The sequence below is a fragment of the Herpailurus yagouaroundi genome, unplaced genomic scaffold, assembly GCF_014898765.1.
Source record: "Herpailurus yagouaroundi ecotype Mexico unplaced genomic scaffold, PumYag 195, whole genome shotgun sequence".
In the NCBI taxonomy this organism is placed as follows: Eukaryota; Metazoa; Chordata; class Mammalia; order Carnivora; family Felidae; genus Herpailurus; species Herpailurus yagouaroundi.
Window position 1 is genome coordinate 8,913,648 of NW_024412426.1, and position 72,089 is coordinate 8,985,736.

The 72,089-nt window shown below is 41.5% G+C and overlaps 1 protein-coding gene and 2 long non-coding RNA genes across 5 annotated transcripts; 1 reads left to right on the forward strand and 2 right to left on the reverse strand.

Annotated features, from left to right (window-relative positions):
- Positions 1-1,738: 1,738 nt before the first annotated feature.
- LOC121011808 (uncharacterized) lies at positions 1,739-13,575 on the reverse strand. Its single transcript, XR_005781775.1, has 3 exons — positions 13,435-13,575; positions 13,035-13,169; positions 1,739-1,988 (listed from the first exon to the last, which is right to left on the reverse strand). It is a non-coding gene; the product is annotated as an uncharacterized LOC121011808 (long non-coding RNA).
- Positions 13,051-36,231, forward strand: LOC121011806 (uncharacterized). The gene is made up of 3 exons (XR_005781774.1): positions 13,051-13,165; positions 32,516-32,800; positions 35,973-36,231. It is a non-coding gene; the product is annotated as an uncharacterized LOC121011806 (long non-coding RNA).
- Positions 36,232-49,368: 13,137 nt separating this feature from the next.
- ZNF648 (zinc finger protein 648) lies at positions 49,369-56,089 on the reverse strand. 3 transcript variants are annotated; one of them, XM_040446513.1, is made up of 3 exons: positions 55,887-56,089; positions 55,242-55,319; positions 49,369-52,156 (listed from the first exon to the last, which is right to left on the reverse strand). In XM_040446513.1, the coding sequence occupies exon 3, from the start codon at positions 52,093-52,095 to the stop codon at positions 50,389-50,391; it is 1,707 nt and encodes a 568-aa protein (XP_040302447.1). In that variant the 5' UTR covers positions 52,096-52,156; positions 55,242-55,319; positions 55,887-56,089; the 3' UTR covers positions 49,369-50,388. The 3 variants fall into 3 exon arrangements, with proteins under 3 accessions (XP_040302447.1, XP_040302448.1, XP_040302449.1); XM_040446514.1 differs by lacking the exon at positions 55,242-55,319; XM_040446515.1 differs by lacking the exons at positions 55,242-55,319; positions 55,887-56,089 and adding an exon at positions 52,563-53,104.
- Between the last annotated feature and the right edge of the window lie 16,000 nt (positions 56,090-72,089).

The following is a 72,089-nucleotide window of genomic DNA, read 5'->3' on the forward strand; positions in this document are numbered from 1 at the left end:
CAACAGCCACAGCTTCAGAAAGTAAGTATGTCCTCTGGTAGGGACAAAGGCTCTTGGCATAAACTCTGTATGTAGCTTTGCTATGTGTATATATATATATATATATATATATATATAATATATGTGTAGGTATATAATATACATATGTATATATGTATATAATATATGTAAGTGTATAATACGTATAATATATTTTATAAATATATGTATTTTCTGCATGTCAAGTAGCTTTTCCATATATATACATATATATATACATATATATATATATTTTTAGAAATATACTTTTTTTTCTTATTTGTCTGTGTGGCAAGTCTTCCATTGCCCAGACCAACTTCCTAAGAAGTGGCACACTTATTTGGTACACCCAGAGAGGGGAAGCCGGGAGCCAAAGGGATGAACTAGAAATTCAGAGTCAAGCTAGGACCAAATTATAAGATAGGATATATATACAGACAGGCCTACAGAGATAAAATAAAGGTCAAGGTGATTAAGTTGGGATTGGACCTGGTGAAGAGTGCCAGAGGTCAGGAAATGCAAGGGCTGAGAATTCTCAGGCAATTCTCTTGAATTCAGGCTGGAATCTGCGGCTGACCCATATAAACTGACACGTGCATACTTAGGGTATGTGCTGCAGCCTTCTAAGTGTTGACAATTACTACCCCACACTGCACCTGAGCATACTTCACACATTCCTCAAGCCTTGAAAGAGCCACGGAGATCCACCCTAATTCTTTACTTTCTGTCAGTGAAGAAGAACCAGTTAGGGGAAGGAGTCTATTCCTGGGAAGTCTCTTCTGTTCCCTGTGCTTCCTTAAGTAATGTAATGGGCGATCACATAAGACATTCCAGCTCTGGTCCCCCTTCCATCAAGCAGAATAATAATAATAATAAGAGCTTGAATAGATAAAATTGTTATATGCCAGGCTCATTCTGGGTGAACAAAAACATCTTCCTAGAAGCCTTCTGGACTCAGATCTTCAAACGTATCTATAACTTCTGTGCTTGGGCATTGATTGAATCGATCATTCTACATCTTAGCTTCTAAGCCCTAACTTCCTGTTCATTTATTTCAGCAGTGACTGACCCTTGGGCTTTGTATTTACCTTGCTCTGTTGGGATCTCTCTCCTAGTGGTATTTGGTATTTATGACAGCTCTCCACCCCATTGCTTGCTTCATGAAATACAGTTTCAGCCATTTCTTTAAGATCTCCTTTGTCCCCCACTCTCTCTTCTCTTTTTCCTCAGAATTCTTCCTGATATTTTACCTTTGTATTTCTATCTTGGTGCCAACAGAAGTAATCAGTGCAGAAAGAGCACAATTACAGTACCTGTAAGTATTTGGCACTGTGGTGAACTCAGAAGCAAATATGGATGCCTCAAAGAACTGGCACCTAATGGAAGATGTAAGAAATGTGAAGTATATTATATCCCTGTGGTTGAAAAAATACAATCTAAGATGAGTGGTCATTGCTGGTAATGTTCTCCACAAGATGAGGGGCACTGGGAGGCTTAGTCAGTTGAGTGTCTGATTCTTGGTTTCAGCTCAGGTCATGATCCCAGGGTCATGGGATCAAGCCTGGTGTTGGGCTCCACACTGAGCATGGAGCCTGCTTAAGATTCTCTCTACTCCCTCTGCCCCTCTCCCCTGCTCATGCTCTCCTCTCTCTCTCTCTAAAATAAAAAAATAATAAATATTAACATCCACAAGATGAAAGTAGCTTCTCAGAAAGTAGTGTCTCATTCCAAATTAAATTAAATTTAGCAAGCACATTTATTGATTATTTACTACATGAAAAGTATTCTTTCATATAATACCTTTACATCAAAGTAATGTACAGGAAGCAAATGATCAGCAATCTGTGGTTTCCATCCTCCAAGAGCTAGCCAACCATGGAAGGAACAGTCATCCATCCACACGCTTCACATTCTAGACCAGTGCTTCCAGTAGGAGTTTAATGCAATCCACATATGAAACTTTAAATTTTCTAGTAGTCAGATCAAAAAAAGTAAAAAGAGGTATAAAATAATTTCAATAATGCTTTATTTATCTAATATATTTCTAATGTTATCATTTCAATATGCAATCAATATGAAATTATTGAGTATTTTCCATTCCTTTTGTCATACTAAGTTTTTGAAGTCTGATGTGTATTCTGCAGGTATACCACATCTCAATGCAGATGCAAAATTTTCCTCAGAAATAACTTGATCTGTGGTTGAGTTTCATAATGGAAAAAGCAGATTTATATACCCAAGTTGTTCTATCCAGACATGTTGAAGAGTTTTGCAATAACTGAGTCAACTGTCAAAATATCAATCCCTTTAATATCTCCATTCACATTTCTAAAACCGGTTCATCTTTTATAGAAGAATTTCTTTGACTTTAAAACAAATATATTTCAGGTTCAAAATCATGTTTGTCCAAGTTAAATAAACTCACTAACTCTTGTACGATTAGTATCAAATTCCAAAGGATTTTATATAAATTGAAAGTAACTCTAAGTTTATAAATATTAAACTGTTATTCAAAATTTTCTTGCAGTTTATCCAGCTAATTTGTGTAATGCTGCCAATCATGAATAAAACCTTATACATTTTGGTCCATATTAGACAAAGTATACAAGTTATTAGGATTGATTTATATCACGAAAATGTTCAATTTCAACATAAATGCTTGCAGATTTATAGGTCTCATATAACTTTTCTCCCCCCTTAGAGCTTCAAATTTAGGTGTTCCTTGAGAAACATGATAGTGAGAAATCATAAGTCAGTAACACACTGACATTTTCATCTTTGATCACTAAATATTTAGCAAGCATTACTTCTGTTTCCAAAAAATTTAGTTAATCGCACAACAAATCTTTATAAAACTCTTCTACTATTCAACCAAAATGAAAAGAACACAAAGTTATTAAATTTATTGTCTCCTACTTCTTTCACCATTTCATAAACCAACAATGATTCATGCTCATTTGCACATATATACTGAAAAACTTTAACTGTATCCATGATACTTCATACTGTGCTTCTGAAAACTAGGCACAAGTATTTTCAATATATATTAAAAAGGAACAAAAAAATGAGTTTCTCATTAGCAATTTTTAAAATTTGAATCAGTTGATCTTTGATGTTGTTAGAAAGTTCTCGTATGCTATGAAAAATTATTTGGTGGCTTTAACTAGAGATATTTCGCTTTTTGGAAAACACATGTTTTAGTCTTTTCTTCATAATTTTCTAACAAGATTTCTAAAACACATAACTTTTTATACCATCTCTCCATCTAAAAGTGTTCATGTGTGCAGGTGCACACAAGAATTCAAGTTGTTTTATAGCTGAACAATGTTACAAACTCAGATCTTGCTAAAAATCATTTAAGAATGTTTTGTTGGTCATTTAATCATGGTTTTCAGGCAATTAACTTCATTGATCTTCTTTTGACTATTGATCAAATTTACTATTTATTTGTTGACCATGTCCATTTTCTTATCTTTAAAAACTTTTTATGTGACAAAGTTTTTTGGTTTTTTTGGTTTTTGTAACAACAAATTGCAATTCAGTGTGAAATTTGCAGCTTTCCTTCTTTCGATCTATCTTTTTTCTTTACTTTTCTGGGCATAGCACTAGCGTTTGCATTTTCATTTGATTCTACATCAGTATTACGCCCTTGTTTTAAATTTAAAAATCCATCCATCCTTATTTTTTTAATCTGGAAAAATAATTGAATTGTATTATAATTACAATAATGTGTTTCAATTTAGTTACCAGTTATAATTTACATAGGTACCACTATAACCCAAACTGCCTGCATAAAATATTCAGATAAATGCATTACATTACATTGGTGCCTAGAAAAAATATCATTCAGGGGCGCCTGGGTGGCTCCGTCAGTTAATCATCTGACTTCGGCTCAGGTCACGATCTCGCGGTTCGTGGGTTCCAGCCTCGTGTCGGGCTCTGTGCTGACAGCTAGCTCAGAGCCTGGAACCTATCTTTGGATTCTGTGTCTCCCTCTCTCTCTCTCTGTCCCTCCTGTGCTCTCTCTCTCTCTCTTTTTCTCTCTTTCTCAAAAATAAATAAAACATTAAAAAAATTAGAAAAAAATATCATTCAAATGGAATCAGTAGGTTGACACTGATTAGATCGGTGATGTGTTTATGTGTAATACTAGAAATGACACACAGGCCTAACACACACACTATACTATGGTAATAAAATCTGAGACAACACAGTGGTTAAAGTGAAATATGATCCTACCAAAACAATAAAGCTGTGCTTAATGGAGAAATATTTTACACTACTGCAGTTTTAAAATTAAAATTAAGCAAGTTTAAAAATTCAATTCCTCAGTTGTATTAGCCACATCTCAAGTGCTTAACAGCCACATGACTAGGTGGAAGGCAACCTCCATCAGATTCTCTACCTTTCTCTCCTCTCTTCTATCACTTTTTTTTTCCTTTCTCCCTTTCCCAGAGGAGAAAGAATTGTTAATCCAGTTGGGTTCCAAGTCATTGACTGAACCATATTTCCTAGTTGTTGTTTCTTCCATTTATTAGTGCCATGTAGATGGTTGGGTAAATTAAACCACAGTCAGCCTTCTGGTATCTCTAGTTCCTTCTTCTTTATAGCTAAGAATCTGCCTCTTCACAGCTGACTGGTCTTAACCTCTCTCTCTGTCTCTCTCTCTCCCCCTCCCTCCCTCCCACTCCTTCTATTCAACTAAGTGGGCACATTGACTGAGGGCTTCCCTATTGGAAATATGTCCTGTCATGTTGCATTATCTTCTGTCTTTGTCATTCATACTGATATAGACTGAATGTTCATGCTCCCTCCCCAAATACATATGTTGAAATCTAATCCCCAATGTAAGGGTATTTGGAAGTGAGGCCATTGGAAAGATCATGAGGGTGGACCCCTCATGAATGGGATTAGTGCTCTTAGAGACAACAGAGAGCTCCCTCGTGACATGGGAGGACACAGTGAAAAAAGGCCATCTATAATTCAGGAAGCAGGTCTTCACCAGACATCAGATCTGCTGGCACCTTGATATTAGAACTTCCAACCTTCCCAAACTGTGAGAAATAAGTTTCTGCTGTCAATTCAGTCTAGAGTATTCTGTTATAGCAGCCCCAAAACACTAAGACAGACATGTTCCTAAGTGCATATCCTTGGCTTGGTGGCTTTGTCTCCAGCAACATGCCATTGACTAGAAGTTGGCAAGTCCCAAGATTTGGATTTAGGGAAAGGACAGATCTACAGTGGCCTTTAGGCTTGGCCACAGGACCCTACCTAGGTCATTAGGGCATGGCACTGGAGATAATTTTAGTCAGGACTCTCTGATGCAAATGAGTAAATCCAGTGGAAAGTAGCTTAGGGGAAGAAAAAGAATTTATTGCCTTATACAATCAAACTATGGAAGGGCAGGAATGTAGCTATTTTATCCTTGGGGGTGACTATAACTGGATAAATATGCCTTCTGGACTGTCTTTTGCCCCTGCTTTCCTCAGCAAATTGGCTTCTTTCTCTCAGACCAGCATCTTCTGTAAGCTAGAATCTGAACACCTGCATCTTTCAGCTTTCCCTCTGGAGAAAAAAAAAAGAATCTCTTTCCTTAATTTGTATTCAAAAAAATCCCAAAAGGGCCCCAATGGCCTAATTTAGATAATCTGATCCCCTGGGAGAGTTGGAAGGGGAAGTAGTTCCCAAAAAAACAGTAAGAGATGCTGTTAGGAGGAGAAGTGTGCCAGAGAGACAAAGAGATGTCTATTGCCAGGAATTACAAACACTAGCCCAATTTCTAATAAGTCCATTTGTACTTCTTCCCTCTGTTTAAATACTTTAGTAACTTTAGGAGGGCAATGTGATTGGGCAAAGTCAAGATCTTTTTTCTGGAATCTTGAAATTAATATCAATATTTCATCCATGCTTCTAGTACAGCTCAATAAATGAATTCAAACTTCAGAATGCTTATTTAGAATGCTTCAGGAATGTGTATTGATGCATATGATTTTTTAAAAAACACATTTTTTAAACACAATTTAAAAAAGGGAGGGGGGGCGCCTGGATGGCTCAGTTGGTTAGGTGACCAACTTCGGCTCAGGTCATGATCTCGTGGTCCGTGAGTTCGAGCCCCGCGTTGGGCTCTGTGCTGACAGCTCAGAGCCTGGAGCCTGCTTCAGATTCTGTGTCTCCCCCTCTCTCTACCCCTCCCCTGTTCACACTCTGTGTCTTTCTCTCAATAATAAATAAACATTAAAAAATTTTAATAAAAAAAACATAAAATGAGTATGATCTGATTATTAGTGATTGAAGGCTCTTTCTGTTGTAAACTAAAAGACAAAAAAATAAATCTGGCTTACAAAAAAAAAAAAAAAATTGTGAGCTCGTGTGATTGAAAAGTCCAGGAGTAGTTTTACATTAGACATGACTACCTCCAGAGGCTCAAACAATGTTCCCAGGCTTCAGTCTCCTTCCATCTCATCTCTGCTTTGCTCTGTCTTAGCTCTTTTCACAGATGGATTCTACCCCCATGATGACAATAGTGCTGCCTGAAGCTCCAGACTTATATCCTATCTTCTTAGCAAGTCACAGTGGAAAGAACCTGCACCATTTCCAAAAGTTCCAATATACTTCCTAGAATTGGCTCTAATTGCCTCTAATGACCTAATTGCCTCTAATGAGCCTGGCAGGGGTGGCATCAACCTCACTAAAACCACCTGAACTCAGAGAAGGAACTATCAATTCCCTAGGGAAAGTCAGGGCACTTTTACCAGAAAAGGGGCCAGTGGTTTCTGGAAAAACAAAAATGATCAATCTCTGATACACAGATAATTTGAAAACTAAAAATAATAATCCTTGGGGCGCCTGGGTGGCGCAGTCGGTTAAGCGTCCGACTTCAGCCAGGTCACGATCTCGCGGTCCGGGAGTTCGAGCCCCGCGTCAGGCTCTGGGCTGATGGCTCAGAGCCTGGAGCCTGTTTCCGATTCTGTGTCTCCCTCTCTCTCTGCCCCTCCCCTGTTCATGCTCTGTCTCTCTCTGTCCCAAAAATAAATAAACGTTGAAAAAAAAATTAAAAAAAAAATAATAATCCTTAATTTCCCCATTCAAATATAACTATTGTTGGTATTTTGGCAAATTTACTCCCATTATTTTTCATATATATATACATATATATATATGTATATATAATTGTAATTATAATCTACTTAAAAATTTTTCTGCTTCTTCTCTTATCATTATATAATACACATTTTCCATATCTTTCTATAATTTTCCTAACCATAATTTTAATGAATACATATAGATGAACTTGGATGTCAAGATTGCTTCCTTTGCTTCAAAAAATAAAAATAAACTTGCGATAAACATCATCATGCATATAGCTTTTTTCATTGCTTGGATTATTTAGAACAGTTGAATTTCCAGAAGTTGGTTATTGGATCAAAAAGTATACATATATTTAAGTTCTTTGTATATTTTTCCCATTTCCCAAAAAGGAATGTAAGTATTCATAAAGCTATCAACAATGAATAAGTATTATATATATATAAAATGTTGTAAATTCAAAGTACACTCCTAAAGATGGTGAAGGTAGCAGTTCCTTCAGGGGTAATAAAAATGCTTATGAAGAGGATTTTTTAACCTTTTATTCTATGTCAGTTTTTCATAAACCAGTCATATACTACTCAATTATGCAGTTGCACATTTGTTCTTTTTGGAAAAAAAATTATGCTAATTGTACAAGAACACAACTTTAAAGGATATTATTTAATAAAGTAATATCAGTAACATGGTATTGGATTATTAGACATTTGAACTAGTTCTCATTTCAATAATACCTTCTGCACAATATAGTTAATTGAACATCTGGGCAAAAATTTGCCCACAAGAACATATATCACAATGTTGTTAGTAACACCAACACAATGCAGAGTTTTAGGTGTCTTTTAGGTGCCTCTTCTGAGTTTTAGGTGCCTTTCTCTACGAGTTTGCTAAACATCTCAAACCTGAATATTTTAAGGCATCTCAAACTTGTGCCCAACATAGAAATCATTCAGGAAATATCTGTTTGGTGAGTGAATGAATGAATGTTGACCAGTAAATCTACTTCACTTCCTATCATCCATTATGCTGAATAGCTTTTCATCTACCTAGTTACCCGAACTAGAAACCCCATCATCCTAGAGTCCATCTTCTTATGTACACTTTTACTTGATTAATCACGAAATTCTCTTGATTCTCTTCATCCTGTTGTCCCCACTCTCCAAGCCATTTCTATTGTCCTAGTTCACTCCATCATCATCTGTCACCTAGATTATTGATACAACCTCATTGGTCTCCTTCCTCTAGTCTCAGCCTTTCTTCACCCTCCTAACGTAGTGAACTTTCTAGAATTCACAGCCATCATGGTAGTCACTTTCCATGTCAAATTCCACAGTGGTGCACCATGCATACACAGGCTAAAATCTAATATCATCTGACCCCTGACTATCTGCCTTTGGCCCACCACTTGCACTTCACACTGTAGCTCAACTACACTGATTACATCCCTCTCAATCTGCACTAATCTTTCATATCTTTTTATTTTTGCATATGATTTGCATCTGCCTGCTCAGAATACTCTCTCTCTCTACTTTGTGAGTCTGATAGCAAATTTTTACTTTTTCTTCAAAACTCATGTTAAGAAAAAGTCCTTTGAAAATATTGAAGGGGAGGTCGGGTGAGGACAGGATCAGCTATATACTTCGGATGAACAGCTCTGAGTAAAGGTGTTGGTTGAAGCTATCGGAGTGGAAGGATTCTCAGGAAAGCATGAAATGAGAGACAAACAGTGCGGGCCGTGTTAGAAGGCAGAGGAAGAAGAAAATCAAGAGGAGCATAGGTGGATGCAATCTTCCATAAACCAAAAGAGGGAAGAGTTTTAAGCAGAATGAGATAGTAAAAACTTTAAATGCAGCAGAAAAATGGAGTAGGATAATGGCCTCAAAGCATGCAGTGGCTTTGATATTTAAGAGGCTTTCATGTAGTCTTAGAGCACCTTCAGTGGAAGATGGGGGCAAAATATGACCAATGTAGGCTAGTTGAAGAAGAAATGGAGTCGAAACTGTAGACTACACATTCCTTTTAAGGGCTGGAAGAAATAGATTGAAAGAGAGCCATTTGGTGGTGACTTGAGGAGTGGACAGAATAAAGGAAGGACTTTTTTTTTTTTTTAAGAATGACTATTAGTAAGCAGCAGGGAGAGAAAGCAGCAGGGGAGGAGGGGGTGATTAAGATACAGATCTGAGACCCAGGAATATCCCTAAAGAGACTAAATGGGATGGGACCAATGGACCAGAGGGTGGGCCTCTCATATAGGAGAAAAGCACCTTAGTCTCTAAGAATGTAAGAGAAGAGAAAATGCTGGGTGTGTTTGTCAACTTCCAAGATACTGAACAAGGCCTTGCTAACGTTTGCCAAACAATCAAAAGATAAGGAGATCCCTGAGAGGACTTCTACATATTTCACAATATTAGTCCTGGCCAATTTAAGCAAGGAGCGACAAGGGTTTAGTGATATAAGTGAATATGGAAAATGAATCTTTGTGAAGGAAATGGGGAAAGGTAGTGTTAGTTTGGAAATAGTGTCATGAAGATGGCGAGGGAAAGAGGGGAGAATAATACATGTGGCTAACATAAACTGAGGACAGTGTGGTCTTTGCAGCCTGCCAGACAGACCTGGGAGGAATGTTGGCTCTGCCACATACTAGCTTTGATCTGAAACTAGTTTCTTAACCTTCTCTGAGCCTGAATTTCTTCTTCCAAAAATAGAGTTAAAAACGCTTGCCTCTTGGGATTGGAATGGGGATTGGAGATAATATATTTTAAAATTTTTTTTTCAACGTTATTTATTTTTGGGACAGAGAGAGACAGAGCATGAACGGGGAAGGGGCAGAGAGAGAGGGAGACACAGAATCGGAAACAGGCTCCAGGCTCTGAGCCATCAGCCCAGAGCCTGACGTGGGGCTCGAACTCACGGACCGCGAGATCGTGACCTGGCTGAAGTCGGACGCTTAACCGACTGCGCCACCCAGGCGCCCCAGATAATATATTTTAAAAGGTGCAAAATATTTACTTTTTCTCACCTTCCATTTCCTCATTTCCCGGAAATATCACCTAGAGATATTTATTAACTATATAATAAAAATCTTCATTAAGGTATGTGCTGGAGAAGCTTTTTTAAAAGACATATGCATAGATAAATTTTTTAAATGCACAAATAGATTAAGATGGTTTACTTAAACATAGTACAAAAAATTAATAGGGTGAGGCAAGAAGGGAGTGAAAAGTAGAATTTATAGCTTGTGATTATAAAAGTATTAGAAACATTCTTTTTAAAGATAGTGTTGGTAGAGAAATCAATCAGTAGTTAGATGATGATGATAGATAGATAGATAGATAGATAGATAGATAATGACAGACAGACAGATATTATCCATAGGAAATAGTGTAGAGTGAGAAGAGAGACCACTTTTCTGGTGTATATCAACATTTTATGTTATATCATTTTATCATTATAAAGTAGGATCAAAGATTGATTCATCTCAGTATAAGCAAAAGAACATGGATTTGGGAAAAAGGCAACCATAGGTTTGAATATTCACTCTGTCTCAGACTATCTGGGTGATCTTGGACAAGTGAAAACTTCCTTAAAAGTCTCAGTATATTAGTTTCCTAGGCCATAAGAACGTACCAAAAATTGGGTGGCATAAAAAGAACAGAAATTTATTGTCTCACAATTCTGGAGGCTAGAAGTTCAAAACTAAGTTTTCAGCAGGGTCAAGCTTTCCTGAAGGCCCCAAGGAAAGATCTGTTCCAAGCCTTCTTCTAACTTCTAGTAGCCCCAGGTGTCCCTTGGCTTGTAGAAGCATCATTCCAATTGTCTGTCTTCATGTGGCATTATCCTGTCTCTGTGTCTTCACATAGTTGTCTTCTTATAAAGACATCAGTCATGTTGCATTAGGAGCCCACTCTACTCCAGTATGGCTTCAGCTTAACTTAAATCATTACAGCTGCAATAACCCTATTTCCAAATATAAAATTATATTCTAAGGTAACAAGGGTTAAGACTTCAACATATCATTGGGGGGGGGGGAGGGAGCATAATGCAAAGCATAGCATTTATTATCTTCATTCTTTAGGTGGGAATAAAAGTACCCTCCTTTCAAGGTTGTTATGAGAATCCTGTGTGAATATATATATTAAAAAAACCTAGCACAATATCTGACACACAGTATATGAGAAAAGTAAAGAAGAATAAAAGCCAGATATCAAAATGATAACTTTGGTTGTTACCATTTGATTCCTTGTTATTTGCCAAGAGCTTTTGGTGGAGAGATCTTACCAGGTTCTGTGATTCTTTAATATTGCATTTGCAGGTGACCTTGATTCAATATTTACTAGACACTTACTATATATTTGGCATTGTACCAGGCACAAAGATACTTAGGGGGAGGGGACTTGAGGCCACTTCTGTGATTTTCTAAGGTTGTTTGTACTACAAAGCCAACTCCTTATCCCAAAGCAGCACTCAAATCTACAAATTATGATCTAGAAAAGGGGTCAGCAAACTATGAGCCAGGGGCCCCAAATTTGAGCCCATGTGTTTGTAAATAAAGTTTTATTGAAAGACAGCCATGTCTATTTGTTTATGTATGGTCAATGGCTACTTTTGTGTTACTTTAGAGAGTTGAGTAGCTGTGACAGAGTTAGGCCCACAAAGCCTAAAATATTTAGTAATCTAATCCTTTATGTAAATGGTATATTTCTCAAAGTTCAGGCCTTGGCTGATACTCTTCTTGGTCCACAAGCCTATTAATTTTCAGAGCTTCAAGTTCATCTATAGTTTGGGCCCTGGCAACTTTGATTTTTCTGGTTTTGAGGCTCAAAACCTTGAGTTCATTCATTCATTTGATCATTCAAATGGATCCTTTGTGATGCAGTCTAAGCAAAAGAAAACCTGAAAAAGATGGTGTCCATATCTTCAAGGAATTTATAATCTGGGAAGGCAATCAAGTCTCTACACAAATGAGAATCACTAAAGGGAGTAGATAATAGCTATAGATAATGGCTTTAAAAGTGGTGAAGGCATGGAGAAGAAAGAGATAACTTTTATGATCACTATCCATCTAGTTGCTGATGCCAGAAATCAGTCATCCTTGACTCTTCATCTTCAATTACCTGCCACTCCATCCAGTTTTGTTAATTCTATGTCCAAAGTATCTCTCAAATCCATCCGTATCTCTTCATCCCCACTGCTACCATCCTAGTTCACATTACTGGATCAACACCAACCTACTCACTGACTTTCTTCCTTTAGTCTTGCCTTTCAATACATTCTCCACACCATCATCAGAGTGATCTTCGTAAATTTTAGATCTAATCATGACACCTTGCTACTTCAAAAACCTTTGATAGCTTTTTGTTAGGATAAAGTGTAGTCCGTGTCTTACAGAGTTCTCCAGAAACTGATTTCTGGTTTCCTGTCCACCTCCATTTTTTTCTTGCTGGACTATCCCATGTTCCACCCAAACTGGTGTTTGAGTGTTTGGAACTTATTGTGATCTCTCTCAACAGAAGCATTCCCTCATACTGTTTCTCTTACTGGAGCTCTGTCCCCTCTTCTCTCTCCTCAGTTCCTTACCTCCTTTTGCCCAGCTAGCTCCTTCATTCTTCAGGTCTCACATCAAATGATGGTTCCTACAGGAACCTTCCCTAACTTACTAGTCTAGCAAGATTGTAGTAGTCCCTCCTTATCTCTGCAGGATACGTTCCAAAACTCCTGGTGGATTCCTGAAGCCATAGGTAGTACTGGACCCTGTATATACTGTTTTTTCCCCCCGATACATGCATACCTATTGTAAAGTTCAATTTATAAATTAGTCACAGTAAGAACTTAACAACTCATAATAAATTAGAATAATTATAATAATACACCGTAATAAAATATATGAATATTATTCTCACTCTCAAAATATTTTTTTGCACTCTACTCACCCTTCTTCCTGTGGTGATGCACAAAGTGAGGTGAATGAGGTAGGCATTGTGACCTAGCATTAAGCTACTATGCCCTTCTGATGATAGGTCAGAAAGTGGATCATCTGCCTCTGGACTGTGGTTGAGAGCAGGTAACTGAAACCAAAAATAAGGGGGGACTATTGTACTTGATATTTACTGAGAGCCTCCAGCACTTTCCTTATGTAACAGCTACTCCCTTGTTTACTTCTCTCCTCTTGCTCTAAGTACTGAAGTTGGGAAAAACATGTTCCCTCTACTCCTCACCCCATCTCCCCACACCCAACTCACACCCAGCCCCCTCCCCACTCAGACTTGGCATCAACAGGCGCTCAATAAATGTTCCTTGGATGAAAGGGCAGGTAACTTTCCACTAGCTCACTTTTCTCTGTTGCAGACTGTAGGTGGGTCTCAGTGCTGGGGAAAGAAGGGGAACGAGAGAGTGGGCGTGCCTTGGAGGAAGAAGATTCGAAGCCTGGTTGGCTGGGAGGCTTATCTGTCAGGACCAGGGGCGGGGCCAAGAACACTGTTTAGTGGCTCCGTGGGGATGGGCGGAGTAGAAATGGCTGTCCTTGCTGGGCAGAGAGAGCCAGTGAGCTGGAATGAGAGAGTCACAGCCTGCGGGGGCGGGCAGGGGCTGCACCTGGAGCGTAGCTAAGTGACATCCTCCTTGGGTGGCTCAGGCGGCAGGTGCAGAATAAGTTGTTAATTGGGAAGCCGAATTCGTGGAGTCAACGCAGGGACAGGAGGGAAGATAATTCTTCATGAGCAGGGAGAAAGAAACCTTTCAGAAGCCAGGACTCCATTATTACACTTAACTTTTCTTTCTCTGTTCCCTCATCCCACCCTGCCACATCATCTAGTCCTTGATTTATTCAGGAAACCTCCTAAACAACTTAGAAGCAGTCCACTGATGCCAAAGAATGATACAGCACAGCTTCGATGTTAATGCTACCAGTTAGAGATGTATAGTTGATTATAATTTCTTCAAGTATTAGTTCGAACTAGGGTGGATTTTTTCACCCTTGCAGATGCACGAATACTGTTACTAATAAATGCAAAGTATATAGAAGCAAAAGTTGTGGGAGAGGAAGAATTAGATGAGTAACAATTACCCAGCATTTTATTTTCTTTGAAAGAACTAATGATACCTGCCTCCTCTTGCATTAGTTAGGTTGTTGTTTCAGATGCTTTTAAAATTGTCAAAATATATCTGAGATGAGGTCTCCACATCCTCAGTTGAAAATTGGGGAAACTAGAATAGTGTACCTTTGAAAAAAAGTACACCTAACCAAGATAATAAAATATGTAGGTGGACAGAAATCCAGCAGCTTTCTTCGTAAGATTTTAAACCAGAACTGAAGAAAGACCATCTGCCATCTCATCTGTGTCCACCTTTTTAGAGTCGTCTCTGATTTATTCATTCTACATTCTAGCCAGGCCAAACTATACAGTTTCTCCAGACTCATCTCATTTTCTTCTATTTCCTATACTGCTCCTTCACTATTTTTGCCTCAAAATTCAGCAAATATATCACCTCACCTAGAAAATTCCAGTATCTCTTTTCTCCAAGTACAGGAGTTTCCTCTACCACCACAGTGCTCTGTGATACTTATCTCTGATGGTGCTTGTCACATTGTGATGTAATTTTTCTTATCAGTTTCTGTACCGGATTGCTAGGGCAGTATCTTTATCTTGGTATTCCTATGTCTGGCCCAGTAGCAGTGGATATTGTGTAGATATTGGATGGACGAGTGGATGGACAGATGATGGATGGATGTACAGGTGAAGGGATAGCTGGAAGGATGGACATACATGTGGGAGTGAAGGGACAGATAAACAAATGAATAGATTGATGTTTGTACTAAGAGATATATAGGTGAGTAGATAGAAATAAAACTGATTTAGAGACTGAATCTTGATGGATGCTCTGGTTGGGAAACACTGAAAGGATCTTGATACCAGCTCAAGTAGATTGATGAAAAGGAAAGGGGAGGTAGTTGAGAATGGTTCAGTGAAATCATTCTTTCTATTGGAAAAAATATTGATAAAACATGTACTAAAGTTAATAAATGCCACATTGTAGGGGCGCCTGGGTGGCACAGTCGGTTAAGCGTCCGACTTCAGCCAGGTCACGATCTCGCGGTCCGTGAGTTCGAGCCCGGCGTCGGGCTCTGGGCTGGTGGCTCAGAGCCTGGAGCCTGTTTCCGATTCTGTGTCTCCCTCTCTCTCTGCCCCTCCCCCGTTCATGCTCTGTCTCTCTCTGTCTCAAAAATAAATAAACATTAAAAAAAATTAAAAAAAAATAAATGCCACATTGTAAGGAGCAGATAATACCAGTTTGATATCCTTAGTGTTTAAAATGCAAAATTCTAACATTTCCCTTCCCCTTTTGTCTCCATTTCTTTTTTAATCTCTAGTGTAAATATTATTAAACAGTCAATTGGAATATCCAGTAAGGAAACCCACATTAGTGTGATTATTTTTGAAAGATATCTAAAGTCTTTTTTTGTTGTTGCTGTTGTTAACTAAACCAATTGACTTCTGTGCCTCTAATCCCTGAAAGCAATCATTTTAATAGCAACAACCCTTTTTCTCTAATAATGCCTGACATGCGTAGAGCTTTATAAAATTTAGAAATATTTGTATGTACAATGTCATATCAATAACTCTGTGTGGTTACTTGAAATTGTTCATATTTTATAGATGAAGAAACTGAGACTCAAAGAAATTAGGTCTTATAGCCACATGGGCTAGTGTAATAGATGGAACTAATGTTCACAATTCTTTACTCCCTTCTGATTTTCCACTACAAAGTAACTTTGCAGTGTCTCCCAGCAAAATCAGTACAGTATTTATCTCTGACATACTGGCTTTGGTCTTGGCCATGTATTTGTTAGCCAATGGATTGTTAATGATCATGACATGAGCAGAGACCTTAAGTCCGTGTGGCTTACCTTGACCTCTTATGTTTCCGCTGTTGCCATAACATGTTCTGGATAGCTGTTAATCCCAGAAAGAGATATCTGGAGGGGACCAATCCTATCCTAGCTTGGACCCAAACCTAACTGGACCCAGGAGAGTCCAGCTTGGCCCAGCCACATACATGTAAGATCAACTAAACCCAAGCCAACTTGCAGATTTATGAGAAAAGAAAATAAATACTTAAACACAATCTTACCATATGATCCAGCGATCATTCTCATAGGTATTTACCCAAATGAGTTGAAAACTCATGTCTACAGAAATGTTTATAGCAGATTTATTCGTAATTACCCCCAAACCAGCATCAAGCAAAATGTCCTTCAGTAAGTTAATTGATTAACAAACTCTGGTAATCAATACAATGGAATATTATTCAGTGATAAAAGGAAATGAGCTATCAAGCCAAGAAAAGACATGGAGGAGCCTTAAAGACATACTGCTAGGGGCGCCTGGGTGGCTAGGTCGGTTAAGTGTCCGACTTCAGCTCAGGTCATGATGTCGAGGCTCCTGAGTTCCAGCCCCGCCTTGGGCTCTGTGCTCACAGCTCAGAGCCTGGAGCCGGATTTGGATTCTGTGTCTCTGTCTCTCTCTGTCCCTCCCCAGTTCGCGCTCTGTCTCTTTCTCTCTCTCAAAAATAAATAAACATTTCAAAAAAATTTAAAAAATGCATATTGCTAAGTGGAAGAAGCCAATTTGAAAAAGCTACATACATACTGTATGATTCCAACTGTATGATGTCTAGAAAAGGCAAAACTATAGAGACAGTAAAAATATTAGTGGTTGCCAGAGATTCAGGGGGAGGCGTCAGGGATGAATATATTGAGCCTGAGATTTTCAAGTCAATGAAACTATTCTGTATGATACTAAAGCACTGGATATACTATGACATTATGCATTTGTTAAAACCCATGAGACTGTACAACACAAAAAATGAATGCTAATGTAACTATGGACCTCAGTTAATAATAATGTATCAATATTAGCTCAACACTTGTAACCAATGTGCCATGCTAGAATGCAAGATGATAATAATAATAAAGCATGTACTCCAGGCCCTGCTATCTTAGTCATTTACATTTTTTTCCTGGACCCTATAGAATAATTTGTGATTCTTTCATAAATTTTGAAAGACACAATACAGAAAAATTCATTCCTCAGCAAACATTTTTTGAACATGTTTCCTTAATCATAGAAGTACTAGCACACAGAATTTCAATAAATTTCTGCTGAAACTTTAAACTTCTATTACTTTGCAATAGACTGTATTTTTGCTCAAAATATTCATTGCCTCTTCCATGGGTCCCTGCCTATGGGAGGATGAAATGTCTCTGCTCATTGTAGCAGGTATGGTCATGTGACTTTCTTTGATCATTGAAATATAACTGGAAATGATAATCCTGCTTCTGAATGGAAACTTTATTTTTTTTTATTTATATATGAAATTTATTGTCAAATTGGTTTCCATACAACACCCAGTGCTCATCCCAAAAGGTGCCCCCCTCAATACCCATCACCCACCCTCTCCTCCCTCCCACCCCCCATCAACCCTCAGTTTGTTCTCAGTTCTCAACAGTCTCTTATGCTTTGGCTCTCTCCCACTCTAACCTCTTTTTTTTTTTTTTTTCCTTCCCCTCCCCCATGGGTTCCTGTTAAGTTTCTCAGGATCCACATAAGAGTGAAACCATATGGTATCTGTCTTTCTCTGTATGGCTTATTTCACTTAGCATCACACTCTCTAGTTCCATCCACGTTGCTACAAAAGGCCATATTTCATTTTTTCTCATTGCCACGTAGTATTCCATTGTGTATATAAACCACAATTTCTTTATCCTGAATGGAAACTTTAATAGCCATTCCATAGTCAGTCACCACCAGTTTCTTTTTCCTTCTGACATGAGACTATTATGTTTCAAATGAGGACTGCTTTTTCATCATGGGTTCTACAGTGAAGAAGATATTGAATCAATCCTGACCCCACTATAGATGAAAAACAAACCTTTGTTATAAGCCACTAAGATTTTGAGATCATTATTGCCACATAGTCCGAACCAAGGGAAGAACCACTAATTATAGTTTCTTCACATTTTTTAGATTAAAAAGCACTTAAAAGTTATTTTTCCTTTTTTTAATGTTTTTTATTTTTGAGACAGAGAAATAGAGTGTGAGCAGGGGAGGGGAAGAGGGAGAGGGAGACAATCTGAAGCAGGCTCCAGGCTCTGAGCTGTCAGCACAGAGCCCGATGTGGGGCTCGAACCCACAAACCGTGAGATCATGACCTGAGCCAAAGTTGGACGCTCAACCAACTGAGCCACCCAGGCACCTCTTAAAAGTTATTTTTCTAACTTTCATATTATGGGCAACATTTTACAAGTTAAGAGATAATCAAAATAGGGTCTATAAATAAATGTCATTTGTGCACTAAACAGTAAAGAAGTGTCCAAACTTCTAGTTGACAACTTAATATGTATTGTGTGGTTAATAAAATACTATTTGATTTAAACTGATGTGTACTATATGTTTTAACATTTTACAATACTTGCTTTTAAAAATTTTTTTAAATGTTTATTTTTGAGAAAGAGAGAGAGAGAGACAGAGCATGAGCAAGGGGAAGGAGAGGCAGAAAGAGAGGAATACACAGAATCTGAAGTAGCTCCAGGCTCTGAACTGTCAGCACAGAGCTTGACACAGGGCTCAAACCTACAGACTGTGAGATCATGACCTGAGCTGAAGTCGGACACTCAACCTATGAGCCACCCAGACACCCCTACAATACTTGCTTTATTCAATGGAAGCAAGCAACCATGTATTCACCCAACAATCCACATGACTTTTTAAAGTATTTTAAAGTAAGCTGCAGGCATCAGTGCACTTCACCCCTAAACACTACAGCATGTATATCACTACTGGGGTTATATTTTCTTATGATTTTTTTTCTTTTGAAGTAAAATTTATATGTAATGTATAAATTGAAGTGTATCACTCAGTGATTTTTGTGAAACAAATATTCCTATGCAATCCAAATATCAATCAAGACATAGAGCATGGCCATCACCCAACAAAGGTTTCACTGTTAATTTTCAGCCCACAGATTTGGTGTGTGTATGTGCTTTTGAATGTTGCATATATTTTTATTCTCAAGTATATGAACTTCATATATTTCAGGAGAGATTTAAATATATTCCTAGAACTCAAACTGATATGTCATGTTTACATACCTCTTTAGGTCTTAGGAATGATATACTTTAAAAGGAACTGGGTTCTAAAACATAAAACTTTAAGCATCTGATAACTTGAGGATTTTTTTCTGGGCCCTTATTATTCTTTCTCTGCCTTTGCTTTCTGGATAATTTTGTTTTTGTAATGATCATCCAACAGAGGGAATGTCCCTACCACATCAAGTAGTATCATCATCATTTGTACACAATTGAAACTTTGGCAATCTATGTTCTACAAAAGACATTGGTGGTGCTGGGATATATTTTTCTGATGCTAATCACAACACAGTTATGTGGGTTTAGAGTGGCCAGGACTGAGACTGGTTAGTAAAAGAAGGATAACCACAAATAAGAGAGAAATATAATGGTTTATACTATATGCTTTGTGGCTGTACACATGTGACAGACTAAAATAATGAGCAGAAACAGCATCAGTAGATAAGCTGAGCCAGCATCAAAAGACAAGGGAAATATAAGAAAAAATATAGGGTTATTTTTTTTATTAAAAAAAATTATTCTTGGGGGGGGGAGAGGAGCATAGGGAGAGAGAGAATCCTTTTTTTATTAAAAAAAGTTTTTAATGTTTATTTATTTTTGAGAGACAGAGAGATAGAGCACGAGCAGGTGAGGAGCAGAGAGGGAGACACAGAATCCGAAGCAGGCTCCAGGCCCCGAGCTGTCAGCACAGAGCCTGACGTGGGGCTAGAACTCATGGACTGCGAGATCATGACACGAGCTGAAGTCGGATGCTTAACCAACTGAGCCATCCAGGCATCCCAGAGAATCTCTCTTTTTTCTTTTTTTAATGTTCACTTATTTTTAAGAGAGAGGGAGCACAGAGCTCAAACTCATGAACCATGAGATCATGACCTGAGCTGAAGTCAGATGCTTAACCCCCTGAGCCACCCAGGCACCCCAAGAGAGAAAAATCTTAGGCAGGCTCCACACTCAGCAGGGAGCCCAACTTGGAGTTTTATCCCATGACTCTGGATCATGACCTGAGCCAAAACCAAGAGTCGGTCACTAAACTGATTGAGCCACCCAGGCGTCCCAAATATAGGGTTATTTTTATGTGACCTGAAATGTGGCCTTAATTTCCTTCTACTGTTTCCCTGTCCCCATCCTTTATGTGGCCTTAGTAGCCTAAGATAACATATGCCCACGATGCAAAAATAAACATAGTGGAATAGTAGTCTGTTTATATCTTTATTATATAATATGGATGTAAAAAGTTCATTCCTAAAATCTGGAGATTTGAGAGATTAATACTGTGTGCATACAAAGAGAGGTTGCTATTAATGGAAATTAGAACAGTGAAAAATGATTTCTACTTATTAAATTCACATAGAAATATCATTCCAGTTATCATTGTCAAGGTATTTATCTTTCAGGAATAGGCACCAAAATTTAAAATATTGAAATATTATTTTATAGAAATTATTAATTAATTGAACTAATATACATCCTTTTATCCAGGGGATTCTTTTAAAACAATTTTTTTCTTACTGTTTTTATTTATTTTTGAAACAGAGAGAGACAGAGCATGAGCAGGGGAGGGGCAGAGAGAGAGGGAGACACAGAATCTGAAGTAGGCTCCAGGCTCTGAGCCATCAGCACAGAGCCCGATGTGGGGCTCTAACTCACAGAGTGTGAGATCATGACCTGAGCCAAAGTCGGATGCTCAACTGACTGAGCCACCCAGGCACCCCATCCAGGGGATTCTTAATAAAACCAAGTTTGGGTAGAATGGAATTGATAGGCAATGTATAAATCCTGCTTACCACAGAGAGAAGGAATTCATGACTGAATGAAGGTATCTCACCACATTTTATTCTTAATTACTTAATAACGATCTTCCTTACCTATAATTTAAAAGGTCAGAAATAGAAGAATTATGAACGAGGTTACAGGCAACATGAACAATTTATAAAATCATCTAATGGAGATTTAATGTATAGCATAGTGAATGTAGTTAATACTGTATTGTATGCTTGAAAGTTGCTAAGAGAACAAATGTTAAAAGTTCTTACCACACACACCAAAAAAGGTAACTATTTGAGGTAATAGGTGGGTTAATTAACCTTATTGTGGCAATAATTTGGCAATATATAAATATATCAAATCATCGCATCGTACACCGTAAACTTACCCAAAGTTATATGTCAACTATTTCTCAAATCTTGAAAATAATATGAAGAAGAATAAAAAAACAGAATCTGGGAAAACAAAGAAACAACTTATCTAAGACCTTTTTACTATATGTTCTCTGAAGCTTCCTTTCATCCCAACTGACTCTCTGTGTGCCTTGTTGCTGAAATATTCCTTGGACTTGGCATGTGAAGCTTAGCTTAGACACAAGTTACTAGAGGTTATAACTATAATAAATTATTCTCTCCAGCCCCTACTTATCTCCAACCCCATCACTGAAAATTAACTGTATCCCTGGCATTTATTGAAATATAGAAGTATGTTTGTTTTATAATTAGAAATAGATTTAGTGGAAACATTATTGTTCTCTTTAGATATCTGAAGAGTTGTCATTTCTAAGATGAATTTCTTATATCTCCTTGAGACAAAATTAAGAGTAGACATAACTGTAGGCCAATTTGGGGCTCACTCTAGGGAAAGCATTTCTAATAACTAGAACAATCAGATGGTAGGATAGACTATCTAATGAATATGTGATATTTCTATCACTCAAACCATTTGATATGTCTAGGAAGAAATTAGGTGAGCATGTATATGAGTTTCCTTCATTAAGTTGATTAAAGATGACTTCCAAGAGTTTTTTCTTTCATTTCTAAAAATCTATAAACTAAAAAACAGTAGAATGACCCTTCATTAAAATTTTGACTTGAAAATACTTAAACCTAAGTACTTTAAATCATATTTCATTGATCTAGCCAATTATCTACATACCTATTATATCAGGTTGGGTATCATCATCAAGAGTTTGCAGATGGTAGGTATATTGCTCTGGGTTTATGAGATCAGATAATGATGGAATGAAATTACACTGTTTATCTCATTTATCAGTTGAATATCCATCAATGTATATCCCAGGCACTGATCTGAACATATGAGACAAGAGCCTCAAAATACTCACAATATCAGAGCAGGGTGCTTTTGAGAATTAGAGAGACCACCACATTGCTAACAAGAAAACTTGTGTATGTGATGGCAAAATTCTACAAGTGGCCTTTAAGAAGTTCTCTCTTGGGCCATATTCATATTCTATGCTTTATTCAGTTTCATATGTCCTCTCTAGCAGGGTACTATAAAGAGCTTGTAGGAAGACATTGTTATCCTTGCTGATATTATCTTAGGACAGCCAAGGGCATACATTATCACACCCCTCTCTTTTCAATAATAAATAACGTCAAAAATAACATGGCTTAAGATCTCTGTTAAGAAAATTAAACTTTAAACTTTGAATTTCAGGAAAGTTTAATATACCTGCACTATATTTGTAATTCATGATGTTCCTAAGTTGAATTTGTGATTATTCCACTGAGTCTATATTACAATAATTCCCTGGTTGAATCTATTACGCTCATGAGATTTGGTGGCTTATTATTAAACCTGTTAGAGTTAATTATATTTATTGCACTGATCTTCCCTGAAGGAAACTTGAGAATTGTCTTTCTCATCCTTAATTAGGAAATCATAAAATGCAATTCTGAGGACAGGGGAATTGTTTTCTTTGGCTCAATAAGACTGACCTACCAAAATCTCTCTTGATATCAGGTAAAAAAAATTAACTTTACTACTAAGCTACAAAAGGATATTCTATTAAATAAAAGATTAGTTTCTTCATTTTACCTTTTTAAGGGAAGAAAGGTTTTCATCCTCTGCTTAAATCATACCTTTCATTTTAAATAACAAAATTGCCTTGTAAGTTATAATGTCCCATTAGTTTGCTAGGGCTACCATAAGAAAATACCACAAATTGAGTGACTTAAATAACAGAAATTTATTTACCTAAAGTTCTGGAAGCTAGAAATCTATGATCAAAGTATCTGCAAGGTTCATCCTTCTGAGGAATGTAAAAGAGAATCTGTTCCGGGTCTCTCTCAGTGGCTTGTAGACGGCCACCTTCTCCCTATACATGTATGACTCTGTGTTCAGATTTCCCCTTTTTATAAGGACAAATTTGTGTCCAAATTTCCCCTTTTTGTAAGGACAGCAATAATATTGGATTAGGACCCATCCTAATAACTTCATTTTAATTTGGTTGACTATGTAAAGACCCTATCTCCAAGTAAGTCTATATTCTGCAGTACAGGGGATAGGAATCCAACATTATCTCTTTTGGGGAGACAAAACACAACCTATAATAAATGTCATCAAGGAAAATGTCCTACAATGTGAATTATTTTTCCAGCAACATTTCTGATTTATTAAAAAGAACTGGAGTTACCTTTGCAGCAATTTTTCTTCTTTTATCCCCCCACCACATTTTAACTGGAGAAGATAATGTGGTCTAAAAATATATAAAGTAAAAATGGTCAAAACCACAGAGAGGTAGACAAGTTCATAATTGTAGTGAGAGCTTTTTATATATACCTCTTTTAGTAATTTATAGAATAAGAAAACAAAAACTTAATGAGGATATAACACCAGAAAAGTATACTCAAGATATTTGACCAAATGAATAAATATAGGACACTCTACTCAAGCACTTAAGAATATACTTTCTTTTCAAGCACACATAAAATATCTACAAAAATTGACTACAAGCTGGACCAACAAAGCAATTCTCATCAAAGTTCAAATGAATGAAATTATACAGACTAGATAGAATACATTATTGACCCCAATATAGTTAAGCTATAAATCAGTAATAAAAGATAACCAGAAAATTCTCATATATTTGTAAATTTACTACATATCCTCATAACCCATAATCAAAGAAGAAATCCTAACAGAATGAGAAAATATTTGGAGTTGAACCATATGAAAATGTTAATTTCAAAATTTATACAATTTAGCCAAAGAAATCCTTACAATTTATAGCCTTAAAGGCATATAGTAGAAAAGAAGAAAGACCAAATATTAAATGAGAAAGCATTCCATTCATCTAGAGAAATTAGAAAAGGACTAGAAAGAAAGAAAGACTGAATATTAGTGAGCAAGCATTCTATTCATCTAGAGAAATTAGAAAAGGACTAGAAAATACAAGAAAAGTAGAGGAAATAAAATAACAAAAATAAGAGCAGAAACTAGTGAGAAAACACAAATCAACCAAACAAAAAAAATTAAGGACTAGTAAAACTGAGAAGACACTAGTGAGAGTTTTTAAAGAAAAAAAAGAGAGAGAGAGAGAAAACAAATGTCCAGTATAAGAGATGAAAAAAGAGACAACACTACAGATCCAGCATGCATTAAAAATATGGTAAAAGGAGAACCTAAGCAACTCCTTCAGACAGAAATTCTTAATGCCTTACTCTCTACACTCTAGCTTTTAGAGACTGCCAAAATTACTGCTTAAAATAAGTGGATCATTGGGTAGACCTTGGACACTTTTTCCTACAGACTTTTTGGCAGTAATAATTTGGTAGCTATCTCCTTGTTATTAATGCAGATGAAGGCCACAGGAAGTTCCTACAATTAAATTTGGGGGGTAACCTCAAGTGCCTTTTAAATCAATAGTGCTAGGGGCGCCTGGGTGGCTCAGTCAGTTAGGCATCTGACTTTGGCTCAGGTCATGATCTCGCTGGTGGGTTTGAGCCCCGCATCGGGCTCTGTGCTGACAGCTCAGAGCCTGGACCCTGCTTCGGATTCTGTGTCTCCTCCTCTCTCTGCCCCTCCCATGCTCATGCTTTGTCTGTCTCTGTCTCTTAATAATAAATAAACGTTAAAAAAGATTTTAAAAATAAAAAAATTTAAATCAATAGTGCCAGTTTTTTTCTCAAATATAACTAATGACCCAGACAAATAGTAAAATTTAAGACCAATTTTAAGCTTTATCATCTTTCTCTCTAGTGAAGGTGAAGTAGCATACAAAGTGCCAAACAAAAATGCCATTAGGAAGCCAAATGTTAGAGAAATCTGAATCAGTAAGTTCCTGAATAATTAAAGTTCTTTTATTATCTAGACACAACTTAAAATATTAAACTAAGGGAGCCATTAGCAAGAACTTGGTAATTTTATGTAGAAGTTGTAATGGACTTTAACGTATGTAACTCAGCAATATGCAAATTTTGTGTTGTTAAAATACTTTTTAAACTTTGAGAGAATCTTCAGTTTTATCTCTGCATAAATCAAGATAATAACCGATGACTTATCACTGCAGAATATTTGGGTTCAAGAAGACATCACTTGTAGTTCTACATGCTCCTTACCATACTGGCATTTCCATAAAATTAAGAGCATATATTATGAAAATAGGAAACATGAGTTTTCCATTGAGAAGTATTTCATTTAAGGGGCTCCAATTTAGAGTTGCTTTGGCATGAGTTGAAGAAATGAGTCTCATCTGTCAAAATCTTCATGTATGAGAATTGTAATCCACCAGAAAAATTAAAAACTTCAGGTTTGTTTTGCTTCTTTGAAAATACAAAAGATACAGAAAACTTTAAATAATAGACCAAACACCTATGTATCTGCCACACAGAATTAACCAATATTAACAGTAATATTTTCTTTAGATTTATTTATCTCTATGGGGGGGTGGGAGATAAAGAAATAAAACTTTACAAATTAAATTTTAACTCCATATAATCTCTTTTCTGATGCTGATGTCCTCTACTCTTTATTCCTCCCCAGAGGTAAGCACTACCCTGAGTTTGTTGTCTGGTCAGTGCTTTTGTTTTCCAAGGATAGATTTAAATACCTACCAACAGTACATAGTGTTTACAGTGTTACTTCCTTATTGCTCTGCAACTTGCTATTTTCACCCAACATTTTCTAAACTTACCCATGTTAATATTTAAAACTCTATTTCATTTATTTATTTATTTTATTTATTTTTTTTTCAACATTTATTTATTTTTGGGACAGAGAGAGACAGAGCATGAACGGGGGAGGGGCAGAGAGAGAGGGAGACGCAGAATCGGAAACAGGCTCCAGGCTCTGAGCCATCAGCCCAGAGCCCGACGCGGGGCTCGAACTCACGGACCGCGAGATCGTGACCTGGCTGAAGTCGGACGCTTAACCGACTGCGCCACCCAGGCACCCCTATTTCATTTATTTTTATCTGCTATTTAGTATCCCATCATATTATTAAACACAATTCATCTATCTTTTTTCTTACTGATGGGTATTTAGGATGTTTCCATATTTTTGCTATTACAAATCATGTAGCAGTTAATATTCCTTTTTAAAAAATATAGTTGTTTTGTTTTTATTTAGAGAGAGTGAGAGCAGGGAAGAGGGGCAGAGAGAGAGAAAGAAAATCTAAAGCAGGCTCTACGCTCAGTGCAGAGCCCAACCTGGGGCTGAATCCCATGACCCTGGGCTCATGACCTGAGCAGAAATCAACAGTCAGACACTCAACCAACTGAGCCACCCAGGTGCCCCAATATTCATACATATACACATATATATGTATATACACACACACACATATATATGTGTATATATACATGTGTATATAAACATATGTATGTATATATATGTGTGTGTGTATATGCATATATATCCTCATTTATGTTAGAATTTCTTGAATGCAGTGGTCTCCCACTTTGCTGACCAGACTGCCTTACCAATAAGAACTTAACTGCCTAACCCCAGTATTTCTATATTGTTTATAAATTATATAAATGCTCTATTACACGAATATATAACATCCATTATCAAATGTAAAATTTTTCTTACAAGATGAAATGAATAAATACAAACTTCTATTATTTTCTTCCCACATTCCATTTGAATTGCTAGATTATAGGATATAGATATGTACAGTTTACTTACACTACTATCATATTATCATCATATTATATTATCATATATCAATATAATGCCACATTATTATTGGTAGTAGTAGTATCCAAACAACTATACTAATTTGCATGTCTTCAGAATATGAAAATTTCCATTTTCCTACATCCTTACTAACACTTGATATAAACATATGTTTCAAACATTTTATTTTGATAAGATTTCAAACCAGCAGATAAGTTGCTAGGATGGTTTAACGACCTCCTATGTAAATTCCACATAGATTCACCAACTATTAATACTTTTGCTACATTTGCTTTCTTTCTCCATCCTTCTCTGCTTTTCTCTTTCCTTTCCTTTCCTTCGTATATATTTGTATTTTATTTACATATTTTTTTCCTGAACCGTTTGAATATTGTAGATATTATGACTTGTCAGTCTTAAGTATTCCCATATGTAACTCCCCAAAACAAAGGCATTTTCTTTGTAACCATGATACAATTATCAAATTCAGGAAACTTAACATTGGTATAGAATTATAAAATTTCACCAGTTTTCCCATCAAATCCTTTCGAGCAATTTTTCCTGATCCAGGACACGTGTTGAACTTAGTTGTCTTGTCTAAGTCTCCTTTACTCTGAAAAAGCTTCTGAGACTTTTTTTTCTTTTTCATGACATTGACGAATTTGAAGAGTATAGGCCAGTTATTTTGTTTCCTGTTCTAAATTTAGATTTGCCTAATGGTTTGTGCATGTGAGATTCGGTTATACATTTTTGGTGAGAATATGACATAAGTGAAGCTGTGTCCTCAGTGAATCACATCAGGACATTGTCAATTCTTTTAAGTTTTCCTATCTAATGGACATGAAATGGAATTGCGTTTTATTTTGCATTTTCTTGATGGATCATGACACTGAGCATCTTTTCCTATGTTTACTGGCCATTTGAGTTTCTTCTTTTAGAATTGGTTTTTCATAATCTTTTGTCTATTTTTCTTTGATTCAGATGTTATTTGAGAGAAATGTGTCATAGATGTCCTTCCAAACTGTCACTTGTCTTTTATATTTAGTTATGCTTTGCTTTGCAGATCTTTAAAATTTTAATGTAGTCTAATTCTACCATGTTTTCCTTTACGATTCCTTTGGTGTCTTGTTAAAATAAATTCTCTCCTATGCTGTAAAGATCTCTTATGGTTACTTCTTATAGTTTTTAACATTCTATTAACATTTATGTTAAATATAATACAATATAATATAATATAATAAATATATAATGACTTTATTACTCCAAAATTACTTATTGTATCACGTCTTACTAACTAGTTAGGCTGCCCTTTCTGTTTTTTTGTCCACCCCCCCAAAATTATTTTGATTGTTTGTGGGCCTTTAAAGTCCATAACATTCATATTGGGGTTTTAACTGGGAACCCATTGACTTTGTGAATTAAGTTACAGATAATTTAATCTTTATGATATTGAGTTCTTCCAACTATGAACATGAATCTGATATATCTTGTTTTCAGTCAGGTTCTACATTATGTTGTTTGATAACATGTTGTAATTTTCCCCATGAGTCCTGCTAAGCTTTTATTGGCTTTTATTCCCAGAGATCGCAGTGGTTTTATTGCTAATGTGAATGTTACCTATTTTTTGTTACATTTTAAATTGATTATTGCTGGTGTATAAAAATCTATTGATTTTGGAGGCACCTGAGTGGTGCAACTGGGTAAGTGTCCAAATTCAGCTCAGGTTATGATCTCACGGTTTATGAATTCAAACCCCTCCTTTGGGCTCTCTGCTCTCAGTGCAGATCCCATTTTGAATTTTCTGTCTCCCTTTTTCTCTGCCCCTCCCCCACTCATTCACACACACTCTGTCTCTAACATAAATAAGCATTTTAAAAAAAAATTATCGATTTTTATAGGTTAATCTTGTGTTTAGTTCCAATGGTTTGTCAATTTTTTAGACTTTTTTGTAGAGAGATATATCATCTACAAATAAAGACAATTTGTCCCTTCTTTTCAAATTTTTGCACTTCTTTTTTTCTTTTTCTTTGACAGGATCAGATAGGTCCTAAGTACAGTGTTAAATAGTAGTAGTCATAGGAAGAGGCCTCCTTGTCTTGTTCCTGACTTTAGAGAGTTTCACCATTGTGATGTCAGTTGTAGGTTTTTGTTAGGTAGCTGTAGCAGACATTTTTGGTCTAGTATCACATCCCCTCCATCTCTAATTTTAGCTGCATCTATAATGAACATAGTTGACTTATTCTAACAGCATCTTACTTCAAGTGTATGCCGTGTGTCTCTGGTGACTTTTTTCCCCTTTATGGCCTCTCTGCGGGCCTTTCCAGAAACCACAGGAGCCCACTCAGTCCTTGTGGGCTGTACATTCTAGAAGTGCTGGGCTAGGAGTGTTAATGCTCCTGGGGTCGCCCCTCAGTCAATTGTGAATGGGAGCTCATAGATAGATGCCCCAGCTCCTAGCCTTTCCTTTGTCTGATGGACCACTCCTTTCATGCTCCTCGGGGCCTCAGTGATATAAATATTGAGACCTTGCTGCTTATAACAGCAGTCTTTAAAACACACCCTTATATTGACTTACTTTCCTTGCTTGTGGCATTCTCCTGAAACCTCACCGCTGCTTCCTGGGGTCATCTCCCAAACAAAGCACTTAGTACTTTGGTCCTTGTCTTAAGCTATTTTCAAGGAATTTCAAAGTATCTTTTTACTTCATAGTTTCTAAGAGCTTCTATCATGAATTTCTAGTGTATTTTATTGAATATGCTTTCCATCATATCTGTTAAGATGATCCTACAGGGGCGCCTGGGTGGCGCAGTCGGTTAAGCGTCCGACTTCAGCCAGGTCACGATCTCGCGGTCCGTGAGTTTGAGCCCCGCGTCAGGCTCTGGGCTGATGGCTCGGAGCCTGGAGCCTGTTTCTGATTCTGTGTCTCCCTCTCTCTCTCTGCCCCTCCCCCGTTCATGTTCTGTCTCTCTCTGTCGCAAAAATAAATAAACGTTGAAAAAAAAAATTAAAAAAAAAAGATGATCCTACATTTCTTTCAGTTTAATCAGTTAATGTGGCTAATTACTTCAATAAAATGTCTTGATGTTACAACATCTTTTTTGGGGGAGGGGTGGGTTAAGCCCTTCTCGGTCATGATGTGTTTTTTTATTTTTTGGGTTTGGTTTCTGTGTGTGTGCGTGTGTGATTTTGTTGTGTTTTTTTTTAAGTTTTATTTTAATTCCAGTTAGTTAACATACAGTGTTATACTAGTTTCGGGTGCACAATATAGTGATGTCACACTTCCATTCAACACTCTGAGCTGGTCACAACAAGTGCATCATCAGGGAAATACAAATCAAAACTACAATGAGATACCACCTAATACCTGTCAGAATGGCTAAAATCAAAAACACAAGAAACAACAGGTGTTGGCGAGGATGTGGAGAAAAAGGAAACTACATGAACTATTGGTGGAAATGCAAACGGGTGCAGTCATTCTGGAAAACAGTGTGGAGATTCCTCAAAAAGCTAGAAATAGAACTACCCTGTGACCTAGCAATTGCACTATTTGGCATTTACCTAGAGAATACAAAAACACTCATTCAAAGGGATAAGTTGACCCCTATGTATATAGCAGCATTATTTACAATAGCCATGGTACAGAAGCATCTCAGGTGTCCATCAACTGATGAATGGATAAAGAAGATAGATAGATAGATAGATAGATAGATAGATAGATAGATATAATGAAATATTTTCAGCCATAAAAAATAATGAAGTCATGCCACTTGCATGATGTATTTGGTTTTGTTTGTTCATTTGTTGACTTTTGGATTTTCATTTTTCATGCTGGATTTGATATGCTAATATTTCCTTAGGATTTTTGTATTTACATTTATAAGTGAGATATGGCCATAATTTTCTTTTTGTTGTCCTAATCCAGTCTTGTTATAAAGTTCCCTTCTCTCTTTGTTCTTCTCTAGGGTGGCTTATATTAGAAAAGGATTGTGTTCTTTGAAGATTCAGTGAATTTCGTTTATTTTTAAATTTTTTAAAATATAATTTATTGTCAAGCTGGCTAACATACAGTGTATACAGTGTGCTCTTGGTTTTGGGGGTAGATTCCCGTGATTCATCGCTTGCATACAACACCCAGTGCTCATCCCAACAAGTGCCCTCCTTAATGCCCATCAGTGAATTTAGTTTAAAACCACATAAGCCTAAGGTTTGTGGTTTTTTGTTTTTTGGTTTTTTTAGGTTTAGAGGAAAAGAAGATTTTCAACAATAGATTTTTTTTTTTACTGGTTATTGCCTTATTTAAATTTTTAGCTTTTTGATGCCACTTTGATGATGTATATATAGTCTTATGGAAAGTTTTCCATTTCATTTAAGTTTTTAAACTTGTGGGCAAATTTAATTTATTGAAACGCTTATTCTATTCTAGCTTTCAAGTTTTCTACTGTAAATACAATTTTGTCCTTTTAATTTCTAGTATTTTTGTGTTCTCCCTCCTTTTCTCTTTATCAGTTACTAGTGTTTTCTCTTTTTGATTAGTGTATTCAAAGGACCAGCTTCTGGTTGTGATTCTTTAGTCATTTGTTTTCTATATTATTTATTTATTTCTATCTTGACTACATCCTTGTTGAGAGGCTGTATCTGGTTCTATCTGCTATTCTAGGTACGAAGCTTTAGATAAGCCATCTCACAGGTTGGGATCACATTTTCTTCCAGCCCGGCTCCACTATTTACTTCACTTACACATAAGTTGAGAATTAGACTCCCAGCCACATCAGCCAATTCTCTGACCCAGAACCCAACAGGTGTACATTATTAGCCCCAATTACTGCATTGTTTCTATTCAGTTATGGTCCATGAGGATTTTAATCTAGCTTCTGAGCACAGCTGTATTTTAATTGTTCTTCCTTTCTTATATTTTATTTATCATTGCATTGCCGTGTATTTTGGGAGTGGTGGTTAAATTGTAAATTCACAGAACCATCTTGACTGAGAGTCAGGCAATCATTTTTCTAATTCTTTGTAGAATTAGAAACTATTTAACTGTTTAGAAAAACAGAAATAATTTTATAGTTCCAAGAGTAAATTTTAACTATTTCTGTGAATAAAAGTTATCCTTTTTTGCCTTAGAATTTTTTTTTAATTTTTTTCAACGTTTTTTATTTATTTTTGGGACAGAGAGAGACAGAGCATGAACGGGGGAGGGGCGGAGAGAGAGGGAGACACAGAATCGGAAACAGGCTCCAGGCTCCGAGCCATCAGCCCAGAGCCCGACGCGGGGCTCGAACTCACGGACCGCGAGATCGTGACCTGGCTGAAGTCGGACGCTCAACCGACTGCGCCACCCAGGCGCCCCTGCCTTAGAATTTTTAAAAGATAAAATGAAGCTGTATCAAATCTGTTCAGAAAGTATGTAAGACCAGAGGACCAGAACTTCAATAAAAAGCCAAGAATAGCTGCCCAGTGGCCCCAGGATGGGTATGGAGGTAGCATGGCAGTTAAGAGATGCCCAGGACACAGAGAAATCATATTCAGAGGAATACCTCCTGAGCCAGCAGAAGATGCACCAGAAATCCAGCCTCCATCTGGAAGTTCAAGCAGAGTCTTTGCCACTTTCCAAGATTGGCTGTCTCTCTGCGGATCCCTCAGGTAGGCAAGTGCTTCCGGTGGAACTCAGGAAACTGATGAAACTGACTACCACTCACAAAAGGGAAACCACTGTAGGAGCCTCTGTCACTTGTGGTTCCCAGTCTGACTTATAGCATGGGGACTTAGAACCACCATCCTCTGGGCACTCGGAAGAACTTCAGAAAATCCTGTGGAGGATGATGAAAATATTATCCATATTGATTCATCTGATGAAAACCTAGAACCAATCTCTGGAAAATATTGCTCTTAGCAACATAAGAACTGCAGGAAATCTTTTCAGGACTTTGGGAGCACATAAAGAATCATGTAGTGGAACATTCCTATTGCTGCCCCCTCTTGGAGCCAGGAACTCTCGCGGGCTGCCAACCTACACCTGCACAAGTTGATTCATTCTAGGGACCAGCCTATAAGTGCCCTGAATGTGATAAAGGTTTCATCTTCACAGATGTGTGGAGGCAATGGTGTAATGTACACAACATGGCGTGTGCTAATATTGCCGTGGGAAATGGTGTCTTGAAAAAGTCCTGCTACACTGCATCAGAACCATCACAGTTCAGATGGGTGAAATACAGGAAAAGAGGACTCCAAATTATACATTTGTCCTGTTTGTTGCAGTGATTTTGCAAACCAAACCCTCTATCTAAACATATCTAAACCCTCTATCCAAACATGATCCATCGACAGGTCAAGCCATACAAGTGCCAAGAATGGCCTTTGTTCATTTGGTCAGGTTAAAAAGTCACCAACAGGAGCACCTGGGCAGCTCAGTCAGTTAAGTGTCCAACTCTTGATTTTGGTTCAGGTCATAATCTGACAGTTGAGATCAAGCCCCACATCAGGCTCTGCACCGACAGTGTGGAGTCTGCTTGGGATTCTCTCTCTCCCTCTCTCTCTCTCTCTCCCTCTCTCTCTCCCCAAATCAATGAATAAACATTAAAAAAAAAAAAAGACACCAGCAAACACACTCTGGAGAGCACTCCCTCTACTGTGATGAGTGTGGAGGGACCTTCACAAGGCTGGCATACCTTCGGCCCCATCAGCAGATTCCTAGTGGAGAGAAACCATATTCCTGTGCTTGTTGTGGCCATTCTTTCACTGAGTCAGTGCTCTGAGGAGGCAGGAACAGCTTCCCAAGGTGGAGGAATCCTGGTGTCAGGGACAGATAAGTTTATTATCACCTTTTGTTTTTATCTCCATTAAGATCTATTAACTAAATCAAGGTTTCTAATATGGTCACTAACTTAGGCCAGATTTTTTTTCCCAGACTCTGTCCCTTCATGGATGGCTCAAAATAAATCTAAGAATGCGGTTTATTTTCCCCTTGGAAATGCTATGGTCATTTCTAGCAGGAGTAAAGTAGGTATTTTCAGGTGCAGAGAACACTGTTATTAATGACTGAGAATTGAGTTTTTACAGTTAGCAGACTCCTTATCAAGAAGCCTGGCCCTTTTCATAATTTGGTGTCTTGCTTGGTACTTTCAGGACTAGTCTTTAACTGGAGTTTTCCATTATAGTAATCTCTCTGCTGTTTGCATGCTGTTTGGGATGCAAATGTAGTCTCTTTCCTTGAGTATCTTGGTAATTTGGTTTATTTTTGCCATTAATTGTTGCATTTTTTTTCCAAAATAAAATATTTTCTTAAAATTGTTGACAGTATTTATTTGGATGAACTTCAAACTACAGGTACAAATTTTATGTATTCCAGGAGTAATGTTCCCTTTTGAGAGAGAATATGACCCATATTAGTAGTGAACTTCCCATATGAGTAAGTAGTGAATTCACTTATGTATTTTAAGAAATCCACTCACCCCTTAGGAGTATGTGTTGTCTTAGTCATCTTCTGGTTTTTTTTTCCTTTTTAAAAATCATCAAAAAGAGAATGTTTGGTTGAGCTTACTTTGTAAGTCTGTTATGGTCCTTTCCTATTGTAACTGACTTAAGCTCCTGGGTTAGGGTGCTGGACACACATTTGGAAATGGAATCAATCTAATACAGATTCTTAAATTCAAGCCAAGCCAATTGTTGGGCTTTACAAAGTCTATGGTCTCCTGAAGTCCAAAGGAAAACATCAGTGATGTGGATTATTTTGATAGGATTCATATCTTATTGGATTCTCAAGGAGCCTGTAATTCAAGAAAAGGTTCAGAACTACTTTACAAAATTTATGGAGTGACTTTCAGCTTCATTCACTCTGATTTCATCGTTGTCTTTTGTTCTTTATGAATTCTCTCAGAACTGATGTATCATTATGAAAGCACCATCTTTAATATACCTCTAATGAATGTCTTCTTTTACATTTATGATTGTATTGGCATTAACTTCTTTTGCAGGATGTATGTTTTAAGATTTTTTGAAATTTTGATGAAACTTGCATGCTAAAATTGCAAACTTGTTTTTGCTTTACATCTTTATGCAGTTAATAACTGGTGATGGTAGAAAACAAGCTAAAATAAGCAATATGGTGATGGAACAACTTGAAAGCATAGGGAAATAGTTTCATTGAAATGGAAAGGGGAATTATGAACGGCTTAGAAGACAGAAATGGCTCTGAGTTGAGAATTTTGAATGTACTCTTAAAGCCATTTTATCAGGATAAAAAGAAAATATAAACATTTCCATTGCAATATCTGTTCTAAGCATTATTTAAGTCTACCATAATTTCTGAAATTAATAGATCCCATTAAAGTGATGATCTTTAGCAAGTGTAACAGATAGAAATCAAATCACATAAAAATGAAAAAGAAGATCTAGTAGAATGGAAAGAGCTCTGGGCTGCCATTAGGGGCTGTGCAATTTCCAGCTTCCTCGCTTGCAAAATAGTGATTTCTAAGGTCCAGTGCAGTTCCAAAATTTCTTTGCTTAAGTGACAGGATGAATTCTATTTCCACTGTGCTTTCAGCTACCTGAAGTGACATAAGTGATTATTATTTAATATTCATGGTTGCAAGAGGGTCCGGATACTATTTGTTTCGCAGTAGTATGGTAAACTGAACAACAGCCACCAGCAGTGTCTGGAGATAGTACTTGCAGATGCTAATCCTTGGAACCTGTAAATGTTACCTCTTAAAAAAAGGGGGCAGGTGGGTTGGCAGATGCAATAAAGGATTTTGAGATGGAGAGATTTCCTGGATTGTGTGGGTGAACTCTAAATGCCATCATAGTGTCCTTACAGGAGACAGGCACAGAGAGATTTGACACAGACAGAAAAGAAGACAGTATGAACATGGAGACAAGAGACTGGAATGATACAGCCACAAGACAAGGGATGCTGGCAGCCACCAGAAGCCGGAAGAGAGAAGGAACCGAGTCTCCCCTAGAGCTTCTGGAGGGAGCTTGGCCCTGCCCACATCTTGATTTTAGCCCAGTGATACTGATTGCAGACTTCTGGCTTCCAAAACACTGAGAAAATAAATTTCTGTTGTTGTGAGATACTTAGGTTATGGTACTTTGTTACATAGCCAGAGGAAACTAATACAAGTGGCTCACACACACATATGCAGACATCCAGGCGTTATGATTGTGGACCTAATTATATGGGGGAAGATAGATGCATACCGACTGCATTTCTGTGTTGTCTGTTTAGAGTTATACAAATCCCAGGCTGATGGAGAATTATTAAACATATGTTTCCAGATGTACGTCTTATGATTGCAGAAGTATCAGGGAGGTGCCTCTCCCAACTATCCCCCTCCATTGATGCCTAAAGTCCCTTTTTTTAGGATACACCTTTTGCAGTCTCAAAATGGAAAAAATAGGTATCTATGTATTTATTTCCTACCACTTTCCTTTCAGGAACGTGAATTGAGGAGGACCAAATAGGGGCTTCAGTTGCCTCACATATGCATCTACATTACCCTCTCATTCAACTCCTCTCCCTCATTGGCCCCCTTGGTCCTTAAAGACAGGAATTCAAAGGTGAGAGTGAAAAGGAGAAATGGGGAGCTGCCAACTGCAGAAGGCTGAGGGCAGGGCAGTGGGAACAAATGGGGTTTAGGCAAAGAGACAGTATTTATAGCAGAAGGAGCACTAACTTCCCAGTGAGCCAAGGGAGGAAGCTGGGTTTGGCCTTAGTTCCACACTCTGCCCCCACTTTGAGGTGGAGGCAGTACAGCTAGGCAGATCTGAACAGATGTTCTGCTTCTATGCTTACTAGCTAGGGAAGCTTGGATACATTGCTTATGCTTTCCACAACTTTGTTTTCTTATCTGAAAAGTGGGGATAACAACACTACTTTCCTAGGACTGTGTTGTAGATGCTACAGAATTAGAGATTTCTCCACTTACTAGGGAAGACCATGTTTTAGTTCATTTTTCTCCATGGATTAGGAATTGCAGTATTCCCCCAAAAAAGGTAATCAAAAGGGTTTCATTGTTTTGTGTGTCTCGCATCCATGAAATACAGCCAGACCAACACTAAACCATCCTACACACCTAGAAAACTGATTGGAGGATTAACACAACAATCTGCACAACCTGAACCACAGAATTCAGCAGGTAAACGGTGCGGAGAGGTGAACTTGGGGAACGAAAAGGAGCAGGAAGGGAGGTGTTTTTGCGAGCGGAGAGAGGACAGAGACTGGGGGCAGGGGAGAATACGGGAAAAGCGCCCCTCCCCAAAAGCAACTGGAGAGAAAGTGGAAAATTGGAAACAGCCGCAGGGACTAAGCTAAAAAGGGAGAAAGAAGAAAGGAGAGGGTTTAAATTCCAATAAGACTGTAAACAAGGGGAGCACAAAGTCTGCAGCTCGATACCTGGCGGTGCTCTGGTGGGAAGGGCAAATCCCCAGAAGCAGAGTGGCGTCCGGGAGGTTCTCAGGCCACACGGGGAAAAGCGGTTCCACTGCTGGAAGGACATTTGGTAGAGACTGTTGAAGCCACCTGGTCCCAGCAGACCCCAGAAAATGGCCACGTTCACTGGTGCTGGAACAAGGTCATTAAGAGTGAACTCTGATACCAGATGTGTGTTGTGATTTTCCATAATCCCTGAAACGCTGCTGCTACACTATCTTGTGAACGTTTTCTGGGGCGGGTGGCACCCGGCCGCAGTCTTGAGGCAGCAACAGCAGCAGGGTCCAGCAAGCGTTCCTGGGTGCAGCCAGCATTTGGCCATTGCTCCGTGAGACCCTCCCGCAGAGGGGCGGGACGGGTCAAAGCCGCAGTCCTTCAGAAGTAAGGGGCCGGGGAAAACAGCCACATCTGAGACAGAACTCGGAAGAGAGGTGCTGCCTGGGGCCTGGTCACGGAGAGTGAAGAAGCGGGGAGTGGACGAGAGCTGAAGACCGAGGACGGGTGCGTGACTGCTGATTCGGGAGAACAGCCTGGGTAACTGGCTGGTGCCATTTTCACCACTCCTGCACAGGTGCATATGCACTTACGAGTGCCACAATGATCCACCCCAGTAGGCTAGTAGTGCCATCTAGTGGGGAGCTGAGCTGTTACTGTGAGCCCCGCCCAACTGGGCCAACCTCGATCTTCAAAAACACAAGTCTCACCGCCTGCTTAGTTTATGGACCAAAAAGCGCTTCATAGTCTGACTTCTAGGGGAAAATGAAGTAATTTCAGTCCTACTTCAATCTGTTAGCAGGTCCATCTATTCAATTTTCTTTCTTTTTTTCCTTTTACACTTCTTTTCTTTTTCTTGAATACAGAAGGAGAAAAAATTCATTTTTATTTTCAATTTTTATTAAAAATATTTTCTTTAATTTATATTACTATATTCTTTACTTTTGTGTAAATTTTTTAAAATTCTATTTTACTTCCATCATTTTATTTTAGCCTACTTCAGTGTATTCCCCTTTTCAAATTTTCAAATGATTTCCTTTTTTTCTTTTTCTCTCTTTTTTGTTTCTTTTCTTTTTCTTGAATGCAGAAAGAGAAAAACTTCACTTTTACTTTCAACTATTAAAACATTTTTCTTTACTTTTTTAGTTTTTTTTTTGCTTTCATGTAAATTTTTTCAAATTCTATTTTACTTCCATCATTTTATTTTAGTCTACTACAGTGTATTCACTTTTTAAAAGTGCCTGGGTGGCGCAGTCGGTTGGGCGTCCGACTTCAGCCAGGTCATGATCTCGCGGTCCGTGAGTTCGAGCCCCGCATCGGGCTCTGGGCTGATGGCTCAGAGCCTGGAGCCTGTTTCCGATTCTGTGTCTCCCTCTCTCTCTGCTCCTCCCCCATTCATGCTCTGTCTCTCTCTGTCCCCAAAATAAAAATAAAAACGTTGAAAAAAAAAAATTTTTTTAAATAAAAAAATAAAATAAATAAATAAATAAAATAAAATTTTCAAACGATTTCCTTTTTTTCTTTTTTCTTTTTCTTTTTTCTCTTTTTCATTTTTTTCTTGAATACATAAAGAGAAAAAATTCATTTTTATTTTTAATTTTTATTAAAGATATTTTTCTTTAATTGTTTTCTACTATATTCCTTACTTTTGTGTATATTTTTTGAAATTCTATTTTACTCCCATCATCTCATTTTAGTCTGCTTCAGTGTATTCATTTTTTCAAATTCTCAAATGATTTCCTTTTTTCTTTCTTTTCTTCCCCCCCTTTTTTCTCTAATCTGTCAAACCACTTTCAATGCCCAGACCAAAACACACCTAGGATTTAGCATCATTTATTCGATTTGTGTGTGTGTGTGTGTGTTTAATTTTTTAATTTTAATATTTTTTTAATTTTAATTTTTCTGCCTCATTAATTCCTTTTCTCCCTTCAAAATGACAAAATGAAGGAATTCACCCCAAAAGAAAGAGCACGAAGAAACGACAGCCAGGGATTTAACCAACACAGATACAGCAAGATGTCTGAACCAGAATTTAGAACCACGATAATAAGAATACTAGCTGGAGTCAAAAATAGATTAGAATCCCTTTCTGCAGAGATAAAAGAAGTAAAAAAGAATAAAATTTAAAATGCCATAACTGAGCTGCAATCACGGATGGATGCAGCAGCGGCAAGGATGGATGAGGCAGAACAGAGAATCAGTGATACAGAGGACAAACTTATAGAGAATAACGAAGCAGAGAAAAAGAGGGAGATTAAGGCAAAAGAGTACAATTTAAGAATTAGAGAAATCAGTGACTCATTAAAAAGGAAGAACATCAGAATCATAGGAGTCCCATAAGAGGAAGAGAGATAAATAGGGGTAGAAGGGTTATATGAGCAAATCATAGCACAAAACTTTCCTAACCTGGGAAAGACACAGACATCAAAATCCAAGAAGCACAGAGGACCCCATTTGATTCAACAAAAACCAACCGTCAACAAGGCATATCATAGTCAAGTTCACAAAATACTCAGGCAAGGAGAGAATCATGAAAGCAGCAAGGGAAAAAAAAGTCCCTAACCTACAAGGGAAGACAGATCAGGTTTGCAGCAGTCCTATCCACAGAAACTTGGCAGGCCAGAAAGGAGTGGCAGGATATATTCAGGGTGCTGAATCAGAAAAACATGCAGCCAAGAATTCTTTACCCAGCAAGGCTGTCATTCAAAATAGAAGGAGAAATAAAAAGCTTCCCAGACAAACAAAAATTAAAGGAGTTTGTGACCACTAAACCAGCCCTGCAAGAAATTTTAAGGGGGACTCTCTGAGGGGAGAAAAGATGGAAAAAAAAATATATATATATAATATATATATTATATAAATATATATATAAGTTATATATTATAAACGATATATATATCAAAAGCAACAAAGATTAGAAAGGACCAGAGAACACCACCAGAAACTCCAACTCTACAAGCATCATAATGGCAATAAATTCATATCTTTCAGTACTCACTCTAAATGTCAATGGATCCAATGCTCCAATCAAAAGACATAGGGTAACTGAATGGATAAGAAAACAAGATACATCTATATGCTGTTTACAAGAGACCCACTTTAGACCTAAAGACACCTTCAGATTGAAAATAAGGGGATGGGGAACCATCTATCGTGCTAATGGTCAACAAAAGAAAGCCGGAGTAGCCATACTTATATCAGACAATTTAGACTTTAAAATAAAGACTGTATCAAGAGATGCAGAAGGGCATTATATCATAATCAAGGGGTCTATCCACCAAGAAGACCTAACAATTATAAACATTCATGCACCAAATGTAGCAGCACCCAAATATATAAATCAATTAATCAAAAACAAAAAGAAACTCATCGATAGTAATACCATAATAGTAGGAGACTTCAACACCCCACTCACAGCAATGGACAGATCATCTAATCAAAAAATCAACAAGGAAACAATGGCTCTGAATGACACACTGGACCAGATGGACTTAACAGATATATTCAGAACATTTTATCCTAAAGCAGCAGAATATACATTCTTCTCCAGTGCACATGGAACGTTCTCCAGAATAGACCATATACTGGGACACAAATCAGCCCTAAATAAGTACAAAAGGATTGAGATCATACCATGCATATTTTCAGACCACAATGCTACGAAACTCGAAATCAACCCCAAGAAAAAATTTGGAAAGGTAACAAACACTTGGAGACTGAAGAACATCCTACCAAGGAATGAATGGGATAACCAAGCAGTTAAAGAGGAAATTAAAAAGTGTATGGAAATCAGTGAAAATGATAACACCACAACCCAAAACCTCTGGGACGCAGCAAAGGTGGTCATAAGAGAAAAGTATATAGCAATCCAGGCCTTCCTAAAGAAGAAAAATCTCAGATACACAACCTAACCTCATGCCTTAAGGAGCTGGAAAAAGAACAGCAAATAAAACCCCAAACCAGCAGAAGACAGGAAATAATAAAGATTAGAGCAGAAATTAATGCTATCAAAACCAAAAAAAAAGTAGAACAGATCAATGAAACCAGAAGCTGGTTCTTTGAAATAATTAACAAAATTGATAAGCCACTAGCCAGTTTGATCAAAAAGAAAAAGTAAAGGACCCACCTAAATAAAATCAAGAATGACAGAGGAGAGATCACAGCCAACACAGCAGAAATAAAAACAACAATAAGAGATTATTATGAGCAATTAGCAATTATATGCCAATAAGATGGGCAATCTGGAAGAAATGGACAAATTCCTAGAAACATATACACTACCAAAACTGAAATAGGAAGGAATAGAAAGTTTGAACAGACCGATAACCAGTAAGGAAAACGAATTAGTAATCAAAAATCTGCCAAAAAAAAAACAAGAGTCCAGAGCTAGATGGCTTTCCAGGGGAATTCTACCAAACATTTAAGGAAGAGTTAACACCTATTCTCTTGAAGCTGTCCCAAAAATTAGAAATGGAAGGGAAACTTCCAAACTCTTTCTATGAAGCCAGCATTACCTTGATTCCAAAACCAGACAGAGACCACATTAAAAGGAGAACTATAGACCAATTTCCCTGATGAACATGGATGCAAAAATCCTCAACAAGATATTAGCCAACTGGCTCCAACAATACATTAAAAAAATTATTCACCACGACCAAGTGGGATTTATACCTGGGATGCGGAGCTGGTTCAATATCCGCAAAACAATTAACATGATCCATCACATCAATAAAAGAAAGGACAAGAACCACATGATCCTCTCAATAGATGCAGAGAAAGCATTTGACAAAATACAGCATCCTTTCTTAATAAAAACCCTCAAGAAAGTAGGGATAGAAGGAGCATACCTTGAGATCATAAAAGCCATATATGAACGACCCAACACTAATATCATCCTCAACGGGGAAAAACTGAGAGCTTTCCCCCTAGGGTCAGGAAAAAGACAGGGATGTCCACTCTCACCACTGTTATTCAACATAGTATTGGAAGTCTTAGCCTCTGCAATCAGTCAACACAAAAAAATAAAAGGCATCCAAATCAGCCAGGAGGAGGTCAAACGTTCACTCTTCACAGATGACACGATACTCTATATGGAAAACCTAAAAGATTCCACCAAAAAAACTTCTAGAATTGATTCATGAATTCAGCAAAGTTGCAGGATATAAAATCAACGCACAGAAATCGGTTGCCTTCCTATACACCAACAATGAAGCAACAGAAAGAGAAATCAAGGAATGGATCCCATTTACAGTTGCACAAAAAAACATAAAATACCTAGGAATAAATCTAACCAAAGAAGGGAAAATCTATATGCTGAAAACTATAGAAAGCTTATGAAAGAAATTGAAGAAACAAAAAAAATGGAAAAAGATTCCATGCTGCTGGATAGGAAGAACAAATATTGTTAAAATGTCAATACTACCCAAAGCAATCTACATATTCAATGCAATCATATCAAAATAACACCAGGGTTCTTCACAGAGCTAGAACAATAATCTGAAATTTTGTATGGAATCAGAAAAGACCCTGAATAGCCAAAGCAATCTTGAAAAAGAAAACCAAAGCAGGAGGCATCACAATCCCAGACTTCAAGTTATACTACAAAGCTGTAATCATCAAGACAGTATGGTACAGGCACAAGAACAGACACTCAGATCAATGCAACAGAATAGAGAACCCAGAAATGGACCCAAAAATGTATGGCCAACTAATCTTTGACAAAGCAGGAAAGATATCCAATGGAATAAAGACAGTCTCTTCAGCAAGTGGTGCTGGGGAAACTGGACAGCGACATGCAGAAGAATGAACCTGGACAACTTTCTTACACCATACACAAAAATAAACTCAAAATGGATGAAAGACCTCAATGTAAGACAGGAAACCATCAAAATCCTCGAGGAGAAAGCAGGCAAAAGCCTCTTTGATCTTGGCCACAGCAACTTCTTACTCAACACGTCTCCAGAGGCAAGGGAAACAAAAGCAAAAATGAACTACTGGGATCTCATCAAAATAAAAAGCTTCTGCACAGCGAAGGAAACAATCAGCAAAACTAAAAGGCAACTGACAGAATGGGAGAAGATATTTGCAAATGACATATCAGATAAAGGGTTAGTATCCAAAATCTGTAAAGAACTTGTCAAACTCAACACCCAAAAAACAAATAATCCAGTGAAGACATGGGCAAAAGACATGAATAGACACTTCTCCAAAGAAGATATCCAGATGGCCAACCAACACCATGAAAAAATGCTCCACATCACTCATCATCAGGGAAATCCAAATCAAAACCACAATGAGATACCACCTTACACCTGTCAGAGTGGCTAACATTAACAACTACTCAGGCAACAACAGATGTTGGCGAGGATGTGGAGAAAGAGGAAGCGGAGAAAGAAGCATTGTTGGTAGGAATGCAAGCTAGTGCAGCCACTCTGGGAAACAGTATGGAGGTTCCTCAAAAAACTAAAAATAGAACTAAAAACACCTACAACCCAGCAATTGCACTACTAGGCATTTATCAACGGGACACAAGGGTACTGTTTCAAAGGGACACATGCACCCCCATGTTTATAGCAGCACTATCAACAGTAGCCAAAATATGGAAAGAGCCCAAATGTCCATCAATGGATGAATGGATAAATAAGATGTGGTATATATATATATATATATATATATATATATATATAATGGAGTATTACTCAGAAATCCAAAAGAATGAAATCTTGCCATTTGCAATTACATGGTTGGAACTGGAGGGTATTATGCTAAGTGAAATTAGTCAGTCAGAGAAAGACAAAAATCATATGACTTCACTCATATGAGGACTTTAAGAAACAAAACAGATGAACATAAGGGAAGGGAAACAAAAATAATATAAAAACAGGGAGGGGGACAAAACAGAAGAGACTCATAAATATGGAGAAGAAACTGAGGGTTACTGGAGGGGTTGTGAGAGGGGAGATGGGCTAAATGGATAAGGGGCACTAAGGAATCTACTCCTGAAATCATTGTTGCAGTATATGCTAAGTAATTTGGATGTAAATTTTAAAAAATAAGAAATAATTTTTTAAAAAGGGTTTGATTCTTATCATTCCATATCAAATGTGGTGCTGGTGTCTAGATATTACCCGCAGTGTTTCTGCCCGTTTCCCAGAGTTTCCCTTTTGCTGGGTCCTAGAGTTAGGATGGCTCATTTGGCAATGGGGCAGATGACACAGGGGTTTCCTGAATACCATCTGGGCCTCTGCCAGCCTCAATAGTAACCACCGACTAGGGGTGGGCATGGGGAATGTGGTGACAGGAAGTGGAAAAGTGTTCCAACCCATCTGTCAATTTTTCTAGGGCAGAAATCAGGCCTCATGATGACATCTAGTGACTGCTCTCTTACTCATTAGGAGTGAATTATTCTCTGTATTATGGTTTGTTAGTTATTGCTGCATTAACAAATTACCAACCAAACTTAGCAGCTTAAAATAACAAGCACTTATTATTTCACAGTGTTTCCAAGGGTCAGGAATTTGGGAGCCGCTTAGATAAATAGTTCTGGCTTCAGGTCTCTTAGGAGGTCTCAGTCAAGTAGTCAGCCAGGTCTGTAGTCATCTGAACTCTTGACTGGGGCTAAACGGTCCCCTCTAGGCTCACTAATGTGGCTGCTCCAGATTTCTTTACCACCAAGCCCTCTTTATAAGGCTGCTCATGACATGGTAGCTGGCTTCCCTCAGAGCAAGTAATAGTGGGGGCGGAGGGCAAGGGCGGGGGGAGAGAGAGAGAGAGAGAGAGCGAGCTATGGAAGCCACAATGCTTTTTATGATCTAGCCTCAGAAGTTGTGCACCAACACTTCCACCTTATTCCATTGATTAGAACCAAGTCACTGAGTTCAGCCCACACAAAAAAGAAGAGAGATTAAGCTCACTTCTTAAAAGGAAGGGTATCAAAGAATTTGTGGGTATATTTTTTATTTTTATTTAAGTTTTTAATTCTTTGGGTTTTTTATTTCAGCTTTATTGAAGTATGTTGACATATAAAACTCTAAGATAAAGTATGCCTTGTGGTGATTTGATATACATATACACTGTGAAAGGGTTCTCTCTAGTTAACACATCCATCATGTCACATATTCATCTTTTCTTATTTTTGGTGAAAATACTTAAGTTCTACTCTCTTAAAATATTTCAGTTATATGGTACAATGTTATCAACTACAGTCACCATGTTTTACATTAGATCCTCACGCCTCGTTCATCTTATAGCTGAAAGCATGTACCCTTTGACCAACATCTCCTCAATTCCCCCACCCCCAGCATCTGGAAACCACTATTCTATCTGTTTCTATATGTTTGACTTTTTTAGATTCCACATATAAGTGATATCATATAGCATTTGTCTTTCTCTCTGACTTATCTCACTTAGCACATATAATGTCCATGTCTACCTGTATTGTCACAAATAGGAGACGTCCTTCTTTCTCATGGCTAAATAGTTTTCCATTGTGTGTGTGTATGTGTCCACCATATCTTCTTTACCCAATCATTCCGTGATGGACACTTATGTGGGTACATTTTTTAAGCCACCACAATGGTAGAAAATAAAAATGTAAGCAAGCATGTTTCTAAAGCAAAAATGGGGGATTTGCAGCACATTCTCCTGGTGGCAGATATGCAACCTATTTCTGAGAAGGAGCACATAAACCTTAGTGACCCTTGCTTAACCATACTGATAGACAATAGCCAAGACCTATTAGTCTTACCTGCTATCTTAGAAAAGAACACTGTTATTTACCTCATGTGGGAATATTTTCAAGGTTCTCACATAACAGATTGTTGTAAGGGCTAATTGGGATAATGGGTGTAGTGTCAGACCTCTAAAAAATGTCACTGAATGGTAGCTGTTATTTTCCTGTCACCAAACCTTATTGATTCCATCTCTGAAATCTTGGGCATCTCTTCATCTTATTTACTAGCCCCCACTTGTCCTAACTTCACCTAAACTACCACAGAAGATCCTTGCTTCCCTCCTTGTCCTCAGCCTCCTCTACATCCTCTTTCCTTTACAGAAGAAATGTTTTACTTTACATCTTAATTATAGCTTGGGTTTTACAGAGGCTCCATTTATTCACTGAACCATTCTACTGAGTGCCTGACACTCCTAAGACATTGAAACTCTGAGCCAACTCTGACTGAGGATGCGGGAATTGGCTAAGAAGAAAACATAGGGAATTGTTATTGTACCATGGTGGGAAATTTTTAACTGTTCTGGCAAAATTTTATGCAAAATGGAGAGAGGGCGACTTATGTTAAAGATGAGCTTCCCTCTCAACTTTAAAAAGATACCATTTTTCTGGCTTGATGAAACATTGCTGTTCCATCTTTGGCAATATTTTCATGGATCCTTGAATTTGTGGTTCACAGCCTATTTCTGGGTTTAACAGTGACATCTGCTCAAGTATTCTATCAATTAAACAATGATTTTCTTCCCTGCAAGAATTGTCAAGGCCTAGCTGGAACTCCCGTGTGATCTGTTGGCTTCATATCAGAGATAATATAGCTTTTTGATGTGTATGCATTTAGGTTATAAAATGTTGAGTAAATGCTGTGTCAAGATTCATTGCTGGTGTATTTTGCTGTGAATGGCATAGACACAGAATGTTTTGTTAGTCAGTGAGGTAAAACGTTGGTGGGCCTTCCAGGAACCATCACTCCTTTAACTCAAATTCCTTTCTCCTGACCAGGTTATTGACACCTTTTCTAAGGAAATAATGATTACTAGCTGCCAACCCAGGTTCTCCCAAATCCATTCTTAAGTAAACCATAGGTCTTCCTTCTTCCAACTGCCTCCACTTTGGAAGGACAGACTCTAGTGGGAAGAATTTGTGCCAAGCCACTTTGCATCTGGTTGGCCTCTCTTCTGTACTGGCTTCTCCACTGCCTGTATCGCTGCCTTCCACTTGAGTGCCACTGCCCAGCCCAGTGACCTGTGGCTACAGTAGTGGGCCTGCTTTCCCCTGCAATCCCTATTCAGCATGACCCTTGCAGCTGGTGCGAGAAAACACTGGTTGGGAGACTTTTCCTTAAATTGTGACTTGATTATATGATAGCACTGAAGGATTAGTGAACTTCTCTTCAGTCTGTTCAGTATATTATATTCCCTTATATTCCAGAAACACAGGATGTAGCTCTAAAGATACCCAGCACAAGCTAATCTAGCTTTTCTCTGCATATTAACAAAAAAGGATGTTCACCATCTCCCCAAAGATGTGCCCATCCAGAAGCCTATACCTAGATACTGCCTCTCATCTGCAGAAATGAGATTAGGGGACCATATCAAAACCTGCTTGCTAATTTGAGTTTTCCATATCCAAGTCAGGAGGAGTTCTAGCAGTTGGAACCTATTTTTAGTTTCGTTCTGTTGTGATCTCATCCTGATTGCCTGTTTATTTTCATATTGTCTGCTTACTAGATGATAAAACTTAATTATTACCAACACATTAATTATACCAGTGGTCCCAACTTGGCTGTGCATCAGGACACACAGGAAGCTTAAAAGATTAGAATCCAAGATGCGCTACAGACCTGTTCCAATATTCCAAGCTAGGATTTAGGAAGTTCTATGGTTAACAAACAGCCCAGGTGATTTCTATACAACCATTCTATGAACTGGTCTGGGGAACAATGCCTTAAAAATTTATAGAGGCACACTAAAAACTTTTAACTATTAAAACTGTACTGACAATTATCTTTAAAAAAAATACAAAGAAAAGCAATAACTTCAATCTTCAAAGATTTCATTGATTACCCAGGAAAAATATACTAGCCTTTACTTTGTTCATAATCACGAGGTTATGGTTGATTTTTATGACTTATCTACCAATTTAATACCTGTGACTTCAACCTAATTTCCTTTCCTGGCAGGATAACTCCAACTTTCATTACCCCACTACTGTCCTTCCTAATTAGCCAGATACAGAAGTTGAAGCCAAGGTCATATCACTGGTAAATAATGGGAATGGACTAATCACTCAACCACTGGCTGTCATGTCAGACCCAGAACCAGGCCAACTCTGCTGTTTGAACATGCAGATGTATCTAAGGGAGGTGAGACACAAAACCTCCAGACATGCAGTCAGAACACTTATACCAAGGTTACCTTTGTCAAACAAGGCATGACAACATGTACCCCTTCTCTTTGGCTCCCATGTGTCAAGATGGAATCCAAGAGAAATTCAGATTTGGCACCCTTTGGTGGCAATTAAAAAAAAAATGCTAATGATAGCTACAAAAGGAATATACTATACATTCTTATGGAATAGCTTATTTAACTTTGGTAAGATTAGAAGCGCTCTTTTCCCATAGGCATCAAGGGAACTCTGTGAGGTCATGGATTCTTCACAGTTGAGGTCCAGAACTAAGAACCACTGACCTTAAACGGTAGAAAATTGGGCACCTGGGTGACTCAGTTGGTTAAGCCTCTGACTTCAGCTCAGGTCATGATCTTGCAGGTTGCGGGTTTGAGCGCCACATCAGGCTCTGTGCTGACAGCTCAGAGCCTGAAGTCTGCTTCAGATTCTGTGTCTCCTCCTCCCTCTGTCCCTCCCTCACTCTCTCTCTCTCTCCCAAAAATAAATCATACATTTTAAAATGTTTTAAAAATAAAAATAAACTACAGAAAATCAATACATTATGGAGAATAGCTGTTGGTAATCCAAATTGCAAATAACCTCATTACAGAGTAATTGTGAGTCATGTTGGTTTCCAAACCTGGTCTTAATGACTTTGAAACACAGACACTTGGCACTTGGGCAAGAGGTATTTTTTTTTTTTTTACTTCAAATTGGAGCTAATGATACTCAAAGATTTCAATGAATCTAAAAGGTTTCTTGAATTATGGTCAGGCCCATATGGAGAAATTTTATATATCTGTCTGTAAATGGGCATATTACTCTCTATTACATAGGAGGTAAGGTCCCAGGGTGGGAACAGGAAAGGAGGTGGCCAGACAGGAGGCACATGTGAATTTTGTGGGTGAGACTCAGGTTGGATCCAGTTACTGAGTTTGACCGTAGTAAAGAGGAATGGACGTTTTTCAGATGCTAAGGTTGTTCTGGAACCAGAATAACTGGTTCCAAAACACAGAACATAAGCTCCCCTCTCTTTAAGATAGAGACCTTCTCTACTTCAAAGCCAAGACTCATTGCCCAAAGGTAAAGTAATTTGGGAGGAAAGTGAAATAATGTGCTGTCTGGCTGGGTCTGAGCTAGCCCCAGGGAGGCTTTGCTGCTTGAGAAGAGTTGCTCACAGAGACCACGTCTGGGGATTCCTTTATTGAAGTAAAAACTGAAAAGTACCTTTCTCCCCAAGAGGCCCAGACCCTCATGCCTTCGTAGTATTTGCATATGGCTTCCAGGGCAGGACACGACAGTCTTTTTCTTTACTTATCTCTGGAGCCTTGCACAGTGCCCACGATTGAATTCTGTAATTCCCAATCCATCGAGATCCCTCAGCCAAGGAACTCAACTCTTGACCAGCTCTTGCCACTTTTTCTTATCCTTTTCCAATGGAATATGACCTCTGAGATTCAGAAGACTGACATGAAGCCACGCACAGGGATGCCAGCCCTCCTGTTCGTTTTTACACAAAGAGACCAAACATACAAATCAAATGGATCACCCCATGGCCGGCGACCCGCTGGGAGAAATGGCTGACCAGTGGGGCGAGGTGACAATACCATGTGAACGGGCTTGCCCACGGAGGAGGGTTCCAGGTAATGAGATCGACAGTGTCTTCACCGTCCTGAGAGTTAGCTGACAGAGCCCTCACTCATCAGAGGAGGAGGGGATGGGCTCCTTCTTGCCGGCACTGTGCTTAGCTCGGTGCCGCTGGAGATGATTGGACCTGGTGAAGGCCTGGCCGCAGTCCTCACACTGATAGGGCCTCTCCCCGTTGTGCACCCGAATGTGCTGGGCCAGCTCGGAGGCAATGCGGAAGGCCCTGCCGCACTCGGCGCAGAGGAAGCCCTTCTCCCCAGAGTGAATCTGCTGGTGCCGCTTCAGGGTGGAGGAGCGGGCAAAGGCCTGGCCACACTGGGCGCAAGGAAAGGGCCTCTCACCGGTGTGGATGCGCTGGTGGCGCACGAGGCGCGAAGGCTGCGCGAAGGCCACGCCGCAATCCGCGCACTTGAAGGGCCTCTGGCCGGTGTGCAGGGTCTGGTGCTCGATCAGGTTGGAGGATTTGGTGAAGCACTTGCCGCAGGTGGGGCAGGGGAAGGGCCGCTCGCCCGAATGCACGCGCTGGTGCTCCATCATTCGGCTGGCCACCGCGAACTCCCTGTCGCAAGCCGGGCAGCGGAAGGGCTTCTCGCCCAGGTGCGTGCGTTGGTGGCGCAGCAGCGACAGCGGCTTGTTGAAGGTCAGGCCGCACTCGGCGCACGGGAAGGGCTTGTTGTTGCTGTGCATGTTGCGCTGGTGTTTGCGCAGGTCGGAGGAGCGCACGAAGGCCTTCCCGCAGTCCGGGCAGGGGTAGGGTTTCTCGCCTGTGTGGGTGCGGATGTGCTTGCGGTGGTCCGAGGACCAGGTGTAGGCCTTGTCGCAGAAGGGGCACCGGTAGGGTCGCTCGCCCGTGTGCAGGCGCCGGTGCTGCTGGAGCGTGCCCCGGTGGGAGTAGGCCTTCCCGCACAGCTCACAGGCGTAAGGCTTTGTGCCTCGGGGCTGCGATGGGCTCAGCAGGCTGCCGGACTTCTGGAAGGCCCTTCCTCCTCGCAGACACTTGTAGGGGTGCGCCTCCCTTTGCCCACCCTCACACGTGCCCTCGGGATTCTGGCCCTTCCTGCCCATCCGCGCTTTGGCCTTCAGCGCTGCTGCCAGGCCGGCTGGGGAGGCCGATCCCCGCGCTGGTGTGCGAGTCTCCTGCGTGGGGAGGTCGCAGCTGCCACCGGGCTTGGGGAAACGCACGAGGGAGGAGTGGTCTGGGGTATCTACACCCCTCTGTGCACAGAAATACCTTCCAGTATCAGGGAAACTGGATGGGACACCCAAGGCAGCGTCCAGGTTTTCCGTGGAGTCTCCGTCAGCACCTGAAGGTAGTGAGTCCCTAAGCAGTTGCGCTGGACCTAACAACTTGTGTGAGGGGTCACTGGGGACGGTCCCCGGAGCTACGCCTGCCCCAGAGGAGTCCTGGGTCCGGGTGATCTTTGACTCATCTCTCCCCCAGCTGGCCTTCTTCCGAGGTACCCCCATCAGTTCCTTCCCCGGGCTCCCAGAACTAAAGGAGCCAGAGAATCTCTCTTCCTCACTGGATGGATGATCCCATGGCAAGTCAGGATTGTCTTGAGTCACTTGGGGGCTGCTTCTTGGACAGGCCTGGTGATCATGGCCCCTAGGGCTCCCTTTGTCTCCTGCCTCCCCACCGTCCTCATCCTCACTCTCTAAGCTCATGTTCAGCATCCGGGGGTCATGAGCCTCCCCGGTCCCGCTGCAAAGAGGAGACACCTTGCCCCACCTGTCCTGGGGGTCCACCTGTGTCATGATGTTCAGGCACTTCTATTCCTGCTCCTCCTAGACAGAACCTTTGCTTGGCTCAGGATACCTGCAAAAAAGGGAGGTATGAAGAGAAATCACAAAGAATGTACTTCGTCGCCTTCATGGCCACGGGGACTGAGGTTCTCCCCACAGGTCTCTTTCCAGCTGGTAGCGGTGCTTGGCACATTGTTGCTCCTCGCTGGCAAGGGGGAGCTGGGCCCTCCCGAAAAACCCACACGGCCATCCTTAATCACCGTAGTGGTCCACTTGCCAGAAGCCCCAGGAGAGCATGTTGTCAGGGGTGGCAAGGGCAGGATATTTGCCCAGTGCCAGCTGGGCCCTGCCCTGTCCAGGGGGCTCAAACCCCAGCTGCTGGCCAGGTGGCTTCTCTATGAGCGTGGGGGAAGAAGACTAGAAGACAGGACAGGAAGCAAGGTCTTGGCCTCCTCAGGCTTCTTAAACTGTTGGCCCACCTGGGAAGCTGCAAACCAGGCTGGCTCCTGATGTCCCTGCCACGTGTCCAAGTCTGCCATCTCTGGGTGGCGTCAGCTCGGACTACCTCCCAGGCTCCGGGCTGTGAGGCCATGTCCTCCAAAGATAAGGAGCAGCCACTGGGAGAATGCAGGTGGGTCAGGAAGGTGAGTCAGGACGTACCCAAGAAGATACCTAGCCGTTCCTCCCTGCTTAAACAGAGCTTCTCAGGCCTTTGCAACAAAGAGCCCCTAGCTGCTGGGGAGGCAGTGAACATATGCACCCTGGGTGGGGGGGGTGCTTGTAGAAACTTGAACTATTCTTAAAATGTCTTAGCCCTGAGTGTTGTATGTAAGCAACGAACCACGGGAATCTATCCCCCAACACCAAGAGCACACTGTATACAATGTATGTTAGCTAACTTGACGATAAATTATATTTAAAAAAATACATTGCTTCATCTTAAACAGTCATGAGAATTTACATTCTATGTCATGTTGATTTTTTTGTTTAACATATCTCATTTTTATGTATTCTTACGGAAATAGTTTTATTGAAGTGTAATTGACATACAATGTTATATTTACATGTTTCTAATTTAAGTAAATCATATACACATGTATATATGTATTTATACACACAGTTACTCTGTGTTTCTTTTTCTTTTCCACTAAATACTGTCTTTTTTTTTTCCAAAGATCGTGTTTTAAGTTACCTTTGGTTTAAATGTTTAACTTTTCCCCCTTAAACATGCAATATTTATCCCATGGCCTCATGTGTTTCTGGCAAACCCCATATGCCCCCAGGGATGCATGTACCCCGATTTGAGAAGCATAGACTTAAGGTTTTGAGAGCAAGGCATGAGACAAGGAAGCCATTGAGTTTTGTTTTCTGAGTGATTTTATTTTAGCTTGAAGACACAGAGAAAGCCTGCCGGGGTTGGCTTACTAAGGATTGTTTGTGTGACACATTTTACAGGAGCCGCTGGAGTGAGAAGCGGGCTCCTGCAGGCCCGGGGGCAAGGAGCAATTTCAGACCAGAGGGCTGAGTTTGCTTTTGTCTGGAGGCAACCTTCTGGGACTCTCAGAGGGGATAATGCTAGCAGTTCCACTTTCTGGGCAGACATTATGAGCCAGACAGAATGCTGAGCACCTCATAAGCATGATTTCATTTATTCTTTCCAGCAGCCTTTAAGAGGAATGCTGTTACTGTTAATCTTTCCATTTTACAGACCAGGAAAGTGAGGGTTAATGAGGTTTCCTACCTGCCCAAGACCACACTGCTCATAGACAGCAGCCCTGAGGCTTCTCTTTAACTTGAGGCCATCATGTTACACCCTGAGCCTTAGGGCCTACCTCCCAGATGTGGCCTCCAGACTGAGGCCTGCCCTGGAGGCAGGGCCCTGCCCAAGAGCAGCCACAGCATCCTGGGGGAGAGCCACTGCTTTCTGTAGGCATCAAAGCGCCTTGTGTTTTCCAGGCCAAGGAACCTTGGCTCCAGGGCCCCACCACTGGGCTCCTCCCTGCTCGTGTTGACCCAAATTGCCCTCCGCAGAGAGAGGCCAGGACACATGCTGTGGAGACTGTTGCCTGGGGTGGTCAAGAGTATTAGTCACTGAGTATTTACTTTCAGAAAGCTCCTTCTTTCCTCCTCCGCCCACCTCCCACTTCCCACCTCCCACCTCCCACCTTCCACCTTCCACGTCTAGGGCAGGATAAGAGGAGTGATCTGTGTACTTGGTGTGGCTCCACTGTGCTCCCCGTATGGCAGGAGGCATTCTATTACCCCAGCAAAGAGTAGTCATTCATTCAGCAGATGTGTATCAAACTCAAAAGCATATGCTTGTGCATCAATTAGGGTCTCAGAGCCTTGTTTTTCTTCCTCTGAAAGATGGAAGGTAATACCCCTACTGTGTAGTCTGTGGGAAGCTCCTGCACGCAGCTGGCATTCAATGACTAGCGCATTGTCCCTTGTACCATGAGCTCCTCTGCACCCAAGCGGGACTTCTGGGAGGTGTCTAGATGGACAGTCATAGTTTGGTGGTCAAGGTTCACACAATAAAGTCATGTCCTAGCCCCAGCTCATCAAACTGTCCTTCCCCCAGCTCCTGCCTGATCATAATCCCAGTAATTGTGTGTGTGTGTGTGTGTGTGTGTGTGTGTGCTTATAGGGGGGGAGCAAACCGGGGGAACCCTCACCTTGTACATGGAAGCCACAGACAGAGGGAGCACATGGTGCAATCGTGGCTGGGGTTCAGCATCTAATGTCCCTTTGTGACCTGAAGCCCAGGGACCACTCCCTCCCTCAGACCTCTCTGCTCTATTCCCATTACCATGTCAGAGCATTACCATGTCATGGCTAGCATATCCCTCGAAAGGAAACCAGGCTGGATGTACTTTCAGCACACTGGTTCTTAGAAGAGTGGGTGTGTGTGGGTGTGTGTGTGTGTGTGTGTCTAGTCAATAGAAGGGTCACAGCACAGGCCAGCATGCCCGATCAGGGACGGTGGTCCACCAGCAGGGACAGCAAAGGGATGCTGGATTTGATTGAGATAGACTTCTTAAGCTTCTTTCTTTCTCTGGGACGACACTCTGTGCACGTTCATACGGAACTGCTTGCAGACCGCTTAAACTTTGCCCGCCCCCACCCCCCCTCCAGCACACAGACCCTGTTTTACATACGTGTCCCGTTCCCCTTCTTCTGGGCCACAGGTGAGCCTCCTCAGGGCACGCTCCGCCAGCTCGCAGCTTCTCAGAAGCCTGACAGGAGATTGTCTTTTCAGGTGGGGAGTCCCTCCCCTGTCTGAAGCCACAGCCCTAGGGAATATATCCTGTTTTCTTCCTTCCGTAGCTTCCAGAGTTTCTCTCTTGACCACCAAGAAGACCGACAGGAAGGCAGGGGCCCAGGGGAGGGCTTTCTGGCAAAGCCTACACAAACATTCCTGGTCTGGAAGAACACTGATGCCATGGTGTGGCGGGTGCCTCTGCTCTCCAGATCTGCTGACCCCCAGAGGCTGTCAGAGCACAGCCCTGCCCTGGAACTCCCACCACACTTGCCGGCCAGAAGTGGCCCAAATGTAAGCCTTACTTACCTCAGACAGGGACACCTTGTAGAAGCCTGGCCTGAGGGCTTGTTCTGGTGCTGGCCCCTGCCCCTCTTCCTACTTTCCTTCTATAGATTAGTTAGGTAATCTTATAGATAGTAACTTATCAATAAGGTAACTTATCGATAGTTCTGGGTCCATCCCCGGGCAGCCACCTCCCGCCTTCTCCTCTGCCTTCAGGCCTTGCTCTCTACCTCTGGGTCTGACACAAATAGTTGCTTACCTGGGAAATGCACACAGCTGCGTGGGTCCCCCACCCTGACTTCTGTCACATGTGGCCTCTCAGCCACTGGAACCAGAGTTTGGTACAAATCAGCGGAGGTGGTGTCTCTGTCCCTCACTCTTTTGTGTCCAGTCCAGCAGCTGCAGAGAGAGCTTCAGGAGGTGGGGCCAGTGTAATACACTCGACCTTCCTGCCTGCATCCCAGAGAGCAGCCTGGGAAATACAGTGGGGCTGCCCTCTCTCACTGCCTGAAAGGTCCTGCCTTCCCTCTGCTCCCGCCTCCCCTCCTGCCAGAGCCTCCCTCCCTCTCCCCTCCTCCCTCAGAAAGGTTGCTCGGTCCTCCTGCAGGTGGCCTTTCCTTCCTGCTCACTCCCATTCCTTCTCCCCAGCAGAGCAAGAAATCCATCCTTCAGTCCTGCCCTGATATGTCCATAGGCCACTGTCACATGCGACCTTCCTGGGGAAAGCATACTTTTTCCTTCCCCGGCAGGCAGGACAGGGTGCACAACCTCCCCTATTCTGGTGCGTGCCTTTTGTAGAGCTGTGGTTTGACAAAGGGGTGTTCCCAGAACTTTTTGAAGTACTCATCGGCTCAAACATGCCCATGACAATTTCACGGCGGGGTGGGATGCAGGGAGATTGTTTTCTCTCCTTATTCTCATGGATACCAGGCCCGCCTGGGACCTCTCTCCATCCTTCAGCATTGGCTCCCATGCAGGTTCATTTTGAAGAAAAAGGTTGGCCCAGGATATGAGAGTCACTCTTTCCAGAACTTGCACCCACTCACGTCTAATGTGTCTTTACTAGGGTGAAAGCTCAGGACATTAAAACAGGAGATGGGAGTATGGTACCTGTGATGTCCCTGAGTAGCCAAAAAGTATACTGGTTGACAGCAGAGTTGTGGGACTGGCCTACCTTACCACTCAATAGCTGTGTGACTTTGGGTGGGTTACTTAATCACTCTGTGCCTTAGCTTCTCATCTGTAAAATGAGAATCCCCATTTGATGGCATCAGATAATGGCATCCTCATCATGGGGGTCTTGGAGAATCAAATATGCTAATGCATGTAAAGAGTTTAGTTCAGTATCTCACACATAGCTGTGCCCAGAAAAGTCAGCTGCCTTCATTGTTACTACTGATGTTGTTGTTTCTAGGGAAGACATGGCTCAAGGGGCTCCTTTTGATCCCAGTGGCCTCGTTAGGGCTGCAACTCTGACGGCAATACTGACACCTCATCCATTTTTCTGAACAGCAATTTTCAGAGTATGATCCAGAAAAGCAGGCCTATCTGCACCTTGGAGTTGTATAGTTGTGGCTTCAGAGAGAGTAGGCAGACAGCAGAGATGCCTCGAGGTCTTTGAGTCTCAAAGTCTAGAATAGGATTCAAACCTTCATATCCATAGAACCCCTGAAATAAACTGAAGAATGCTACAGCTATGTGGATATGCACTGTTTGAGCAAGAAGATCCTTAGCAATCACATATTTCTCGAAGGGGCCATGGTCCCCAAAAGGTTGAGAACCATTGGTGTTGGCAGGGATGGTGTAGGATGGGGGAAAATAGACCCTTAAAGTAAAATGTCTCCCACAGCAACTTAGCAGATTCTGTTACCACCAACCTGCATCCCAACACTGTTGCTCAAAAGTTCTCAGGTGGCCATATTGTATAGTGTTGGGCTTTGGACACCTTTGACAAGGAAATGGCTCAATTCCTCAGGAGGGGCCTGTGGTGGTGAGAGCTGGGGCTGGGGTCAGCCTGCATGTGTCCCTCCCCGCGGCAGCTTCACAGCGATGATGTACATTCACTGAGCTTTCCTTGTGCTAACACTATGCTAACATACCACATGCAGTGTCTCCATTAATCTTCACTACATTTTGATGGAGTGGCTCCTGTCGATGGTATTCCCGTTTACAGATTGAGGATACTGAGGCACAGACAGCTTAGTGCATTATCTAAGGTCGCAGTGGAGCTGTGATCGATTCTGAGCTGTTAGGGTCACATTCTTAACCACTACAGGACAAGTGACCCACACACTGACCCCTTAGAGTCTGCATGGTTGGCCTTTGCCTGGCTCCACCCTCATTTCCTCCTGAAAACTTAGTCCCTCCACCCCGAGGCCATGTGACCTGTGTATGTGAGGTCACTGCAGTCACTCTCCCAGAAGATCTCTTCCCTCAGTACAGCTGCCTAAGGAGACAATGGTTCCGTTGAATGCCTACCTGTTAGTGTCCAGCCTGAACAGCCTGTTTCTCATCATGCTTTATTTCTAGAAACTGTAACAAATAATGAATTACCATATACCATGGGACTTCCTTCCATGTTAACTTGCCCACTTTGTCTCCTCCTTGGTTTTCAAGGCACATTGGTGTTATCATCTCACTAGTATGTAGGCCACCTAGCAACGAAAGGGGTAAGGAGTGGCCCAGATGCTACCTACATAGAAAAATAATGTGTGCCTTATATCTCCCTGAACCACCTACCCTGAGATGTCCCCTTAGCCATCTTAAAAATCCTGCTTTGAATTGGAGCACACTTTTTCTATATATGAGACTTCGCCATCCTGATGAGTTGTGCACAGGGCACTGATCAGGTCTCAGAACTGTACTCTGGGTCCTGCTTAGACCACTGGTCAACCTGCTGCTCAGATCCCTTTTGTTTCCTGGATGCCTCCACTTCTGATAGCACAGGCATATTCACTGTCTCATCCAGTCTTCCCAACAGTCTCTGTAAGGACCACAGGCATTGGAGTGAAAGGACTTTCCCCTGGGACCACATCTTTCCCCACCTTTTAAAGAAATTTTGGAATTTATATCATTCTGCTCAATCCTATGTTGTGGAAACAAGGGAGACATTGTTTTTACTTATTTGTTATTATTAACAAGTCTGCCTTAAAAATCTGGTATTGTCCCAGAGCTGCCCTGACTGGCAGTGGTGAAAATAAGGGCCTCCCTTCCTGCTTATCTGGGAAGGGAATAAAGCAGAGATGAAAAGCACAAGGCAGGAAGAGAAAGGAAGGCACCTGGCCCCCACTAGGCACTGTGTAGGGGCCCAGCAGTGTCTGAACTACATGGATGGCTGAAGGGAACTGAGTGGCATGGGTAGAAAACGGACGAGACTGACCCTCTACCTGGAGGGTGCTTGGCACCTTGCTGAGCTGGTGAACCATGGCTGAGTCTGGACACTGGGTCAGACAGTGATTCTGAGAGGACCTGAGAGTCTTCCCAAGTTCTGCAGATGAGACTCTGAAGCCTGGACCCTCTCCCCTGCGGGTTTCCCCATGCTCTGCCACCAGCTGTCACCAATCTGCTTTCTTGCACCAGCCCTGCGTCATCCTTGAGGAAGATTAATGGAACCACTTAAGTGTCCCAAGCACAGTAGTGTTGTTTTTCTCTCAGGCATGAAACTTTGTTGAGTAAAAGTATACAAGTGAGAAGCAGAATTGTGGGTGGGATAGGAACTGGGTACATGATCTTAGATTAGACACATCTGGCTTCGAATCCCAATTCTATTTGTTAGATGACCTTGATCAGTTTCCTTACCTTCTTTGAGTCTTGGGTTCTCTGTAGAATGAGAATAAGAATACCTTCATTGACAGGCTTGTTGTGAAAATACCCTAAAACAAGATTTTTAAAGAATTTAGTCCAATATCAACCATAGAGTGGTTTTTTAGTAAGATGTATTATTATTGGGGCGCCTGGGTGGCGCAGTCGGTTAAGCGTCCGACTTCAGCCAGGTCACGATCTCGCGGTCCGTGAGTTCGAGCCCCGCATCGGGCTTTGGGTGGATGGCTCAGAGCCTGGAGCCTGTTTCCAATTCTGTGTCTCCCTCTCTCTCTGCCCCTCCCCCGTTCATGCTCTGTCTCTCTCTGTCCCCAAAATAAATAAAAACGTTGAAAAAAAAGTTAAAAAAAAAAAAAGATGTATTATTATTTTTATCCTACAGCTGGTGGGAGCTTGATGTCTTTAACCATCCCTGCTCCTCTAGAATGCTTTTCCTTCTTTACCTGCCACCAGAAAGCTACCATCTTTCTGGCTCACTTTGGTCTCCTTGTCCCAAGCATCCCCACTGACAGGCTAGTCAAACAGGCTTTCAATGACATCCCCAGAGCAGTGAGCCTGGGCATAAGAGCATAAGTCTGGGCTCTTCATTATGTGCTACACTCAACACATGTAATCAATGACGGGGTGAGAGGTGCGTGCTCCAGACAGGATGACAAGACGTGGTGATGACTCCGAATGCCAGTACTTGCAGTACCTCCTGCAGAAGAGCACCAGGCGGACACCACCACCCTTGGCTGACAACTCCACCTGCCCCTGGTGAAGGCTGCACAGTGTAGTGACCGAGCATGCAGGCTTTGGAGTCAGGCTGTGTGGGTTAGTTAATCCTGCCTCTACCACTTGCTGCATGAGTCTGGGCCAGTTACTTACCCTTTCTGTGTCTCAGCCTCTTGATCTGCAAATTAAGGCTAATAATAGTTATCTACCTTACAGAGTTGTGGGGATTGAATGAGATGATGTGGCTTGCAGAGTGCAAGGACTCTACCAATATTAGATAATCATAATAAAATTTTGGGAGGGGGGAACTAGCCTCTGCTATAATCCAAACATCAGGAAGCAGTAGGGGGTGCCTGGATGGGTCAGTTGACTAAGTGTTGAATCTTGGTTTTGGCTCAGGTCATGAGACTGAGCCCTGCATTCAGCTCAACACTGTGGAGCCTGCTTAGGCTTCTCTCTCTCTCCCTTTCTCTCTTCCCCTCCCCCGCACTCTCAAAATAAATAATCTTGAAAGAAAGAAAGAAAGAAAGAAAGAAAGAAAGAAGAAAAGAAAACAGCGGAGAACCCCACCTCTGGTCTCCACAAGAACTCTCCTCCAGCTCTCCTGAGGCCTTACCCTATAGATGAGCTATAACCAGGTACCACTGAACCAGAAACTCTTTGGTGACTCTCCACGAAGACCAGCCCCCTTCTGGCTCCTCAAGACCCACCCTGTGCTGTGGTGGCCTTCCCAGATGAACACCAAAGCCCCTGGCCCACACTGTAGGAGGATGAGCTCTATCAGCCGCAGGATGGGAAGGCCCTCTGAGGTTCACGGCCCTCTGAACACAACTGGCCAAACACTCAAACATTCACTCTCTCTATTGATATAGTAGCACATTTTCTTTGCCCTGGGGATAACACACCCTTCCAGGCCACAGAGATTTCTTCTATTCCACCTTAACCTTGGGACCATGTGGAAGACAAGGAGAGAACACCACAGACAGGACTTCCAGGAATCTCCTATACTATTAGGTTTGCCTCCTGCCTTTGCTGGTCCTTCCAGGCTGGGAGACAACAAGCCTGGGGACGCTAGAAGGGAAGGCACTGCATGTCCTTACTTAATGAACACACAGAAATAGAACCCACTGCACTCTTCTATCAGTGGGAATCGCTGTAAGTAAAGATCACCAGCCCCAGGGCATGATGAAGCTGTTGGAAATTGAAGAAAAGGCATCGGGTCTCAGAATTTTGAATGAAAAGATCTTAGAAATTATCTAATGCAGCCCCTCTGTTTTACAGTTGCTGAGATACAAGCATTCGCTTGGTTGCTCCGTCTTGCATTTATTCATTCATCAAACATTTGGTGAGCATCACTCTATGTTTTCCAAACTGAGGGACAAAACTTGTGACCAGGCCAGGGAATCACTTTAGTGAGTCACACCCAACGTGCTTGCTTGAATAGAATGGAGTAAAACAGAACAGAGTAGAATATAAAATATATCAGAATATCTGACACATCGTAAGGAAAACTTTAGTTTCAGGTTTTGTTTTTTTTTTTTTAGTTTTAGTTTTATGTATATGCGGAGCTGTGATGGCAATTGTGTTTCTTAGTCTGGTTTGCTTTGATTCTTGGTCAAAAACACTGTACTTTGTGCCAGTCTTGCTGTGCAGAAGAATAACTGGGGCATCTAGTTAAATATGATGATTCCGGGGCACACTCCCCAGGGGTTCCTCAGGTCCAGGAGGATCCCGGAGTCCGCCCTGCGACCAGCCCATGCAGGATCCTGAAGCATGAGTCCCAGGTACACCGAAGAGCGCTGCTCTGAGCCAGGGGCTGAGCCCGGCTGGTGCAGGGGAACCAGGCCAGGTCCTGCGAAGTCCTGCGAAGCCTGCTGGAGAACCCGGAGCACCTTGGGCCGCCAATGCTGCGGGTTGCAAGGAGGAGGAGGGGGAATTGGCTTTGCCTGGGCTTTGGGGAAGTCTTTCCAAACGAAACGTCTTTTGAGTTGGGCCTTGAAGGATGAGTTTGAGTATGCCAAGAAAAGAAGGGGAGGGAAGGGGCCTCACTACTGTCAGGAATTTCACACCATATTCCTTGGGGCCCTGTGTTCTGGGGCACAGCCCTCCCTGCGCGCCTCTGCGCAGGGATGGGCGTCTCGGCTCTCGGGCTCCCCCTCCGGCCCACTTGAGCATTGCCACTGGGATTCCGGCTTCTGGCGCAGCTGCTGCGGGGCTCCCCAACTCCCCTGTCCTCCTGGCCACACCACCTCCAGTCGCTGGCCACGGTACAAGGGGCCTTTTCTTTCCAAGGCCCCCGCCAAACACACATGCTTCTCCTCGCAGCTGTCTAGCTCGGCTGCCTGAACACAGAGGTAATTCACAGGAGAGGCGTTTGAGGTTTCCATGAAAAAAAAAAAAAAAAAAAAAAAAAACACCTCCTCTTTCCTTTTTCAACTGCAGCACGGAGCGTAACTGGACAGAACCTCTCTTCTTCGTGCTCTGGCCCTGGGTGTGCAGCCGAGATTCTGGAAAGAAATTCCTTTTAGGGCCCCTGGAATGCTACATTACTCCCTCCGTGTGGAGTCTCCTGGCTAGACCGAACTGAGGAGTGGTCCTGCACCATACCCCAGCAGTGGAAAGGTCTCGAAAACCCCTGGCAAGCCTACTCAGAGGGTGTGGGTGGAGGATGGAGACAAAAACACAAACAAAATTATAAGCGATTATAAAAATATAAAGACACACTTTGCACAGTTTTATGCCATTATATTTGAAAACAGTGAGGCAAATTATGTCCTTGTTTGTAAAATGAATAAAGTTAAACTCTTGTATCAACAACCTCCTAGTGGCTGTGCCTCATGAGGTGAAAGTGCTTAGGCCAATTCCAGTCCTCAGCCTTGCAGAAACAAACCTGATTTTGATGAGGCACCCCAAGGTGTTGGGGCTCATGGGCTCAGGGCACAGGATTCTAGTGAGGATTCTAGGCAGGGCTGCTGTGGAAATGAGAACCCAAAGTATCCGGATTCAGCTCTTCGGCCAAGTTCCTTCATCCAGGAGGAGCCACAGGGGAAGGGAGGATGAGAGATGGCAGAAACCCTTGGCACAAAGATAAACATCATTTGTTACCTGGAGAAATGGGGTGGGGGTGAGGATTCCAGGCAGAAAAACAGGAAATGCAAAAGCCCTGGGCTCAGATACTGCCAGGCTTGTCTGAGGGACAGCAAAGAAGGGGATGTAGCTGGGGGAGGAGGGGGAGGACAGCAAGAACAGGGGTCAGAGAAGGGATTCTGTAAGGACTTGGCTTTCTTTGGAATAACATGGGAACTCTTCAGAGGGTTTTGGGTAGACAGGAGGCATTAACTCATTAATTTGACAAATATTTAGCACCTACTATGTACCAATTCCAGTTTTTGACATTACAGTTTTATCAGTGAAGAAAACAGAAACAAATTCAAGCCACTAGAAACTTCTACTTACACAAAAGGTCTCTGTTATAAAAGAAGAAAGGTCTAGAATGACTACCTCAGTTTCCCCCTCAAGAAACTAGAAAAAAGAAGATCAACGTAAACCTAAAGTAGAATAAAGGGAATGATAAAGATAAAGGGCAGAAATAACTAAGAGAGACAATAAATGCAATAGAAAAAAAAACTAGTGAAACCAAAAGGTGGCTCTTTGAGAAGATCAATAAAATTGATAACCCTCTAGTCAGACTGATCATGTTAAAAAAAAGAGAGAGAGAAAACACCACCTACTAATATCAGGGTTGGGAGCTGTGACATCTCTACAGATTCTACAGACGTTAAAAGATTAATAATAAGGAAATATTATAAACAGCTGTATCACAACACATTTGATGGGTTAGAATAGAAAAATTCCTAGCACACACATGGGAACACATCTACATTTGTATCTTCTCTACCTTTTTTTTTTTTTTTTTTGTAAAATAAAGTCACAATTACTATTCCTCCATTCACCCAGACTGAAAACCTAGGAGTCAGACTAGACTTTCTCACACTTTACACATCTGATTAGTCACTGACTCCTGTATCATATTCCTCCCCTTTCCTCAATTTCCAATAAAGGCTTCATCAAGGGCAAAAGCTTCTAGCTCATTCCCTCAAATTGATTCATTTGTTCATGTAATAAATATTGACTGCTTAGTAATCATATGATGTTGTCCACCAAATATTTCCAGTTCCCCCATCTTAGCATACTGTAGGATTTATTCCCTGGCCCCTTGTGGTTAGTCAGGACCGCGTGATTACTTTTGGCCAATGAAGTATGAGTGTCTTTCCGACATGGCATGCGTGTTTCTCAATGAGACTCCAAGCTCCCCCTTCTCTCTCTCTTGACAAACCAGCAACATTTGAGAGGGTGGTACCTCCACCGTAACCTGGATCTCTGAATGGCTACGGTGGGTAGAGCCTCTGTGCGGACCCTCAGAGAACATGTAGCACGAGAGAGAAATAAACTTTGCTTTTTAATCTTAAACCCCAAACCCCCCAAATAAACATAGTAATCAGATGATAGGGTCTGTGAGATGTTGATAAGTGCTATGGGAATAATTGAATAGTGTTAAGGGGCTTGGAAGTGAGGGTGTGGGGATTGCAATTTGAATTGCGTGGCTGAGCTAGATCTCACTAAAGAGATAACTTTTGTGCAAAACCTTGAAGGAGGCGAGAGAGCAAGATGTACAGACATCTGGGAGAAGGCAGGAGGTGGAAAAACCAGTACAAAGCCCCTGAGGCAGGAACATGCCTAGACTGTGGGGGAAAGGAGGCCTGAGTGGATGGATAGAGTGAGCGTGGTGGGGGGGGGGGGGGGGGGGGAGGCGGGAAGGAGGAGATGAAGTCATGGCCAGATTGTGTAGGATCTTGCAGGGCATTTTAAGGAGTCTGGCTTTTGCTGTGAGTAATGTGTTAACCACATGGGAGCAACAGTAAACTCAAGAAGGTCAGTTAGGAGACATTGCAGTAATCCAGTAGTTTAGATCAGAATGGTGAGAAATGGTCAAATTCCAGAAATATTTTGAAGTTCAAGCTAACATGATTTGGCTATAGGTTGAATGTGGAAGCAGGAGAAAAAGAGGTATCAGGGACACCCTATGATTTGGGGCCCAACCAACTAGAAGGGTGGTGCTGTGGTTAACTGAGATGGGGAAGGCGTTTCGGAGTAGATTTTACAAGAAAGGATCAAAGGAGCTTAGGCTTGGGCAATGCCTAAAGATAATTGATAACTGATAGATAAGAGATCATTGATATCAGCACTGGATTGGATATAGGCATCTGATTCAAGATAGAGATCTTAGTAGAACATAACATTTAAAGAGTTATCAACATATGGGTTGCATTTAAAGCCACATGATTATATGAGTCACCAAGAGAGGGTAGTAGTAGTAAAGGGAAGAAGTCCAAGGACAGAGTCTGAGAAGTGGGGAGATGAAAAGCAAAAGAGATGAAAAGCAGAGAACACAGGGCCTTGAGGATAAACCAGAAAGATGTGAGGTTCTGGAGAGCAAGGGAAGAAATGGTTCAAAGAGAAGGAAATTACCATTATGTCAAATTGCTGCTGACATTAAAAGCCCATTAAATGAAGTTAAATGAAGACTGTGACTTTACCATTTGATTTAGCCATATGGGCCTCAAAAGTTGATTGGAGCAGATTGCAGACGGGAGAGGAATTGTAGACGATGAGCATAGACAGGCCATTCAAGGAGCTTCACTGTAGAGAGAGCTGAGCATGGGAACAGCCTGAGGCAGGAGCAGAGGGAACTTCTGGTCGTTGAGAAAGTGAGAGGAGGTGGGGTCCAGGACCAAGCAAGGGTCAGCCTCTGAGCTGAGCGGGCAGCTCATCCACAAGAACAGGGGGAACGTTAAAGGACATAGACACAGAGGTGTGTGGGGAGATGTAGAGGTGGGAGCTTGAGGGAATGCTCTTTCTAGGGCTGCTTTTTCTCCGTGCAATAGGAAGTGAGGCCATTGGCTAAGATGGCAGGTGGGGCAGGAGGTGTGGGGGACCTGCATAAAAAGAAGGTATAAAGTATTTGTCTAGGAATGTGGGACGGTGCATGGGTTCATGATTGTCGGGCAGCATTATAGGCCCACCTGAGGTTAGCTGTCATGGCCAGTCAGGAAGAGTGTGAGGATGTGCACTTTCCTGCTGCTGTGGTCCACTCTGTGGGCACAGGCATGGAGTAGACTCAGAGGTGCAGTTAACTAGATCAGAGTTTTGCCAAACAAAAGAGTGAAGCAAAAGAGGGGTATTGGGGATGAGGGCATATGAAAGAAAGAAGTAATTGAAGTGATAAACCATGGAATTTGAGCCAAGTGAGGTGGGGAGAGAGAACAGGAGGGGAGTGGGGCATGAGGTAAAGGTAAGAGAGGCAGCCATTCACTGAGATGAAGGATTGCCAGTGATGGGATTTCAGGAGGAGATAGGTGCTGGTCGGAGAGGAAGACGCACCTAGCTGAGATTCTGACAGGGATGCAGTTACTCTCGATGTCAGGCCCTTGAGTCTTTGAGATGCCATTGGGAGGACATCACTGAGGGAGAAACACCCAGGGAACTAAGAAGCCAGTTCCATGGAGTTATAGTCCCAAGACTGATGACAGATGGTGACAGTGAGCCCGGTGCTAAGTGCCATAGAAGGAATGAAAGGTAGTCATCTGGGGTTTGAGGGGTGGTGGGCGTTGCAGGCTGACGACTTGATCTTCACAGCTGGGAACTTTTGAGAAAGAATAGCTTGCAACAGCAAGAAGGAGTGAGGAAGGCAAGGCGGGTGCCCCACCCAGTGGTAGGTGGGATGTGGTGGAGAAAACTAAGCACCACTGGAGAAGGCTGCCGGGAACCGTTCTCAGAAGAGAGCCTGTGTTCAGTGAAAGCAAAAAGAGAAGTGGTGGGTATAGGATAATGTTTCTATCCAGCTTAACACATTTCAATGACTTCCCACATCGCTTAGAACCTAACAGACCAAATTCCATGCCACCTGCTCACCTACCTCTCTGCATCCCAGCCACAGTGTCCTTAGCATGTTTCTTAGACATGCCACATTCTTTCCAACCCCAGGGCCTTTGCATTTGGTGCCATGCTTTCTCTTCTTGAAATTGCACCCCAATCCTTAAGGTCTCATGTTGAGAGGATCTCCTTTAAGAAAACCTGCTGAATACCCCCTTTGAAATGAGGGTGCTGTGCTGGCACTGTAGAAGTGATTGTGATCCACACACAGTTTCTGTCCTCAGGTACCCCAAAGTGTGGCGAGACAAATGAAGAAGTGAGCAGGTAGTTTGAGAGTGTACTCAGGGCCATGATGGGAGCAACCCAGATGTGGGAGCACAGGACAGAGGCCTTAACTCAGCCGTTCTGGTGGAAGTGGGGATTCAGAAAATGGCCAAATGGGGGCCTGAGGGACAAGCAGGGTCTGTAGAACATGCTAAGGAGCTTGGGCTCGATCCTGGAGGGTATGGGAGGGGACACTGAAAAGGATATACTTTAGAAGGTATAGACTTCTTTTGCGGAAGGATTATGAGCGGAAGTAGAATGTGATCAAATTTGGCCTCCATTGTGTTTGGCCCCAGAATAAGTGCAGAGGTGGCACTCGGGAGGCAGACAACCACAACCTTCTAGGGCACAAATAAGGCCTCATGCCACTTGGGAGAGAACATTTGGCTAGGATCCTGGAACCACCAGAGCTACAGAATGTCCTAGACTCTTGGCCTCCTACCCACCAACCAGAGAGTTTCATCAACCAGCTTTACAATAGGTACACCTTCTCCGTTTTATTCTGATGCCACGTCCTGGTATTTCCTGTGCCTATGACCAGTATGAATCTGCTGCACAGCGGGCATGCAAGAACATTGAGTTCCTTTATTTTCTCATTGTGGTTTAAATTTGTATTTCTCTGTTTCTGAGCCTATGTCGAGGTCCCCAAGTCCTTCATGGGCTGAGGGGGCCTGGTGGCTGGGCATTTAGCAACAAGGGTTAGCAAGGAGACATCTGGGGCTCTTTCAGCGTGGGGCTCATGGGTCTGCTGGCTCAGGGATGCTTCGCTGCCATTCTCAGAACCTGGAGATTCTTTGCAAGGCTGAAAATGCAGTGTATGCGGCCACTTCCCTCCGGGCCTGGATACCCCTATGGGGCACTGCAGGACCAGGCTGTGGGTGGTGACTTACAGCCCTTCCCCACACGGGCCAGGAGAACTCTCTAGTAGAGAGAAAGTGTCTCTGCCTGCTGTCTTCCCTGGTTATGTGGCTTCTTCTCTCAAACCTAGACCTGCCTCTTGTACTGTCACAACAGACCTGGAGACCTCTGAAACCCAGAATCTAATTTTAACAACTGGAAAACTTGTTTCCTTTCTCTAAATCTCGAAACCTGCCCAGAAATTGAGGGGCAATGTTTGTGCTTCCATCATTTTGGGGCAAAGAAGTGGATTAAAAATAAAACAATTGAGTTTCTATAGTCAAATGGCCAGAATATCCTATTGTGCTAGTGTTTTTGCCTGGAATCTCCCTTTTTATTTTTCACCTGGCTGACTCTCGCTTATGCTTGGGACTCAGCTCAGACGTCACGTTGGATAAGAATTCTCCATCTTCATGAACCACCACCTCTGCAAAAGGCCCTCCATTATTTTCTGCTGTGTGGCCAACCCACACCTGGCTCATGTCAAGTGTGTGCTAAACTGAATGGAATTCAGGGCAAGGTATCAGATTAACAGGATCTGCCTTTGACGAGTGGCTTCCCAGGGAACATGGGCTTAAATGAGAGGAGACAGAAGAGGTGCAAGATCTGGGGATGCTGTAGTTCTCAGAATAGAAATAGAACATTTTCAAAGGCAGAACAAGAGGGAGGGCAGGGCCCTGTCACCTGGCTTCTCACCTGTTTACACCAGGCACCTGGAAAATGGGAGAAGTTTCTAGAACTAGCCAGCAGGTGGCAGCATTGCCCCTTGGATGAGGAACTCCCTTCCACAGGATGAGCTCAGGGTTCTTTCTTGCTCTCCAGGGCACTTCATGGGAGGCCTTTTGTAGGCCAGCCTCAGAGTGATTTGAGCCTTGAGTGATTTGGCCTGATGAAGCTGGAATTCCAGCTGCTCTACACACAGAAAAGATCTGTAACCATTTGTGGATCTAATTTTTTCTAATTCCAGGCCTTCTTCTAGAGGTCTTGCATTCTTGTTATAAATAATCAATCAATCAATCAATCAATCACTGACTCACTCACTCACAGTCCTCACTGGAGCCACTGAATCAGAATCTCCTGGATAGTTCCTGGGAATTCCCATGTGGTTTTGATGAGGGAAGGCCAAATTCTCATTTGTGTGATTAGATTCCATGGTTAGCCTTTCAGTCACAAAATTGACTTTATCCATTAGGAAAACCCAGTACATCTGGGCCCACCACCCGCCCCTCTGCCCCAGAGAGCACTTCAACTGGGAGGGCTGAGCAGCGTGCCTCCAGGGGTCCAGCAGGAGGTGGCTGCCAGGCACAGGCTCCGTGCTCCCCCTAGGCCCTCTCCTCTCTCTTTGTTCTTTCTCAACCTTGGCCGGTCTGCTCCCCAGCACAGCCCACTCCCACCACCCACTGAGCTTTAACCCAACTTCAGGGCTTGTTGACCAGTCTGCAGAAGCAAACAAGACCGCCATGGGGTGCTTAGTGGCCAGTTCTCTCACCTCTCAGGCAGACAGTATTTTCAGTAGTACCTCATGAAGCTGAGGCCCATGGAGGGCGTCCTGGTGTTGACCGGGGGCATGGGTTAGCAGGGTTACCCATGCATGGAAAATCAGGGCTGGGGTGGCTGACTGGGTTTTACAGTAGGTGACCACATTGTTGTTTCTACTCCCTCCTGCAGCATCTCTGAGTCACTGCCCGCCGATGGCCCTGGGCAGAAAGCTGCCAAAGTGGGTAAAGCCTGAAAGAGTGAAGCCCAGGTGCTGACTGGGCCAACTTGAAGGAGCTGGCCTGGTTGGGACCCATCCTGGTGGTTCCCCACATATCCACCCACCATTTCCTGTCTTGATGCCTTTGTCTACCACAAAGTCTTTTCCATCCAACTCTTATATGTTTCAAAAGATCACTTTTCAGATGCCACCTGTGAGATCTGAGATGGTCATGTATATGTATAAAATATATAGATAGAGGGGCACCTGGGTGGCTCAGTCGGTTGAGCGTCCGACTTCGGCTCAGGTCATGATCTCACAGCTCATGAGTTCGAGCCCCGTGTCAGGCTCTGTGCTGACAGCTCAGAGCCTGGAGCCTGCTTCTGTTTCTGTGTCTCCCTCTCTCTCTGCCACTAACCCACTCACATTCTGTCTCTGTCTCTCTCAAAAATAAATAAACATTAAAAAAAAATTTTTTAAATATATATAGATAGATATATAGATATAGATACAGATATAGAGGATATAGATATAGATAGATATAGAGGTGCCATGCTACACCTGCCCCCTGGCCCCTGGTGCAAGGTCATACGTAGGCATGCCAAAAGGGAGCATGCAGGAAGTGATGAAGGAAGACACAAGAGAAGTGTGGTTTTTAAATATGGTGAGTCTAGAAGGTGAAGGAAGAAGATGGTGGTAAGTTGCAGTTGACAGGGAGGGCTTTGTCATGGAGTAAAAATTGGTCTGAGCCCTGAAGGATGGCTTAGATGATTAGGTGAAAGGTCACCAGCATGTTCTCAGAGCTTTCTTCTCAATGGCAAGTCAATGCTGAGATATTCTGGGTGGAAAAGGGTTCATGGGTGGGGCAGGCCAATCATGATCAACAGTCAATCTTGTTGATACTCTTTGTCAGTCCCAGTCGAACTTTCTGGAGTGTGTGGTATGACTAGGGAGTAAGGAGGGCATGGACAGTGAGGCATTGGTTTGTCTCCTGGACGCAGTTCACACCAAGAAAGGAATAGCAAGTACAAAGCCAGAGAGAGGGCTAGAGGCAGATGCTGTCAGAGTGGGCACAGCGCTCCCAAACACAGTCCTTGTGTTTGAAGCAGAGTTGTGATGTAGCCATTGCCTGACCAGTCCAGCAAAGTGACATCCTAAAATCAAAGAGGGAATAGCCTGGGAGGTGGAATCCATGTCTTCTGGTACTTCAGAGGTACACCTTGTGGGCTGGAGCCTGAGGACTTCTGCACTCGCGTGAACCTCCCTACCTTCTCCTCCTCTATCCCCAACGTAAATGTAGTGAGACTTTGGGCCTCTAACCAGCTTCTCCTCTTAAGTGAAAATTTGAGTCTTTGCTTAATGAGAGCCACGGTGAGACAACAGGTAAGAGGGAGAAAGCAGAGGTGCCCAAGATGTGGGTAGAAACCTTGTTCTCTGCCTTCTCAGCTCCGCTCTGGATGCATAACCCACACTCACCACACTTCCTTCTAAGTCTGCCTAAGACAAGGAAAGGTTCCACCAGGGAGACCCCTCTCAGCCACCCACTCAGTCCTGAGAGTGGGTCTGGGTGTCACGGACAGGATGGAGAGCTGTTGGTGACACGCCAGCACTACACCCACCGTGGCTTGCCTGGGACACTCGCCCCTGCTGATTGGGAAAAGGCACCGCAAGGACAGAGTGTGCCCTGCGTCCTTCTAGGAGAATGTGCTCTCTACTATCTGATGGCACTCTGGCCAAAAAATGTGTATCTCCCTACCTTTCCTTTCTTCCTCCTTGAGAGCCCCACTGTATTCTTTACCAAGCCACATTGCTGACTTCCAAAAAACAATTATGCCCATGTGGGAACAAGCTCCTCCCTTGTAGCATCTCATGAGGTCTGGACACTCAGGACATCCCTGGCACTAAGCCCCAGCTGGCCTTGGGCCACAGCCCTTCTCTTTTGCCCCAGGCTGGCCTGCCGCCTCCCATGAGTCACTCAGGTAACCAGAAGGGCAACCACGGGAGAAAAACAACACCCTTGTTGCCCCAGGTGGCAGTCCCAGCCCAGGGAAATGTACAGCTGGGGCATTGCTTGCAGTC

Excerpts from the sequence above, each read along its gene's own strand:
- ZNF648 (XM_040446514.1), bottom strand. The coding sequence starts at position 52,095 with ATGACACAGGTGGACCCCCAGGACAGGTGGGGCAAGGTGTCTCCTCTT.